The 72,089-nt window shown below is 41.7% G+C and overlaps 2 protein-coding genes across 2 annotated transcripts in view; both read right to left on the bottom strand.

The window, feature by feature from the left end:
- The window catches only part of SCML4 (Scm polycomb group protein like 4), a 39,927-nt gene extending 34,934 nt beyond the window's left edge, over positions 1-4,993 (bottom strand). The window contains exon 1 of the mRNA XM_026036639.1: positions 4,808-4,993. Within this exon, the coding sequence (XP_025892424.1) occupies positions 4,808-4,963 (156 nt within the window). The 5' untranslated portion in view covers positions 4,964-4,993. The remainder of the gene's footprint in view (positions 1-4,807) is intronic.
- A 29,003-nt stretch (positions 4,994-33,996) lies between these two features.
- Positions 33,997-65,086, bottom strand: SEC63 (SEC63 homolog, protein translocation regulator). The gene is made up of 20 exons (XM_026036620.1): positions 64,977-65,086; positions 64,159-64,273; positions 62,982-63,094; positions 61,190-61,251; positions 59,013-59,071; positions 58,222-58,272; positions 56,073-56,181; positions 54,137-54,231; positions 51,865-51,997; positions 50,577-50,669; positions 47,700-47,854; positions 46,434-46,581; positions 44,740-44,822; positions 43,423-43,482; positions 43,042-43,200; positions 42,178-42,336; positions 41,163-41,264; positions 36,769-36,867; positions 35,782-35,886; positions 33,997-35,292 (listed from the first exon to the last, which is right to left on the bottom strand). The coding sequence occupies exons 3-20, from the start codon at positions 63,011-63,013 to the stop codon at positions 35,149-35,151; spliced, it is 1,848 nt and encodes a 615-aa protein (XP_025892405.1). The 5' UTR covers positions 63,014-63,094; positions 64,159-64,273; positions 64,977-65,086; the 3' UTR covers positions 33,997-35,148.
- Between the last annotated feature and the right edge of the window lie 7,003 nt (positions 65,087-72,089).

Here is a 72,089-nt window from a genome sequence, read left to right as displayed (position 1 = left end):
CAGTTTTTAATGTGCACAGTGGCACAAAGGAAGGCAATGGTTAGCTTAAGATGAGATATGCTCCCGCTCATCCAGTCTTATGGATCTTCTACCCTGGAAAAGAGATGAGGGAATGCTGATCAGGGATTTAGGGAAGAAAAATAAATCTGCCTACTTCAGTGAGGTCCCAGCACATTAGGTGCAACAAAGACTTGGGCTGATGTGTCAGTGATGCCTCCTGAACATGTATTTCAGTACGCAGCAGCTGCAGAAGAGGAAGGCACCACCAGACTCATGTGGGGGCTTCTATGATTCACACACCCTTACCAAGGACCCAGGAAAAATCTAGTGGGTATTTCTATCATCCCATATTGAAAAAAAGCAGTATATCCTGAAAGAGGAGGAAGAAAATTCTCAAAATATCCTTCTTTTCTCTGAGAAGTTCTCTGACAACTTCTAGCACAAAGTAAATGAAAACAAAGAGGAAAGAAACAAGATAGACTGTGAAGTGAAATGTCCTGGTGATTTTTAAAAATCACACACATTGTTGATCTTTGTCTTTATGGCTCCTATATTTCCTCTATTTTCTTTGTCCCTTGTCCTGACAAATAGTCTGATGGGAAAAGAATGGGGTGACCCTGTCCCCACGGGCTTGCATCCTACCAGGCAGGAGGACAAGAGTATGTTCTGGCCATAGCTTTTGTTGCTGAACGGAGAGGCACCTGCAGACACTTCAGCAGTGAGTGGAAACACACAGAGATATGAAAACCTGGCTAGTCTGATGCATGATTTTGACAGCTGAACAAAAAGGCAGCACTAAACCTCATCTGCACCCAGGCAAGTGCAGACTTTTCTTGCCATTGACTTGATTCTAGCCAGAAGAGCTTGGTCAGCACCAAGTCCTAGCAGTTATCATAGCATGGAGATCTTGAGGGAAGATCCATGATGTAAAATGTTCCAGATTGGAGGGCCTGGCCTTCAAGGTGGGAGCCAAGCCCAGCCACAGCAATCTCACAGGTAGTGGGACCTGCACACCAGGTGTGTTCAAGGGCTCAGCTTGGAGGAGCCCAGGGCACAAACTGCCCTTGGGCTGCTCTGTTGGGGCTCGCACCTTGAGGAGGGATGTGGTCTCCTTCACTGCAGCACCAGCCCCGTCAGCTCTGCCCCATGGATGCCTCTATCACTGCAATGTCCTCTAACGTGGGTAATTCTGCAATAACCTCTAACACGGGTACTTCTGCAATGTCCTCTAACGCCACTGATTCCTCTAATGCCACTAATACATCCCTAATACCGCGCTAAGCTCGGCTCAGCTCCCCTGTGGCACCTTCCTGCAGCACTTCCCAGGCACCAGGTCTGGCCAGGCAGCTGCCAAGAGCTGCCCCGTATTTACAGCCAGAGGAGTAAACCCGACCCTGCTCACTCCATGCTGGGCTGCCAGCACAGACATCTCCCTAAGGAGATTTAGGTAGTCAGGAGGAGCGCTGTATTTTAGGAAAACGTAGGATTTTATGGCAAATAGAGCTACATCAGATAAATTTTTTTTTTTTTTTTTTTTTTTGAAAAGCAGCTGATTAAATTTCATAACCACAGCTGTGAAAAAATAAGCAGGATAGCTGGGAAAAGGTCTTTACTCTGGTGTGAAACATGAAGAAATGCCATTTGTTGATGAGCACCTTAGGAAGGTACAGAGACTTGCTTTGAAAATGAGTGAAACCAGGCAATGGTTTATCTGGCTCTATAGAGCATGTGAATAAAAACATCTGTTATTCACATCTCAGTCAAAATAGTTTTAAATCTAGGCTGTCTATTCCTAGTTTGCTAAAAATTCAGAAGTATTTTTCCATCTGTTCTGTAATAATCCGGCTCTCTGGTTGCTATAAAGAATCTGGTTGGCTGCCATTTGGGCGGGGAGTCATTTTTTAAAAGGCATTTAAGTCTCAGAGTATCTGAAAAGTCATACAATTAGTGAGCTAATTAAATCACGCTAGAGATAGATACCCATCAAAAATGTATGCTTTGACACAGTGCTCAGAAATAGTTTTTCTCTGGAAAACAGTTCACTTCAGCCAAGTGTGCCGTGTCCACACAAGGACTCGTGGCAGGAAACCTTGCCTCGGTGTACAAATGCTGCAATGCAAACATATAGCACCAGGCTAGATGTCACGGATGGTACAGATTGTAAGTGACAGGGGCAGAAACTTAAGGCTTCCTTTGTGGAAGGACGCCTTTTCTCCTGGTTTTCATTCACCAAGAAATAGCTCCATGCCTGCAGGAGGGCAGAAACTTAGAGCAGGCTCCATCTCTCACGGTGGCCCAAACTCCCTCCTCTCTCCTTCTCTCATTGCCACCAATGGCGGTGCCACCGCCAGCCGGGAATGTTGTATTCCTACATACAAATATCATGACTTCAGACAAAAGGCATTTTTTCACAGGTGGGTAAGTGAGTCTGAGGTGGAACTGGTCAAACACCTCAATATTTGTTTTTCAAATCAGAGATGAAATGAAAATGCAGGAATGAGAAATGGGGAGCGGTCAGACAAGCAGAGGCAGAAGGGCTGGGGTCTGCTGAAACTCTACATGCAAGAACTCACGGTGACATTTAGCAAATCGCTAATCATCTCAGGGACTCACTTTCACCACCTCTCCAAAGTATTTTTATGACAGGCTTAGAAGGCATTTGAACGGTTTTGATCTGAGGATCCTGCAAGCCACCCAGCATTACTGGCAATAATTCAGATTACTGGTAAAGAAAAGTAACTGCAATAAAGTTATACAGATATTTCTGTCCCAGCATTTTAATCAAGTGAAAAATAATTTCTTTTGTATGTCCATATCCCAGGCTTTACAAAATACTAGAGTAATTGCTCCCAGTCTTAGCCTGGGCATGCAGTCCTACCTTACACTACCTCTATAAATCTTTGCAGTAGTCCCATGAGAAATATCCGAGCCTTCTGCCAGGCTGGCTCTGCTTGGCCACTGCTCTCATATCACTCACATTTTTCAGGAGAAGCTAATTTTTTTCAGAAGAAATGAGACACTGCTGCTCCAGTTGCCCCTTACTCATGTACAGGGCTTATGGGGAGCACGTCCACCATGTGTGCAGGGAACAAGAAGAGACAAGGTGGAGGATGAAGAAGATCTGGCAGAGGGTGAGAAGGAGAGATGGGCAAAGAGAAGAGTAACGGGCTGCAGGCAAAGCCAAGACCTGAGGAGCCGAGGAATTTGGTGTTGAGCACAGCACCTTGCGCTCCCCCATACCCGGCTATCCCAGGAAAGGATATGGCACTCCTGCAGCCAAAGGTTTTCTGTTCCCCACAGCGCTGCTTGTCTGGGTATGTTTTCACAGAGAAAACTGGGATATGAGCAGGAGGACAGGGCACTGCAAGTTGTGTCACTAAGGCCAAGTGCTGGAGAACAAAATGTGGATTTTAGCAATACCTGGATTGAGCCCATTTAAGGAAGGCTGGGGAAGGCTCTATATGTGCACCAGTTTTTATATTTGTATTTCTGTTTAGACATTGGAAACTTAGGAATGTTTTTTTTCTAGCATTCAATAATTTGGCAGCTTTGAGAAACATACGGTGTATCTATGACTTTCCCATGAAAAGCAAAGACCAGGAGTAACAAACATGTACTGTACATCTGCCTAGGCACAGAAATAGATGGAGAGAATGACAAAGCATTTTAGTCACAATGGAGCACCATTAACCATGCCATATAACTCCTTACTACTAATACAAATTAATAATAAGTTAATTCATAATAAATTAATTCATAATAATATATTAATTCTCTAATAAATCCACTAATAAATTCCCCTCCTTGCAGCAGCACGATCACTTTTTTTGCCTGGTTTGAGGAGCAATGATGGCCTGTGCTGTGCCCTGGCTCACCTTTCCAACAGGCTGGAGCTGAATTTCACCACTTACCTTGACAACGAGAGGATGACACTTCCCTCACTAAGAAAGTTGTTCCAGTTCACTGCTGGTGATGGCTTTCAAATCTACACTCCTGGCCTAGATTAAATGAGGTTTGTGGTCTTTGTCCAGCTCCTGCTGGGCAAATGTCCCTGTGACATAAATTTACCATTGCACCAGCAGTGCTGTCAGCTCTTTCCAGGTCCTGGAGCAAACTGTCCTCCCACCTTCAGAGGAGGTCTCCTCCAAGGAGATGTGGGAGGCACTGACCCTGCTCCTGTTGTGCTGAGGCTGCCTCCAGTCCCCCAGCAGTGCAGAGTGGCATTAGGATCACGGTTTTGACATTGGATATTTGTTTCTTCACTCCTTCTTGCTTGCCCAGGTATTATGGACAGCTGGTTGCAATTTCCCATCAAAGTCAACAGACAAAAAATTAAAATGGTCTTTCCTTCAGTGATATAAATCTCAGTACCTTCTAAAATATCTCACCTCTTTATGGAAATTGGTTTGGCTTTCTCCTTTTTTTTCCCCCCATTTTCCCAATTCATCCTTTTCTTTTCATTTTATTCCATTTCCCATCTTTTCCAGTGAAGTAGAAGAAAAAAAGGCGGTAAGTGAAAAATCAAAGGGGAGCACTTTCCAGAACATATGCAGACATCTCACAAAACACAAAAGGAGATGATTGATTTTCAAACACCTCAAGATCATACAATTTTAATAGTTGTTTTTAATATTTATTTCTTTTTATCAGCTTATATGAAAATGAAGCTTTAGCTTCTCCTTTTGCTGCATTGCTCTACAAAGCACTTTCACAACTTTACCTCAATTCTTGTGCTTCATCTGTAGTTCTAGGACAAAATTAATTAAACACAACAGGAGATGGAACAAGTGTGTAAAAATATGTGTACCTTGTACCCAGGTTTTCTCCCTCTCTTCTTTGGGATCTTCACTCCTGGCAAAGCACCAGCTGGCGCGGAGTAGAGGTTGTGAACAGCCATCTTCATGGGAGACGAGTGGAGCGGGGGCCGTCCTCGTTTCCTCCCTGGGATCCGGGGAGACTGCATGTCCACGGGGTCCAGCCTCGGTGGCAGGGATGACAAGTGACTCATCTGTGCAGGTGCTACGAATCAACCAGAAGAGAGAAGAAAAAGTGCTTTATTTTTCTGAGGAAGGGGGTCATCTGAAAGCAGAGCACCTCATAAATGCAGTGCCTCTCATAAAGCAGCAGTGAATGTGCTGCAGACACGCACTTCTGGATGGGATCCTCCTGACCACACGCAGCTTCTCTGAAGAGGGACAAAAGCCACCATGGCCATTTCTCTCTGCTGGCTGCAAATACAGTACAGGGGAGTAGCTCAAATGAAGAGGCCTCTATTGCAGGTATCTACAGGTGGACCCTCTGTTGTCATCTCCAACCCACATGGAGCAGTTTAGCACAATGAGGGCTGCTCTAGCTAGCACTTCTCTGTCTCCAGTGCATACCTATTTTTCCCATTGCCCAAGACTATGTGAGCAACCACAAGGACCAACCTGCTCCAAATTCACCGTTTCAACCCTGCTTTGACAGCGGGGCAGAAAAGACAACCTGTTGCAGTCCCTCCAGACCTGAACCGTTCTAGGATTCAGTGATTCTGCAATCATGGGTCTAATCCTGAAAGCCTCCCTCACCTTGGAAGTGCACTGGGAGCCGCACTAGAGAGCTACCCAACACCAGCTCTCTGCAGTGGTTGCAGCATCTGTTCCCAGGGGCACCGAGGGGGCTTTGGGACCTACTCCATCACAAACTGCTGGTTCCTCACAGCTCCACACAGCTGATGAAGTCGAGTAGGGGTAATGGAGTGGAATCCTGGCCATTTTCTTCCATCCAAGTATTAATAAAGAAAACAAATATACAAATATACACAGAGTATCGAGGAAATGTGCCACTTTCTTCAGAGCTTTTGGCAAAGGGCACATGTTAGCAAAGGACAAAAAGAAACGCCTGGATGTTTTCACACATTGTTTCATCCACACATCTGCTTTCCTGCCTGTGGACAGAAGAGCAGTCCCAGTCACGATATGCGTTCATTGCTAAACATAAAGGTATTGCCCGTTCTCATGCTTCTATGACAGGCCCTGCAACAGCTGACAGTTTCCATTTCATGCTCCCTCAGGCCAGTGATAACGGAGGGCTCCTTATTCTCCAGTTTTAGAGAGCAGGTTTCTCTGTAACCAAGAGAACCGGGCCCAACCAAGAGGGTACAGAGAAAAGTCTCAAGAGGTGATTCCAAAGCATCCTTGAAGTCCAGTAAAGCAGAACCCAACTAAAGATTTATTTATTACTACAGAAAAAAATTATAAACAGTTATAAGATCTATAAATAGCAAAAACCTGCAATTGTCACATTTTAAAATCTCATAATTTCAGAACCTTCAGTAGGATCAGACTGATCAGCATCAATATTGCTGGTAATGAAAATGAAGCTCCCACTTGCTGCGATGGGTTAGTGCTGCTTGACAGGGGGTCTCTGCCCAGTGCAAAGCATCTGCAGCTGGTGGGTCTCTACACCTCAGAGGCACATGCTTTGCCTAGGCAAGACTTTGCAAGTGTGACTGACAAGCAGCTCCAGTCTTACCCCTTCAGTAGTATCCACAGCCTGCTCTCGGATGAGAAAGCTGAAGTGTTCCTAGCCCTCCCTCCAGTGAATGCATATGTTTGCAATATGTTGAAAACTGATCTTTCTAATAACATTAGAGATAGCTGCTCATTTCACACCGACCGGCTACATAAGGCGGAAGTTCCCTGCCTAAAATGCTCGTGCAAACACTCAGCGTCTTGCACCGAATCAGAGCAAGGGCCGTGTGATGGATCTGCAGTGCCTGGCTCATCAGCCCTCGGGTGCTGAGGTTAGGTTGGATGGAGTCAGGCAGCTCAACAATGATGTGAAAGCTTGCCACGTTGGTTTGATTTCTGCCAAAGTAAGAGGCTTGTGTGTGTGTGCAGGTGAGTCTCCGAGGACTAAAAGCAGGTTTTACACAACAGGAGGCAAATGGAAAGGTTCTGCAAATCCTGAGCACATTTTCCTCCTTGTAGTACTTTCTGAGGGATACCTGTTGTGTCTCTTCCACCTCCAAAAACTAGAATCCCCAAGAGGTTATCAACCGGCCGATGGCCCTGATCTTACCTGGGAAGTGCAAGGATTGCACTGGATTTAATACAAAAATAACCCAGTGCCAGGAGCATGAATTTTCATTTTTGTTTCCTTTCTACCAAGCTTGGCAACATGAGCTTTCCCAGAGCATCTTCACAGAGATGAAGGAAGGAAAAAACCAAGCAAGCTGCTCCTTCTCGTGCAGAGGTCACATTCAAAGCTGCTCCTTCTCGTGTGGAGGTCACATTCCCTTATCAAATCCCAAGCATACGGTAGCAGAAAGCACCTCTCTCTACGCTGCCCCTCAGGCAAGCGCTGCGCAAAATCAGATCCTGCCAAAGGAGCTCGTGTGTCTCCCCTCATCTCTGTTGGTGGAAGGCCAAGGATAGAGAGACAAATAAGTCCTAGGTCAATCCTGATGAGTTCTAGGAGTTTTCTAGCAGCACGTGCTTTGTGTTGTGCTTGCCGTGCATCCTGTGCTAGCATATCTATGGTACAGCTAACACCACAACTTACCGTACTGACAACTGCACCTGGTAGCTGAGGGATCTCCAGTGCATCTCCTCCTAAGCTGAGTATATTTGATGGACTGCAATTTTCTTAATAAAAATAAAGGCCTGTAATAAATGCAGCTTTTAACCTGTGCTCCCATAACTGCAAGGGCTGAAGGTAAAAATATCACATTAAATTTTATATTGGTAATTCCAGAGAATGATCATTTAAACCTGGTGCACACCAGGTCTCATGCAGAGCTGTGTCTGGATTAGCACAGGGATGGTTCAACCATGGGGAAGAAACAAGCTATTTGTGCCTTATGCCAAAGAAAGCTGCAAAAATATTGTCGAGTAGAAAAAATATCCACTCCAAAGCAGCCAAAGGAGAATTCCTTGCGCTCTGGGTAGAGTCGCTGTTCCCAGCTGCAATAGAAGACCCCAGCCTGCACTGAGCGTAAAGGGCAGCTCTGTGCAGTAGCCTTCTTGAGGCACCGAGATCTTTTGAGGCAACAGCACTTTCAGCCCTGCCTCCAGCTCTTGACCCCTGCAGAGCTTCTCATCGCCCAGTTCTTGATGCTCAACATCATAGAATCACTGCAGTTGGCAAAGACCTTCAAGATCATCAAATCCAAGACATACATAGGTAGAAAGGGATAAACTTCTTCCAACGCTTGTGTGTGTGGATTTCCTTCAGCTGTTGCATGGTTCAGGAAAGCACACTCTGCACGGCAGGGACCACATCATTAAATGGAAGGGAGTGATGGCTTTTCAGCTAGCAGGGGGAATATTTGCCCCTCCTTCTCTGTGCTCAGCAGGGCAGTGCTTTGACTGCCACCATTCAGAGAGGATGGCCTACAGAACAGGGGAGCAAAGTGAGCAGTGCTGCTTGATCTGGAAGCAGAGCTTTATACCTGAGCACTCCTCTTGGGTAGCTTTGAGGAAGATGAGGAATTGCACGTCTTCATTAGGGTGTATGCTGAATACCAAAGCAGCATGGCACGGCACATGAAAAGTGTTTAATGAAACAGAGGGTAGGAAAATTCACTAATAAAATCACTGAACCCATATTCTCTGCCTGTCCAGGTTTGCTTGCCCAAGGGCACTATGTGGAGATCAAGCACCCATCCCACACTTGCTTAAATAGAGAAAGGTCTGGCTTGGCATGAGGTTCTTCTATGGTGCGGATGCAAAAATCCCCTCTTTTCTTGCCTAAGTGTCATGGGGTTTGAAGTGAGAGGAAGCAATTTCTCTGAGGGACCTTTCTGCCATTTTTGGCACCAGTGGGAGACTCATTACATAAAGACCTTGGGACTGTCCACTCAACAGGGATCTGAGTAGAAGGAACCATTTTCCCAAGTCAACAATTGAAGAAACAAAATACACATATATATCTGTGCAAGCTGTGGGAACCAGGAGTGGGATTCATCTCACCTAACTTCCATTCATTAGTCATCCCAGTAGAGGTGACTCCCATTTCAGACGTGATCTCCCTTAGACCCTGTGTTGCACTTGACAAAATGTCTTGGGCACCTCAGGCCAACACAAATGGTACTGGTGACTATTTTAGGAGACTGGATTTAGTCATAAGGAAGACTTTGGTAACAGATTTTAACACCTAATGGCATTTTTAGACAATGTAGACTAGTTTGGATATTTAGACATACAACACACATTGCAGAAGGAAACCCAACCGTTGTCACATGCTGATTCTCAAGGAAGAGTGGGCCAAATATCCTAGCACCTCTAACCTGGGCAAAACAAAACAGTTTCTAGAGTGGTTGAATTCTGCCAGCTTTCTCACATTTTAAGCTTTCTCAAAGCATTCAGAAAAGCCTGGAGAAAATTCAGCTCCTTTTTTGTTTTTTCTCTCATGGAGTCACTCTCAGGGAGTTATGATCCTTACAGCAAGGAGACATCTGTGACTACCCCCTTCTTGCACTGAGCAGCGCTGCAGCAGAGCCTGCAAGCGCTATGAGGAGGAATGAACGTGTTTTTGTTCTGCCTGTTCACAGCCTGTAAAAACATGGATTTCTAATGAGCTGTAATCTTCTGCTGGAGCTGGTAGCCATCTATCATGTTCTCCCTGCAGCACAGTAGGGATTTAGCTCTCCTTGATAGAGCTGAACGCAGCAGCAGCATCCAACCAAAATGTATGCCCGCACCCGTTACCGTGTAGACCCTGTTTGCCTACCTCGCCCTGGAGCCACCGCTTCAGACAGCGAGACAAGGGGTGATGGCAGCACTGCTGAAGGGTGCGTGGGGATGATTTTCTTCAGTGTAACCCTTATGTGCCCAAAAAACACTGAGCAAAGAAGTGGTCTGTGGTTTTTTTTCAGCCTCCTTCTCCGCAGAATAAGAATTTAGGTGCCCACAGTCTTGTTCTCTCATTTACTCCTAATGTGACTTTTTGAACATGTTGGCTCACTTAAACCAGATCTAATAAAGCATGAGAGGAAGCGATGCAAAGATTTGAAGGTTTAGTGGAAATACAGGACTAATAGAGATATGAGAGCCTTGCTTGTGCTCTCCCAGATTTAGCCTGTCCTATTAGATGTCAGAGGATGCACACAAGTAGGACAAAAGACAGAATATAAAAACTTCAGCTCTGGAAAAAAACTATTTGGATATTAGGATCAGAGAGCCACAAGGCACAAATCTTAAAAAAAAAATAAACAAAAAAAAAAAAAAGAAAAGAAAAAAGGCAAAAAAGAACCCCACCACTTTCTCCCTTCCTCTGCTCGGGAAAATGCCTGGGGTTGGTTTTCTAATTGCTCCATGTTTGTCACCTGCTTCACGGCTCCTGATGGAGGTGCACAAACCGGCGTTAGCATGGCTTACACACCGCTGCTTGGAGACTCAAATCTCTGGAAAAGTACATTTCTCCTTGCAGCTAGCATCAGCCCATGCTTACCCATACGTCTCCAACTATGGACTGTGCTGCAGGTTACATTGCAGGGATGATTGTGAGGAACTTTTAAATAATTTGCCAATGAATCCAAAGGGAAAAGAGTTAAAACGATGAAGTGTTTTTTCTTCTTTTTTTCCTTTTTTCCCTTTTTTTTTGTTGTATTTTTCCAAATGTGTCCAAATGAAGCAGAAAGCCATGAACATTTCAGCTACAGTAATTTGCACTTGCAAGGCACAGTGGTCACACAGGACGGGTCAAGCTGCAGCATCCTTTTCAGCTGCTGCAACCAGCTCCTACATGGGTGCATTTGGTACAGTCACAATTGCTGTGTTGGGGCTGGAAAGGTATATCATAATATAATATATCATTATATATATCATAATATAATGAGTCCTGTGCTCTACCCTTCCTTCCTCTTTCTTCACAGTCTGTGTGCCTTAATGAAGGGAAAGGGAGCCGGTAAAGAAAAAAAAAGCACAGAATTCCTCAAAACCAAGACAAAAAGTGTTGGTTTCTTTAAAACCCAGAGAAAATGTAGCAAAGGTGTTTGCCGAGCTCCCGTTTGCTTAATGAGCCAGGAGAGCCTGCCAGCCGCGGCAGGGGTGGGAGCCGCGGGAGCAGCGTGGGCAGCCTCCCCGCGCCAACGCGCCCTTCTTCATTTGCCCTGACACCTTTGTTGCAGGCTAGAAGCCTCTGGCAGGGAATTGAGACTTTAGTGAAAGAGGGAGGCTGCAGGAAAGAGGGAAAACAAGGGAAAAATGTGGAAAAAAGGACCTGGAGAAGGCCACATGAACAATGTGGTTTGCTCTGCTGTGGTGGTCAAACCAAAGGGGTGCAGAACAACTGGGAGGAAAACTGGTGATTTGCTTGTCTCTCCTATGCAAAATGAAGATGTGCAACTGCTAGTATTGCTTGTGATATTGCAGAGAAATGAGAAGAAAAGCAGTGTCTGAGCTCAGTCCACCACCTCGCTGGGCTGCAGAGAGGGTGGAATTCCTCCGAGGTCTATCCCAAAGGTTGTGGTGCAAGATGAGGTCCCAACAAAACAACCGAGTCTCTCCCCTTGCTACCCCAGCTTCCTCTGCCTCAGCTCCTGGACTAGCAGAGCTGCCATTTCGCTTTGCTGAAAAGAGCATCTTCAAATCATCTGTGCTTAAATCCTGGTAAAATAGAGGCTGCTGGTTGGCATGGCGGAGTAGCCTGGGAACCACCCCAAGTTCTCCATGCAAACTTGGTGAGGCAGGATGGAGAACTGAGGCTGAGGGATGAGTGTGAACACTTTGGTAGTTACTATAAAAGCAGTTTCCCCTGCAGATTACCTATGTCAAGACCTTCCCACTAGCCTACCACCACTTCATATTTCACCTGCCTTGTCTGAAATGGGAGTCCTCCCCTCCCTGCTGGAAGCTGCAAAGTTTGTCAATGAGGCAGGTCCTCTCCCTGCTTCCTCCATGAGTTATTCCCTTCCCTCCATTCAGGAGACAGATGGAACACCACTGCTCCAACATCTCCCTAGGTGTAGGGAGATGGATGTGGGGTCCCATCCCTCTGGTGTGGGACCAAATCACTTTTCCAGTGACAGGAAGAACAGTAATGTAGAGAGTATTTCTCTTTTATCCCTGAACTACCAAGCCTGATTTCCAACACCAGGATCCTCAAGTCCCAATTAGCTCGGATGAAACCCTGAGTGCTGGAGATGCAAACATGCCCAAGACATCTGTTATTAATGTGTTAGAGGACATTGGAACAGATCTTTTCATAAATACACAAGTGTTTGTCCTTATTGGACTTGTAAAACTGAGACGGAATGGCACTCAGTCCCAGGCAATTAAATCGAAACTGGAATTTGTATTTTAGCAGGTCCAGTTTTGCATACTCGGTCAAGTGGTGGTGCTCTTGTTACGGGTCACCCACTTGGCCTGTATAACTTGGAGGTTGCTTTGCAGAAGTCCCATCCTGCCATTAACTGTGTTACTAGAGAGCTCACACCACTAACAAGCACTCCCTCATTGAGTTAAAGGCACCCAAAGTATTCCTATTTATCCTCCACCTTTAGACCAGCAAAAAAAGAAGCAACTTCTCTTCTGAAATGCAGTTACTTTCTCATCTTTTATATGCTAAGGGAAGCCAGATGCTTTCATCATCGATAAGCCACAGAGTCTTTCTGCTAGCTGATAAATTTTCAGGGGCTGAGATTTGGAACAAATGAATGTGAAATGAAAAACATTTATATTACGGCCAATTCATTTCTCCAGCTGCGTCTGTAATTGCCTGATACTCATATTTTTTCCCTCTTGCCTTGTCTAGCAATGTTCTTCTTTTGTAATTGCTTCACTTTTTTTTTCTTTTTTACAGTTTTCTATAGTTTTTACGTTTATGGGACATCTTCAAGCAGGGCTTGCAATAAACGGATAAGCCTCACAAAGCTGCCAGCTCACTTCAGAGCTGACAGGAAGGTTCCAGATACAGAGATAATTTCCCTGAACTGCTTCCCCTGCTTCCTTGAACCGGTCGTATGTTGTGTTGTCCTTCCTGCAGGGAAAGGGAGTTCAACAAGTATATCTAGCAAGAAGGAAACCTAGATATTGGACTCAGTGAGGGCCAATGTGTTCATGTCAGATGGTGATAGCCAGAGAAATGAAGCGCTGCCCCAACACCTTTGTCTCTCTCTTGACATTCTTTGCCCTCTCACTGCACAGAATCCCTCTGGGTGCTCTTAACATAAAGAAAACTAAGGATTGGGTATACATCTCTGGAGAGGCCATGGAGGAGGAAAACTAGGAGCACACAGTGCAAAAGAAGTCTCACCCATGTGCTAGCAACAAGCCATGTGCAAGCATTTGCAGTGGTCACACGGATTTCTTTGGTACACACTGCAATAGGAGCTGGATGGGAATTTTTGGAAAACATAAGGTAGAAAAATTCCTCTAAGGGAACATTTTTCAAGAGAGTGCCATGTTCAACAAATCTTTTTTTTTTTTTTTTTTTTTTTTTTTTTTTTTTTTTCCCTGGAATAGCTACCTTGCTTCAGGATGGACTGTCAGGAAAGCAGAGAAAAGACAGACTTCCTGACCAAGCCCTCTCATGCAGGGCGACCAGCCCTTCCTGACAGGGCATGTCCCAGTACATGAAGGCCTCAAATTTGGGTCCCCATCACACTCAGGACTAACAAGAATCTCCCTAACTACAGATACACTATTAAACAAAAGATTACTGCAGGACTAACCTCCATCTCCAGGACTCAAGAGCACAGCAGAGCTCGTGTCCACACTGCTAGGGTTGTCCCCATGTAGCAGATTTGCCTTGGGGAGACCTGGATGGAGCAGCATGGAAGAGAGCCAGGCAGGATGGTGATATTAAGCAGAATGGACAAGGTTGAGAGTACTCTCCCTTTCTACTTATTAGAGGGGGTCCTCTTTTCTCTTTTGTGCTCAGGTGGTCCATGATGGCAAACTGCTGCCTAACCGGAGGACCTAGTTTCTCATCATCACAGCAGTCCCATGCTGTGTATATTCACTGCAGGGAGATGCCACCCCAAACTCTCACACTGGATAGGTGTGCACTAACTAGATGACTTCCTCATACACATCCAAAGAGCTATGATTTAAGCCCGATGTGAATTCCATCTTAAAAACACTGTCAGGACAATAATCTCCTTCCCCCTCAGCTCTGTGCATGATGTCCCCAGCCTTCTATAATATTTGCTATTCCAGGACGACCGTGAATTGTATGAATATCAGTGAATTATGCCTACAAGAAACAGAATCTTGGGCTGAAATGGGCATGAAAAGATGATGGTAGCCCTGGCATTTCCTACTACAGGAAGCCCTTAAGGATTTAAGTCCTGATTAATGCAAAGGGAATTCATCTCCCTCAGTAGCAGTTTCACCAAGACTCACCAAGTCAGTGAGTCTTCCTACATGAGGGCTAGTATGTGCATTTTCAAAAAAAAAGACTCCTGACTGGGTCTATTCCCTCTGCACTCTTCTAGTAAGTATTTTGCAGTACACAGAGCAGCCTTCTAAAAACAGGTCAATGTCTACAGGCAACTGAGAGGCAATATATGGAGATCCCCATGATGAGGATGGAAAGCAGAGCTCAAAGGCACTTCCTCACTGGTGCCCAAAGTCTAGTCTGGCCCTGTGGGGGCTGGTGGGGTGGCCGATCCCTCTGCTCGCACACCACTATGTGTCTGTGTCCCCTTGCTTGCCAGCATTAACATCCACCACTGACTTCAGGACCATTGCTATGCCAATGTGCTCGGTCGCAGCAGTTGCTACGCCTATGCAGCTATGCATCCCAGGAAATAAATTAACTCCCTAAATCTGAAGAAGTGATATTACAAAAGTCGATAGGGAAATATCTTTCCTTAAACACAGGGCAGGAGTTTCACGCATTTCTCACATAAGGTTATCCTTATTCCTTGAGGACCTGATTCACTTTTATATTACATTTTGAGATATAATACTTATAAAAGATTCATTCTTCTCTCACACAAAGTGGAGTAGCTCTTATGTTTCTGTCTTTAGAGACTTCAGGGACTGCCGCTTCTGAAGATGCTCAAAGGTTTTATTCCCTTGCACGGGAGAGGTGTTTATATGCAAACTACACTTTAACATTGAAATTGAATGACATATCTTAAAGGAAAATGATTTAATGATTAAGTTCAGAAACAAGAAGAGCATGTGTTTCACTTGCTGGAGTCTCATACAGGGCTGCTAGGGAGTGGACAGTCACACCACTGCCATCACTTTCTGTTTCCAAGGAAAACCTCCAGGGCTAAAGACATTAGTGGCTAAACCCAAAATGACGTCAGGATGGAAACATCTCCTACCTCTGTAACCTAAGTTAACTTAGCTACCTGGCAAGGGCTCTCTGAGGTAATTTTTACACTCATTTCATGAGAGACAAGGTGAGGCCAGCGTCATGGCCATCACAGCGGCCAGGAGCAGAACGAGGGCTCAGGCCACCGATGTGACCAAATCCCAGCTGTTTGACCATGCACAGCATGGCGAGAGGACCTTGCCCTCACCATGGACGTGCACCCCATCACCTCTGCTCCCCAGCATCCCTCCCAGCCAAACTGCGCAGACTCAGGGGGCTTGCTGAGGTGCATTTGGGGCCACCAGCTGGGACTTAGGAGAGATGCACCTCCTCTTTGGGAACCCGAGCCTTGGATGCTCACGGTTTGCATGCACAACCCCTCCTCGAGAAAGGCTGCAGAGGGCTCTCAAGAGGCAAAGTAGACACCTTTGGGATAAAAAAGAAATGCTGGAACTAAGATGAAACACAAGAAAACGTCATGACTTGTTAGTAAAGCTTTACCTGTGGTAAAGGGAGTTAAACTTTACCAGCTCTGACTGTCTAGTAAAGCATGTACCAGGCAAGAGCTAAAGTTTGCCACAGTCAGGCAGTCTGATTACATCTCTCATTCATTTTCTAAATAAACACCTTACTTTCACTTTGCAGAATTGTTTTGATATTTGCCCCCTACAACAAACCACCATTTCCTGCTTTGTAGATAATTTTTACACTCTGTTTAGGAACAATTCTGCTTTCATCACCTAGAAACTTCACACTCGGGATGGAAACACTCCAGCTGGCTTGTATGTCGTGGTGTGCACACCCTGTGCAATATATTTTGCAAAACTTTACAGTGTAAATGTCTGCAATCACTGTTTTGACCCTCTTAAAAGAACTACTGGACAGATGAAAGGTATTGTTGAATGAATTTCCTGATACTTTGTCCTTCCAAGGGCCAATTAGTAGGAGGAACACTTCCAAGCAAGTTCAAAGAGCAGCTGATGATAAGTTTTCAGGCACAGTATGGAAAATATTCACGAGGTCAGACCCCACGAGATCCACCATGATCTGGTGAGAGCAGTAGCGACATACACACCCTTGCTGCCCAATTTCAGCCCCAAACAGTGCTGTGTAGGACCAGGGAGGAGATCATACTGCACTTCCCCTGCATTAGTGATTCTACAGACATGATTATTTTGCTTTTTTCCCTATATCTTCATCATCAGAAGGCAATATGTGTCCAGACTCGTAATGTCTTCCACTCCTGGTTTCATTTCTTCTAACTTCCAACTAATTGGGACGACAGTGCTGATGTTTTCATCCTTGGGGCGAGCAGGGGCTCTCTCAGTATCTACAGACCCTTTGGGTGTGTGAACCACGGAGAAGCTCAATCACAGTCAGGCTGCGTGCCCGTGATGGGGACACTGGGTGGACACACGTAACAGGGAGCATCTCTCTCTACCTTCCCCTTTCTCCCTTCGTGTGTGCACTCCTTCTTGTTCAGGGACACACTACAAGCCTTTGGGGACAACACTGTGCTCAACATGATTAGTAATGAAATTTCCATGATAGCAGAGCAGAGGAAAAGCAGCAGTTTGAAATGCCCATTATAGCTGTCATGGAAAGAAAAGGCATTTCCTAGATGCCAATGGATCAGATGTGCTCCACACTGTCATAGTAAGAGGAGCAAAGTGCACCACTGCAAACTCTTTCCCCTGCATTTTAAAGCCAAAATCAAATGTACTATTTATCAGAGTAATTCATGTGGGACCAAAGACCATCAATGTCATCATCACACCCCAAACTCTTTGGCTCAAGCTACTTTTTCTCCTCAGAGTTTACCCTGTTTCCCCTCCCACTCTCCCAGTCTTTCCTGTTCCTTTATTATCTCTGAGAAGAGATGATTTTAATCGAATTCTCCTACTTCATTCAGAGACGTCTCCCATGCTAGGACGCAGCCTGCTGTGGCACAGTGCCATGCACAGTGCGTGACGAATGGAGCCCTGCAAGTACCTGGAGAGTTTGGAGACTTTATTTATTTCGTTTTCCCTCCTTGGTCCCTCTGCTCGGCTATTTTTCACACTCCCTTGCAGAGCACTCTCTATTGGTCTTCCCAGGGCATCGTTTCTCCCTTCACACTTTAATGCCCTTACCTTGGCCAGAGCGCTTCCCACTGACCCCAGATATTAGCATTTGAAACCTGCACAGTGATTATGGCTGCAGGCAAACGTCACCTTTTCGGGGGCTGATATATGCATTTATTCCCCTGTTGCCTAGGAATAGGAAAAATCGGTGCCCTGTCTCCCAGAGTTACTAACAGCAATCAGTGGAAGTCTCTGAGCAGCAACACCTCTTAACCTGAGAAGAAGGAAGGCTCCGCTCACAGCCTGGGACAGGGGGCTGAGCCCACGGCATGTGTGGGCAGAGGAACCAACCCCAGTTCCTCTGGGTTTCACTTAGCAGAAAATAAAATACAAACAAGCATTAGCTACAGAGCAACTGAGACAGGTGAACCAATCTTGTAAATGAAAACAGCAACACGATTAAAGAAAAATACACAATTTCGGTCTTTTAGCAGGATCGGAAAAAGAGGAGTCAATGAAATATGGTTAGAAGTAGCTTTTCATGCATGCAAAAAAAACAAGAAATGCCAGTTGCTTCACGCCTACATGCTGCCCTTGCTGATAGAGGTGGGACACAGGAGGGTTTGGCCACAGCAGAGCTCTGTGCTACCCAAAAGGAGACCATAGCTGCCCCGAGTTGCTCCACAGCACCTATCTGCTCTCACAGTCAAAACTGAAATCACGCTGGCTTGGTGAAGAGCATTCATATTTATCTGCATGCAGGCTATTTTAATCTTCTTACCTAAATTCAGCAAAATCTTTCTGGTGCCTAAAGCATTTCAGCACCTGCAACCTTGCAACAAGCAGCCGGGACATGTGTGATAATTTTGCTGCTCTCCACCAGCACGATGGGCTGGGGATCATCGGCAGAAACCTCGCAGCAGGTTGAGCCCCTGTCTTTAGTCACGGCCTAAATCCCACCCTGCTTCCCCATTGCACCCTAGGCAAACCCATAGATGAGTCTGAGCTGCAATGCACGATGTGGAGCAGGAAGGGCTGCGAGGAGGCAGCTGTGTGTTCGGATCACAGACAGGGCTTAGGATATCAGTGGTGAGATGAAGATGCTCCTGATTTACCAAGCGACCATGTTTTGTTCGAGGGGAAAGAAGAAATGCAGCAAAACTGCCATGACATTTTTTCCATCCTTTTTACGAATAAGCTCAATGAGGCTTTCCCTACCTCCCAGGGTAAATAAATACCTGCATCAGTCATTGTTCTGAGGCACCCTGTTATTCCACGAGACCTAAACCGACAGAGAGACAAAAAGCCTGGTGCAAGGTTAATGAAGCTCACCTGACCGAACCTTTCTATTTTTTAGCAGTGACAAGCAATTTTGTTCCTTCGTCAGTTCAGTCTTTGTCCCTCTTGTCGACAGAGACTGTCACCGCTGATTGTATAAAAATTACGGGTAAGGTAAAATATCAATAATTCCTTCTGCAATATTGCCTCCCAATTTAATAATCTCACTTAATTAGAAACCAGATGTGGCAGCCCTGGCAGGTAAATTTAATATACTACCTGGAAGACCCGAAATCCTGGCAATATCGCTACTTCTAATATTCTCGTTAATAAAAAGGTGTGGGTTTGGCACAGGCGCTCGCTTGCAGGTCCCCATGGGGACAGCTCTTCCCAACCCTGTGCAAAACCCGCTCTCGCTGGGCTACACCTGTGGCTGGTGTAAAATGTTTTGTGTGTCAAGCATGGCTATTATGCAGCATTTTTGTGCCCGGGCACTGCCCATCCTCACACACGTGCAGGTTTGCAGCCGCTCTGGGGAGCAGTGCAAGCTGGGGGAGCCCTGTGGAGCAAATACTCCTGTGCCTCAGTGCCAGATAGCAGCACATCTACCATTTTTTCTGGCTTTTCCTCATTTTTCACAGCTTGGTCTGAGAAGATTTGGACTCAAACACCATTTTGCTGCTATGCAAATCTCAAGTCCCCCAGTAGAAAAGTTTGGGGGTTGCCTGAAAGCACTGCTTGTGCCCAGGGCTCCCATCAGCCCAGCTACATCTTGGAAGATCCTATAGCTGCCCAACAGAGCCGTGGCCACAGAAATGTCGCTTTTGCAACAGTGCCCAGGATTGCAAGCCTGGGCAGATTGCAAACCTTGCAGAAGGGCTCACTGGAAAGGGAGGACAGCATGACTGAAAGGGGAGAGCAACCTTTTCAACCCGCTGCTGGTGGAAAAGAGAGGCAGAACGGGCACGTCGAGACAGAAGCCTCCTCTCCGCGAAGCGCTGCAGCTTCATCCCGCTGGGAGCTGTGGATTTGCACCTCCAGTGCTGTGGGCTGCCTCTAACGTTCATTGCGAAATTCTGTCCAAAACCAGGTGTGGGTTTGCAAGTAAATAAAGCAAATAGCTGCAGAGGAAGCGTCAGGGCTGAGGGCCACCTTTGCCACCCAAAACGTGTCCCCCATTGCTCGTGGCTCCAAGCAGCACTGCAGATGCCAGAAGGGATCCACCACTTACAAACAACTGAGTGTCAGCGCCAGAGCAGGGTATCGGCTTGCTTTGCGCAAATAAACCAAAGTAAGAAACGTGTATTTACATACATTCGGGGCTATATTGCCCCCCAGAAGTGCAGGCGATTTGCGTAGATAACTTCCATCAGCGTTAAAGGGAGCCATTCCCATAAATCCTTCGCCCGTTAATGTCCGGCCAGCCTCCGCTGCATGGCATTTCCTATCCCTGCGTTTAGCGAGTGCAATATAAGTGTGCCTGACTTAATATGCAAATAAATTCAAGTATTTACTGAGCCATAAGAGAGAGTTACTAGGCGCATCCCTCATCCATCGTTTATAGGGAAATAGATGGAGGCTGCCAAATGAAATCAGGAGATAAATGCTACGAACGATCCTTTCTCAGGCAGGAGGGGCAAGGATACTGAGTCTCCACATATACATAAATAATGATCATAAACAATTTCCTGAAGATGTTTTCTCTTCTATTTATTTCTTCTGTGTGTGTGTGTGTGTGTGTGTGTACTACACAACTGCATTTAGGTGGTTTTCTGTTATATGGCTGCTCCCGTTGTGGCACCGCGGCCCCTCCTGTCCTTGCACCGATGGGTGCAGAGCGGGACTTCAGGGTAGCTCAGAGCCCTCCCGACAACCTGACAGGTTCCCATGCTGCAGGAATGGACCACACTTGCCTTGGGAATGTGATCTAACCTCTGCATTTCTCCATTTTCTGGAACCAAAGTGTGAACCCTTCCTTCCCTTCCTTCCTCCAGAGGCAGCTGGTACAAAATAAAAGGGAGGGGTGGGAATACTTTTTGCCCATTTTTTTCTCAAAGGTGTTGGCTTGGGAAGCCTCACATAACATTTTCAAGATAGTGCCTTCAGAGTGTTTGTGGTCTTCTGATCCAGAAGAAGGACTTTTTTTTTTGAGTAAATAGACCTTAAAAATGACTCAGGTATCTTATGACTGAAGCTCCTCTTTCAGTTATCTGGGCAAGGTTTTGAGATGCCACACCAAATGGACATTTGTCTCCCACAAGATACAGAGCTAATCGTTATGTCTTCTTAATGGTATCATATTCCTCACCACTGGCTCATTCTTTTAATTCTTTCAGATGGGAAAAAAGGAAAAATCCTCTATTCCCGTGACACACTTCACCAGATGGTTTGTATGCACATACGTGCCCATGGAGACGTCTGCTTAAAAACTCCTCATCCACTGTTAAACGGCCTCGCACGTGCCATGCCCGCTCTTCGGGATCACCAGTGAAGCCCTGGGCTTTTTTCAGAGGTACCATTGACTCCTAAATCATTTCTCTCCCAGACTTTCCTCTCTCCTGGCTGTACCAATAGCTGCAGTTAGGATTAAACCTAGGATTTATACTTCGGGAATGAGACCGTTTTAGACACCAAAACCCCGAGAAGGGATCCCCAACCCAAAGCTGCTTTGGTGCATGCTGGCAGCCCCGTGCTCCCGTCCTGCTGTCCCAGCTACCGCCCTCCTCTCTGCCCCTCAGAAAGTGCCTCCATCCCTGATTATGGATGTGCCATGACCGGCCTGGTCTGCTGCTCAAACACAGCCTCTCTGGCCCCATCCCCTTGGTGCCCGGCAGCACCAAGGGGAACCGAGGGAGACAGAAGGGGTTGTGTATGATTTTGGGACTTTATTTTTAGGAAAAACTTTTGAGAAAAACAGTGGTGCCTGTTGAAATTTCCCAGATACTCCGCTGGATGTGTTGGGCACATCCCAGAAACAGGGACTGAGGCCCAGACAAGATGGCAACCGTGTGACCCCTGGGATCTACCTGATCCAACCGCCGAGGTCCTCAGCGAGGAGAGGGACGGAGATGAGGGAAAACTTCCTAGTGAGCGGGGGGAGGAGAACGAGGTTCTCCTGAGGTGGGAGAACAAGGTGTCCTGGGGTGGGAAGGAGAACAAGGTTTTACCCCTCGGTCCCTCAGGCTTCTCTGCACCTCCCGCCATGCGCAGGCGGCCCTGCCTGGTGGACCCTGGTGGACCCTGGTGGCATCGCAGACACGTGGGCAGAACCCCGTTGGGCCCGAGGGAGCGCGGTTCCCAGCACTGCTTCTCCCACACAAGGAGCATTGCCTTCCCAAGCGGGATCAGGATAAACCGCGGGCCATGGCACGCTGCTCGCTCCCGAGGAACGGCCCATCCATCAGCCTAGCGTAATTACACATCCAGACCGTCCCCGGGCAATTCTCTATTCTGGCCAAATTTACCCTAGTTCCTAAAGGGAGCAGTCAGTCTTAATGAGTGACTTACTATTTTATCATCTTTCTAAGATTTTATTAAAATGAAGAATATCGGGAGTTGAGATCTTTAATTATTAGGGTTTAACCCTGCCTTTGCTGTACGTCACCCTTTCTCATGACAGCTCCTTCGTTCTCATCAGGGGGAAAACTTGGTGCAAAGATGCAAGCTCAGATTGCAAATAGTTTCCAATGTTATTAGGCAACAGCCAGCTTGACTAGTCGGTTTTATGCATCCATATACTGTGATCCTGCAAAGCACTGCATCATCTCCGGACATGCAAACACACAGTTGTGTATGAGCTTTACGTTAAGACACAGCAAAACAAAGATTTTGCTTCCTTTGCACAGGAAACCCATTCCGCATAAGGAAACACACTATCAGAAAAATAATACAAGTCATTCACTTCTCCATTTAAGGCAAACCTAGAATATTTTTCTTTGTTTGAGTAAAGCAGTGATTGCTAATTTGCTCTAGAGGGAAACCTGTGGTGACTGTCACCTGTTAAGTATTGTTGCTGCTTTTAATGGTCAGCTGGGGAACTCAGCTGGGAATGTTTTATGCAAATAAAACTGACTCCTCCTTTGCACCATTTTTAAGCTGTAGGGAGAAAAGTTGGTCAGAATTTCAGGGAAATCGGGGTGTTTCTTCTTCCTATTACATTTTTCTATTAAAAAAAAAAATCAAGATGTCAGTGAATATGTCCTATGATCATTGAATATGTCCCATGATATATGTCCCTCGGGACAAGAGATCTTTAGGGACTTTCATGTTCCTGCTCCATCAAGTAAAAAAATTTTGCTTTCACCACCCTTTAAAAGGAATTCTACTTGTCTTACCTCTCACTCACTATTTCCAGATGGTTTTCCTTACCTGAACTTATTTTTATTCACCTGATTTACACAGTTTCCCAGCTGGTACTTTAAAGTACCCAGCAGGTTTTAAAGTGACTCAGTTAAACAGCTCTTTCCGTGAGCTCCAGTGACATGGATTCAGCTCATGGGAGGGCAGGAGCCCTTGGGCAACTCACTGATTGGAGCCTGGTCTTCTGCAAAGGAATGGCCTTTATTTAACCACGGGACTTTCGTGAATCTTTTCTTCACAGATCACAGATCTCTTTTCTTTTTTCTTTTCTTCTACCATTACCTTAAATCAAGGCCAGGGCTGGGGGGAAGCCTCAGAGGAAGAGCTGTGGTCAGATCAGATCTCAGCCTCCTGAAGCTTGGGTTGCCATGCAGTGATTGATTTTTAATCTTTTTTTTTAACTACCAAAAACCAGTTTCTGTGGCAAACACAGAGCTAAGGTTGAGAAAAAAATGTAATAATAAAAAAAATCTTAACTGCAGTTTCTACTTTTGATTAACATGACCAGCATTAAGCATCTGTACAGTTGTGCTTTACCAGCATGCAAGAAACCCACATATGTGTGTAGGATAATATATTGTTTATCCAGCTTAAAAAAAAAGCTGCCTCTTTCTACCCATTCTTTTCCACAAAACAAAACAAAACAAAACTAATTAAACTAAACATTTCCAATAGGTCTAAGAAATAAGAGAAATATTGGAGTTGCTGTCCTACATCAACACAGCATTTGGCAACACAAATACATATATCTCCTCTGCAGAAATGCTGATCTAAGTCAGAAAATATACTTTTGATTTGTGTTGGTGGCAGGTTGGTTTTCTTGACATTTTTCCCCCAATATTTTGCTAAAAAGCACGTGTTGCTGCCAACCTTTCTCATATGGAGAATACGCACCCAGACTAAATAAGTTTTATGATGGAGTAGAAGGGTTCTGGCTTATCAGATTTTTTTTTGCCTCTGAATAAGAAGGCAAAACATGAACTTTCTGATCCCAAAGTCGTGCCCTTGTCTGGTGCCGGGGATGCTGGGGCCAGCCTGGGACTTGGAGCACGGGGCTTTGGAGGATGCTCTGAGCAGTGCCACAGCGCCAGGACATGCCCAGAACAGCCGGCACCCCGAATAACAACATCCCTGCCCCTGCCCTTCACAAGCTCTTTTTTTCCTTTCTTTTTTTTTTCCTTTTTTTTGCATGCCTTTTAATGAGTTCTGCATTCTTCATGGTGCCTCTTTACAAAATTTTAGAAGTCAGGCTTCACCTTCAGCGGAGGAGCAGCTGGGAAGGGAGCCGACAGGAGTGGTGGGAGAAGCCTCTGCACCTGCTCCACATCCAAGGGCCTGGGGCTTTTCTCTCCCTTATCCCTAAAAGCCCCGGGAAGCTGGGTGCAAACAGCAGGGCTCCAGCGTGTTCCTCACGCCCCTTGCAACTTGGGTGCCTCTTGCTGTAGGAGGCAAAGAAGCCCGGGAACAGTCCTGCTTCCTTCAGCTTCCAGCCGAGGACCAAACTTCACCCGGCAGATGGTTCAAAGCTATAAAAATATTGCTATTACTAGAATAACTGCTTTTTGAGCTACACTAAGAGCCAAAACCTGGGGGGTAAACACTGCCTGCTACGCACAGCGCAAGGCGAGCTGCCTTTAAAACAGAAGAGACATTCACCTGGCCAAAAGAACTAAAAAATCCCCCTGGGATAGTGGGGTGTGGGGTGTGGGAAGGCACGGAGCCGCTCCGCATGCGGAGTTTGCGGCAGCCACAAGTCTGCAGGAACTAGTTCATGCACCAGCCGCCCCGCGCGCCCACCCCGCACGGCCCCGCTCCTCCGAGCCCCATTCCCGGGAGGAATCGTGCGCCTTGCCCTTACCTACGGCTCCCGGGAAAACCACGTCTCCAGCGAGCCCGGGCTGCGGGATGCCAGGGGCAGGTGAATCCCGAACGCCCACAAACCGCTCCTTAGCCTCATGCATGCAGCGCGGGCCGAGAGCTCATTTACCACAGCTCCGGCAAGGAATTCCCATTACAGCGACAGCTTCGGCCCCATCATGTCCGGAAAAGCAGCCAACCGCCACCGCTTGAGGAGCGGGCGCTTCCCACGCGCGGAGCCCGCGCTGCCTTTCTCCCCACAGCCAAACTCGGGGAAAATTTCCCGCTGGCTTTCCCTGCAGAGCTCCGGCGGCTAAAGGCTTCCCCCACTTTATTCTCCCCGTCTCCCGCCACCCGGCAGCTTCGGCGGCCGGGCGGGTGGCGCCGCAGCAGCGGGTGTTTTTCGCAACATCTCTGTTTTTAGCTACCCCTCCTCCGTTGCCATGGAAACCAGCCTGTATCCTCGCCCCTTTGTCGCGAGGATGCGCGGCCCGGCGGGCGCCCAGTGCCACTCACCTGAGGGCCGGTGCCCCCCGGGGGCGCTTCGCAGGGCGGCGCTTTGGGGGTCCCGGAGCACCCCCGGGGAGTGCAGGGAGCCCCCGCGGCCACGGGCTCCGCACACAGAAATGCCCTGTCGCAGAGGGCAGCGGCCGCGTCGCTCCTCGCTGCGTTTCGGGCCTCGCCGGCACCTCGCTCGTCTACCGCAGCACGAGAAGCTCCTACCAAAGGGGAAAAGATATAAAATAAAATAAAATAAAATAAAATAAAATAAAATAAAATAAAATAAAATAAAATAAAATAAAATAAAATAAAATAAAATAAAATAAAATAAANATAAAATAAAATAAAATAAAATAAAATAAAATAAAATAAAATAAAATAAAATAAAATAAAATAAAATAAAATAAAATAAAATAAAATAAAATAAGATAAGATAAAATAAGATAAGATAAAATAAGATAAGATAAAATAAGATAAGATAAAATAAAATAAAATAAAATAAAATAAAATAAAATAAAATAAAATAAAATAAAATAAAATAAAATAAAATAAAATAATGTAACATAACATAAAATAAAATAATAAAATAAAATAGCCCTATGGTACATACAATAAATAACAGGCGGTAAATAAGGATCATCGTGATGCTGTCAAGCTCCATTGACTCTCCAAGCCCAATCACAGCAGCGACAGGGGCTGGCGCGGGTGCTCCCCGCTGCCCGGCTCGCTCGCCCGCGCGCTCCCTTCCTCGGGGCTTGGGGCAAGTGTGTCCCACACCCCTACTTGGGCCTGTAAAGAAATAAAATGGAAAATAATTGTGGAATTGAGGAGTTGGGTAGATCCAGATGGAAAAAGAGTGCCTTTTTTTTTTCAGTCAATGGGTGGTGTAGGTGTGAAAAAATGTATTTTCTCAACCCAGAACTGGAACAACAGTCCCATGTCATCTTTCCCTGGTTGGTGAAAGCCATGGTGTTTACAGCAGGCCAAGGAAGTACCAAAGTGTTCTCAGTCCAACCTGCATCCTAGCCAAGCCCCACATGCACCTCCTCTCCCTCCCCTGGTTTCCAAAAAGGTTTTGCTCAGCTCAAGAGCACAGAAACCTTCGACCTGTGATCACTGCAGGAGTTATTCGGGAGCCTCAAATGCAGGGGAAAGACACGGAGCTGCTGAGCAGAGCTGCTCACCCAGCACGTTCCTTCCTCATCCTCAGTGAGAAGAGCAGGAAGGGTCCGAGTGGATGCAGGGGATCAGCAACGGGACTGTTCTCACCCAAAATGTTTTTTTTTTTTTTTCCCACTTTCAGCATTTTTTTACTTACAGTTTTTGCACTATAATCTCTGCTTGTCTTCACAGGAAGATTAACATGTGAAAATCCTCCTTGCCAAGGGAAAACGGGAGCTGAACATTCACCTTCTCCTAACACACAGGTGCTAATACTGGCCATGGCATGCATTAAAAAAAGAGGGCAAAAATAGCCCCAAGTAACAGAAAGATTAAAAACAKGCTCCCTTTCACAGTCAGCCCTCCGAGCCCAGCTCCAGTGCTGGTTCCACTATTCACTATCACAGGCAGAAAAAAAAAAAAAGCACCAAAAAAGCACGAAAAAGCACCACCACCATTAATAAACTCCCACAGATTGTTATTTTATTCCGAGCTCTACCCCGTAATTTAAATAATTCGATTCTTTAAACAATTACATTCAATTACCGTTCAGKTTTCCACCCAATGGAGGTAAACGGGAAAGGAAATCCGATATCCCTYGGGGAGCCGGGCCGGGCTCCCGCTCCTGCTCGTGCCCCACGGCGCGTGGCGATGCCCCTTCGTACAGCGAGGGCACGCGGGCTGGGAGAGTTTCCGACAGCCGGAAGGGGGCTGGTTGTGTGTGATGTTAAAATAAATACAATAAACGGATGAATGATCTGATAGGAGTGAAGCAAGGATCCAAAGGGATTCCGTTTTGAAGGTCTGTCTCAAATCAGCCCATTTTCTGCAGGAGATCTGGGCAGTCGGAAGGGTTTGGGCAGAGATTAACACAAAGTTCTCTAGATGGGTTTTTTCCCTTGAGTTACTCCTGTATTTCTTGGTCCACGCTCATCCTGGGCCTCCCCAGGCCCTTTCCCAAGGAAATACCTCGAGATYCAAAAAACATCTTCACCTAGACAAAAGACAAAAAAGGGAGGAAACTGGGGGCTCTGGAACCTGAACCAACATGTGGCTCAGCATGCAGACATGGATGCTCGGGCTTCCCAGTCCACAAAGAGCTCCATTAACCCTGTCTTTAGCACAGAAAGCTGCTGCTCTTGGGCCCTCCCAGCAACGGCTGTGCGACCCAGCTGCGGGGAGAGATGTCTCCCACAGACTGAGCGCTTGCTCGCACAGCCAGACCGCATGGACAGCTTGCTCCTGCGGTGCCACCTTCTGCCTGCAGCGACAGGAGCGACGCTTCCCGCTAGCCGTCCCGCCAAAGCAAAGCCCTTCACCACCACATATGACTTTTTCTAAAAACGCACGAGCCCAGTAGGTTTGTCTCCACAGTTAACGAAGTAGTAAAATATATCAATAGACGCAAAAGATGTGTTTGCACAGCCGTTTGCCTAAACCCGATAGAAAAAGYGGAATTGGTTGCTTTCAAAATCTCTTTGGATGCAATAGAAAGTCTAAGTTTTGCTTTGAAAATTGTTCGTTTCAGCATGTTTCTTACGGAGAGCTGCTCTGGAGAGCCAGGCACTTTGCAGCGAATGCCTGGTTGTCCAGGCAGGAAACACTGTGAACACACACGTGTAGGACACACTGAAATCAAGGCCCAGCTCAAGTGACATTAAAACTCATAGAAATGAAGCCCCTCTCCTTGGTCAGAGCTGGATGACCTTAGTGCGCTGCATCCCTACATGCTAATGTGCTAAGCCCAAGGTTATCCCCGCATCTGAAAACACTTAAAGCAGAAAAAAAGAGTGGTGAATTTTGAATTAAATCCTAAAAACATCTTCAATTACAAAGWCAAAAATGGCAGGAAATGGGGGACTTTGGACCTGAGCCAAACAAAGTTTGCTTCTTCCACACATATTTCTTACTGATTTTTCCCAACCAAATGTAAAGCTTTGGCCGAAACTGTCATTATTCGATGAAAAAAAGAAAAGCTTTAGTTTTACCAATTTACATAGACAATTGTTGGCTACTAGATTACTACCGGGACAGCAAAATAAATCCAGAAGGAGAGCTTAAAGCAAAACCTCAAGAGGAAAAACGTGCTGCAGCCGTTTCTTGGCCTGTCCCAGTCCATCCTAAGCACAAGCAGACAAGGACAGATGTACAAATATACAGATTAAATGGGGCTGCCACCTTGCCAGAGCATCAGATTTGCTCTGCGGTTGATCTGTGCATGTAGCACCATGTCTCGAGTGACAGCAGAGCTCAGCTGCTCTGACCAGAGAAAGGGGAAGAAAGCAGTGAATTACACCCAAAATATTTCGAGACAAATTTACTGCTGGGGAAAGGGGATATATCAGAGGAAAACCTTGTGAAAGGGGGTCCATATGTGGTAAATAAGGGAGCTAGGTAGCTAAATACCAGTTGCCACTTCAGAAAAGCCTGAAGGATGCATATGTAGGGTGGGCTTCCTTTCTCCTTCAGCATTCACCCGTGCCGTTGCGCTACCTGCAGACCCCTCTGTCTCACAGGACAGACACCATTTTAATTAATCAGGGAGCAGAAGTATATTAAAGTCTCATATCACCATTCCGTTATCTTGTGAGGAAGATCTATATCTGGATTTTATTTTATTGGTGGTGCTGGTAAGTAYTGACTCTGGCTTAGTCTGAACCCAAAACCTGCCAAAGTTGCATGAAACCAGGAACTGCAAGAACGGCTCTATTGCCCTTGGTCTCTACCGAGACTTGTCACCTGCTGCTGCAGAAAATCCACTTAACTCCACAAAGGAGACTTAGACTTTGCAAGTGGTCTGTGCTCAGTGTTTCAGAAGGAGCACATTTTCTTTCTGGCTGTGGGGCTAGGAGAAGAAAAAGGAAAAAGGACAATATAATTACCTGACTTTGTTGATTAATTGCTTACACTTTTGCTCGAAAAAACACTGCATTTATAATAAGCTGAAGACAATTCCAGTGGTGCTGGGTTTTTTTTTTTCCAGTAAAAGGTTGGATTTTAGGATTTCCTTACATATTCACTCCTTGGTTGTTTTGACATTGCCATATTTTGTTGCTGTTGCTGTTGTGGTCATGAAAGGCCTTGCCTGCAGCCAGCAGGCTGAGGGGCTGAGGGGTTTAATCGCGGCACAGGCTGCAGCCTCCACTTTGAGAGCCTGAGACTGCAAGGGCCAGTGCCCGCCTCCGTGTGGGCCCTCCTGTAATATCCAACATTTTGCACTTACCAAAGGATTCAAAGCAGCGGGCTGCTCGGTCGTCATCCCTCCCACAAGCATTTTGGGCTCTCATTTGCCCCAAAAGGCCCCGCTTCCCTTGGAAGCAACGCCAGGGTTTGAAAAACTATAGTCTATTTTTTCTTTGCTGTGTGCCAGAGCAGGCTTTGCCAATACACRAGCAGTGTGTGCATAGAAATAACTGTATTTTAAATCACCAATAGCATTTAGCATACCTACTATATATTACAGGTGAATTTTTGAATCTAGAGTTTAACAGTTTTTCATAATACAGATGAACTGTTAAAGCCCTGTTGCAAAAAAAAGGAGGGGCAAATGATCAAATAACCCTAACAAACTGTGTCAGGAAGGAAACACAGAAAGACCCAACCAAGACGAAATCTTCAGTAAGGAAGTTACTTCTTCTTTGCAACCTCAGGAACAAATACCCTCGTGCAGCAGTTACTTATGCCGCATGATTTCCAAAGGGAAAGCCAGGGCCGCAGTGCGACATGCCACCACCACCACCACGCTCCATGTTTTCCTTCCAAACACCTGCAACGATGGTCACCCGGGCCTCATCACCGCCACCAAATGYGTATTTTGCAGCCTTTACAGCCTCGTCTCGCCTCGTGGGACTTTCACACGGACATTCATGGAGCTTCAGCTCTCCATATATTGCTCATTCGAGTTGAGTTTGATTTACTGCATGGGCATACAGTAGAAAACACAAACTCCATCGCTGAGATCTAGATACAGGCAAAGGACCGAGTGTTGGGAAGGGCAAACGTAAAACAGGCAAGGTCTCTGGTCCTTGYGCTGGCCTTGTGCTGGCCTTACACACCTCCTGCCCTCCTGAAGGGTCTCCTTGMTGGTGGGATGGTCCATGGTGTCTCTGTTGTGCCATTTTACACACGCAACGTAACTGTAACATCTTCCTTGCTAAATTTTTAGAGCTAAATTTTATGCACAGAAAAGTTAAACACAGCAAAAAGTTGAACCTAACACACCTTTAAATTAAGTTCTAACTGAATACTGTGTATGGTGATGAGAGAGTTGGTAATGAGAGCATTATAATTACCTTCAATATGTACTGTGTCACTTATATTTATTGTAAGTCTCATTTCCAAAAACACTTCCACTCTTCACTATTTGCCTGAATGACAAAGATCTTGGCAGAAAATTACTTCCACCAGCTACTGTGTGGGCTCAAATTGTAGCTTCAAACCAGTTTACATATGGACACGAAAGAAGTCTAGGGGAAGCCACCAAGAACGTCCCGCAGATGTGATGTGTGTACGAAGCTGCTATTYGGTACAGAGCTGAACAAGCTCCCTCAGCGTTATCTCCTGTACTACTGCCTTGTTCCTGGGCTTGTTTAGGCCCCAGCACAACACAGCCTATAAAGCACACGTTTACCTTAATAAATAAAGTGGGTTTAAGTATATACTCAAGTTCTAATGCAGCAGCACCCAAGCAGTTTGCCAGGTTCTCAGCARCTCTTAAGAACAGGGAAAGCCGGAGCCTGCAGGGGCATTTTAAGAGCAGCATGTCTTTGCCCAGAGGTCAAAGCTCAGATGAGCAGTGCACCCTGGAGATGCGGCCATCGCCACCAAGGAGCTCCACATCCTCATCCACTTTACCTGGGTCACAGGGGTCCGGGTGCCGTTTCAGTCTGCAGACACTGAATCGTCGCAGAGATTGAAGCACAGCCCAGCTGGAGGTACCTGCAAGCTGCTCTCCTTCGCAGAGKTCTTCTCTCAAAACTCATGCGAAATGACATTTAAGTCCCAGAATGAATGCGTTGACAGCGCAGGGCCAACTCTTCAGCTCTTCCTTCTCTATCAAATTTTTGTTTTTAAAGAACCCTCTGGTCATTTTCATTTGAGAATAGGTTTCTTGTGGCAGTATTAAATGAGGAGCCAGCAAGGAGGTGGGGAAAGAGACAGATTAGCAGGCCTGGACGGAAAATGCATATATTTTAAAGGAAACAGATAACAAAAACCTTCATCTATTCCTGCCACCTCCAAAAAGAGGGAAGACAAACCCAAACTAAAAGCATCCTAWTATCCCTCTGAGCAATCTCAGCGTTTCCTGAAGAAATCTATGTCCCTGCTTCCCCCTGCTGGAGTAAGAGCAGGAACTACATTTATTAATTCTCAGAAGTACCTGCTAGCCTGGGACGTTCTCCACTCCTCAGCTCTCTGCACTGCGTAAGGGACGACACAGCACGGCAGACCGGAGCAGAGCGGGGCTTCCTTCAACATTAACCACCCACTATCCACATTTGCGGGGCGGTGGCCACGGGAAGGGGATTTAATCACTTTACACACAAATGAATAAAATCACAACTACAATATGTTCCTTGTGCCTTTGTGTTTTTAAGATTTATCCGGTATTTTGACTAGTAGTATCAAGCTGAACTAAACCCAGTTCAAATCACGTACCGCGTCCCGTGTCAAAACGTGCCTTGCGGCCAGGATCAGTATCAGGGCCAGCTGCTCTGCATCGCCCCGCTCCTCGTTGTAGCCACGTCCAAGGAGGTACGTGTAGAAATGACTTCTGCAAGCCCGGGAGGTCCCTACTTGCATGGGCCATCCAGCTGTGCCTGCACCTACTGTTAGGGCAGCAAAGACCAGAAGGAACATGCAAAATAATCAACCTAAGAGCACTTAATAAATGACCATAGTAGGTGTCTCAGGAACATCCTTAGGCGGCTGCGCAATCGTGGTGCAGCAGCAGGGCGGTTTTCTTTGCACAGCTTTTTTAGTCTTCAAGCCCACGACTTCCTAAGAACTGGAAACGAAGCTGAACAGCAAGAGAATAAGAGGCCTTTTGCACTTGGTGGCGTGTTACAAGTTTTACCTTAACTGCAAATTGTTATTCAAGCAAGGTTTAATCTGGATGGAATCATGTTAACCAAAACACTGCTCTTTTGCCATTATAAGCATCGTTATAAATACAACTAGCTTAAAAACAGCCTCCAGGATGCACACAAGCTCCTATTTAAAAGCCTATTCCTGTTCACAAGGCATAAATAAGAACCACACCACACAGAGTAAACCAAATAATGACACAATAATGTAGTTAACAACCATAAAAATTTTYTATCTCGAGTATTTTTAATTACTGGCTTTTAAAAATCTCCTCAGCACCATTTTAGTGGCATCCTGCTTTCTTACAGGAACTACCAAAACCGCCTGCAGTCAGCGTTTTCAGGGCAGCATCAGCGTACCTTCCTTATAGTATCAAGATCCCCAGTAYCCTGGTATCTTCAGATCCTTCCTGTCTTCTACTAAGTTCCTTAACACTCACACGTGCTGAAATACTACATTTCCCGTTTGTCAGTAAATACAGTCGGGCTGTACTTTACTGTGAGCCCAGCTGTCAGCCTTAATCCTTAAGAGGAAGTACTACAGCATKACAGTCAGAGACATGACTTGAAAAATATACAAATATATATTTTAACGTATTCATGCTCTCCTCTACGTTTAAGCCTTGGCAAGGATACAGCCTGCTTTTTTAATAATGAAATTTAGGGATCCTATTAGTCAGAACATTTCATCCCCCCTCCCCTCTGATGCTCTTTATTATCAATTTTATGTCCTAACTATAACCATTTTCTAGCTTTTGGTAACTGCARCAGCTTACTATAGAGTGCTCAGGAAAAACAAGGCAAGTTTAGCTTTCCTTTTATGCCCACTTTATAATAGTGGGTCTAATGACCCTTTCTTAAGCATTCCTCTCATCACTGCAATGTTTAGCTTGAAAGTCTTTGAAATGTAACAGKTTGTGGTGTTGTTGCCTTTTTTAAAATTCATTATTGTATTTTGCAAATAGAAATTGTAGTTTAAAGGTGCCAAGTAAAAAAGCCACTTAATTTAAACCTAGCCCTTATCCTTGAGTGCTGAACACTTGACACAAAGCTTGTGCTTTACCAAAGTTTGTCCTGCATGATATGCACTTCAGAACTACATTGAAAGTACCATACCATCATCACATTTAGGACAATTTCAAATTTTATTTGCAACTATTGCAATTACAAAGAGTATATCATTGTAAATCTGCATTTAAAGTGTCATCCCTTTTTAATAAACAAGGTCACAAATTAGTGCACAGCTACTCTGGCTTTGGGCAGTTCTCACAGGATGCCTTTCACTGTCACATGTTTCATGGCACTGCATTTTTTAGTTCAATATATAGTAACAAAAACTACCTCTGCTCCTACTTTAAAGATCATTTGTGTTTATTTTTGTGCTGCTGAAATGCAGCTTACAACCACCTTCATATAATTTATTGAGAAGAAGAATCTGGCTGTGGCTTTTGTCAACTCACGCAAATATACCAACAGCCACGATCCTCTCTTCCCTAAACCTCACCCTCTTTTCCCTTTTCACTTCTTTTTTTATTTTTAAAGAGGAGGGAGAGTAGAATCCCTGTCTGGTTTACAGCCCTGCAAGACAGTGAGACTTTAAAAAGATGCTGAGATCACACTATTACAAATGTCAACAATTTTTGACCAGTTTATTAATGGGAATTCAAAATTGACACAAAACATGCCCTCTTTGCATGTTGTATTTCACCCTTAAAATATTTTCTGACAGGGTCAGGTCAGGGGTAAGGATGTATTTCAGCTTTCAGCATGTAKCTTTTAGAAAGGTACTACACAAGCCAACTTATGTAACACATGGTCACAAAATTGCTTTCAGACATGTAGTTCATCAGAAAGCTCAGATCTGCTCCTGACCTGATGAAATAAAGGCTTAAAAATATTTTAAGCCATTAATAGCATCTTATGACAGATTCAAGAAAGTTTGCGATTTCCATGACAATCTTGGGCATTAAAAGGCAACAGTCTTAAAAAAGCAGCCCTCCAGAATATATGGAATGTAGCAATGGGCATGATGACAGTTTATAATAATCAAGTTAAGTAAAACAGATCTTAAAGCTATGAATGATGTGAGCAGCATCACAGCAAAGTGAGTATCACCAAACAGATCATGTTTGAAATCTGATGTTATCCGAGTCAATAGAAATTTGAAATGTCAAATATACCAGTGTGTTTTCTAAAATAAGTCCCTAATGAAGGGAAAAAAAAAAAAACAATTTGCTCCTAGCTAATAGTACCTCTTATTTTAATTGGACCCTAAATTGATCAGACAATACACAGCCCACGCTTTCAGACATTTATCATAAAAAAGCTTTTATTTTCAATTGAAACAAATGCACCATCCTGCACTTGACGGCTATAATGAGCCATAAGCATATTCCAAGGTTGTATCAATGGCAACAGATTTGTTTAACCTCCACTGAGAAGTTACATAATGCACTCATAATTGGTAAAGAAAAATTAAACTCAGCCTTCTCAAAGCTTCTGTACTGTTTCTTGATTATTGTACAGTCCCACAGTCAGACCAAGAGTTTGCAGTGTGTGCAAATAGTGTAGTCAATTAATAGTACTGTTTAATCGTCGTCTTCCTCCTCCTCCTCTTCCTCCTCAAAACTGTCTTCAAAGCCCTCGCTGTCTTCCTGGTCCTCATCACCTTCTATTGCTGTATCCCACTGTGGATGGTTTTCTGGCACTGGTTTTGCTTCGTGGACTTCCAGCTTGGATTGGGTAAAAAGGAAAAGGAGAAAGCAGGAAAAGAGTCAGAGACAGCCAACAGGCAAACAAATCCACCACACAGAACTGACAGCTGAAGAAGGGGCAGGGAAATCAAACAACTTCCAGCAAGACAGCATGTGAGATTTCTGCACAACTACATGTATGTGGGACTAAAGACAGAAAGAGAATGGCAGAATTTAAGGTATAAAAACCCAGAACAAACATACTGCAGAAACTGAACAGATAGGGGAAAAAAGAGTATTAAAACTGCAGGTGCTGCAAAACATCACATACATGAGCCCCATTTAATCCAGSATAATTGTCATTGAGGCAGAAAAGACTTGAAGAGTAAACATTAGGAGGTGCTTGCTGCGATCTTAAAATTAGGACAGCTCGATTTTTGGAAGATAAAAAAGGAGTTTCTTGGATTTGAATAGCCACACAAAGGTGATTGCAATAAAATATAGGTATATAATGCACTTAAACGTTACCTTCAATGGTTTAATCTGGTCCAAACCCATGTATGAATCCGATCTTAAATAAACCGTGTACTGATAGTTTCCAGGCTTGCCTGGTGCTGGGAATTTCAGCTCTACCTGCAAAACAGAATTCACTCCATAAGACCTTGCTGTAGCAACATTTCAGGTAACACATTAAAACAAATCACCGACAATACCATAACAGGCAATAAATACTATTAAAAAGTAACATTTTTTCTTTAAAAGTCTAAGTTTCATACAATTGGCATTTTCCTGAAAATCATTAGGTAATAAAATACTTGCAGAAAAGAGACAGAATACCTATCTACAGATTCTTTGGTGAAAAGAAGATTCAGAGTCACATTTTTCTCTGAGTTAGACTAAAATACACCTAGATTTTAACTACATGATGACACCCTATTCTGGGCTTGCTAAAGCTCAAAAACCTAAACAGTTTAAAACATTCAGTCTGTTCAAAGTATTAGCTCAACTCCACTGCTGTTTGAAACGATCATAAAAGGTATTTTGAAAGAACAAAAGACAATAATTCTCCAGCTTTAAAAAAGCAGAGAACACAGCTAAAGATTACAGTCACAGGAAGGTTCATATAACCCTAGGCTAATGAATTTGTCACACTCTGTTTTACAGAAAAAAAAACACTTGAATTATTGTGCATGTGAACAATATTTTTTAAGACTGATCTGTTCCTATGGATACTGGTTTTCATCTGTTCTTGACACCAGGAAGAACAAATGACTAGCTTCATATTCTGGAAAAAAAGGTTGAAAGGTTTCTGAACTTATTTTCTCTATTACTAAGTTTCACAGTTCCATGTTATTCAGGTTTCTTACACACTTTTATCAGAGGCAAGTAAAATTTTTTGCCCATCTCAAAAGCAAAAATGAAAGTATTAAAACTGAAATCAATCGAATGTGCTTGCAGACTATAGGATATGCCTTTGCAGTTTTGTAATGTCTACTAAAAATATGAATACTTTACCTCTTCTTTGTCTTTTAGAGTACAAACATGATATGGCATACATATTAGCATCTGCTCCTTCCGATCTGCAATATACAGCCACCACCATTCTTGTTTTTCCTTTTATAAAAAAAAAAAATATTAAAGTTTTATAAATTCACTGGTTCTACAAATGCATATAAATGGGAGATTTTTGTAAATTCTTTGTGATGTGTGAATGCAGTAAAGGGTACCTATTGCACAYTGAAAGGAAACAAGTTATCATAAGTAACTGCTGGTCTCCGAAGGCTACATTCTGGATTTTCAGACTTGGTTACTGTCTTGACATATGGATTCATTCTGGAGAACTGTGTCTGCTGAGGATTAAGGAGCAACTTTGTGCAAGAGCAACAAGTAGCAACACATAAAAACACTTTATGTCCTCAGAAACCCACCAAAGATAACGAGGTTAATATAAAGCATATAAAGCATAAAGCAGGGCTTGTCAAGAGACGATTCAAGTCCCCTTGATAATAGAAAATCCTTATCAGGTATATGAAAAAAGGAGGGAATCTGCTGTAAGTCAGAATTTGGAAAAAAAAACAAGATTTCACTTCCAAAAAGTATGAATTGTAGGTGGTATTGGTATCAGTAATGTAACAGTTACTGATACCAAAACAGTTGTGCTTATTACACACAATTTTAAAACCACTACAGGTCTCAAGGTCAGATTTTGCCACTGAAGCTGACAAATGAAAATAAAGCAAAGCAAAATAAACAAATAAATGAATGAAATGAAATTAAGGGAGGAGTGACACTCTGCATGAAAGATAGAGGAGCACTGYACAGGAACACTAATATGGGCTGGAACTGGAGTCAGATTTTTAAAACTAGAGTGCAGTTCAACAGCAAGGACAACCCTTCTCAACTGGGAAAATGGGCAAAGACCGCAGCTCTTCCAATACCAGCACCCACTGCTTCTCATTTAAGCGCTACTCCTTTTKGATCAACTCTTTAGTATGGATCTTAGAGAAACAGCAACACTCTTACTAATGAAGCCAGGAACTCATCTAGTGCCAAGAAGCTAGTTTCCTACTGGAAATCAAGTTTCCACTCCTTCACCTACATCTTTTCCTAAAGAAGGCAGAACAGTCCAGAGTGGCAGGAAGGTGAAAGGTAAAATCAAAGGCAGAGACTCATATTTATCAAGTAATATATATTAGTATATATTAGTATATTAGTAGAAGGTTAATTTTATCCTTCTGAGAAAACAAGGGAAAGAAACTACGTACGTTAGAAAATGCAAGTGTTACATTGCTGACCTGCTCCAAAAATAAGTTTTACCTTCCCCTGACAGTCAGGTAACTGATGGGGTTACAACAAACTGAAGGCCTAAAGAGAGCATCTTATAAAAAATACCAGTTAAGCTATAAACCAGGTAAAYTTTTATATATTTATACTAGCAATAATATGAGGAGATGCTTTGCTGTTGGTGACTGATGACAACTGATGACTTTTGTTTTGAAATGAGTACTCAGAGCACCACTGCACCCCTTCYAAATTGTGCAGGTGGAAAGCAAATGCTTTTAAGGGGTATGATTTGAAAAATACTTCTCAAGTCTGAATTTCAATTTCCAAATACTAATAATGCAGAATATTAGAAAAGCTAAATCAACTTCTCCCTCCCTTTTAAAAGAGCTATTTGTTAAGTTACTGGGAATTACCAACTCACTCAAAAACTCAAACAATCAACTTAAAACAGGACTATCAGCCCAAACTCTTTGCTAGTAAAGCTTCTGACCCCAGGTTTCCATTACATTTTTTAAAAAAGAAAAAACAACTGTGCGGGTGTGTCATCCTTCCCCCTCTCCTACTGGGCRGGATTTAAAGTTTATGCCTGTGAGAATCTGGCAAGCTAAGAGGCAAGTGGGCACTGTGCCCTTTAACAGATGGGTGCAGGCTTTGGCATGCCAGGGAACGAGTTATCTCCATGAAATTGGAATACCAGGGCCACTTTCTACATAAAAATGTCAAAACTACAATCTGTGCAGTTTCTGGATCTATGCATGTGGGAGCAGAAGATAATTATTTAGGATCATGCATGGATTAAAGGTACATCCCTGGCAGAGTAATCAAGCACCCAGGATGAGGCAGCGTTAGGGCTATTTCCTGGGCACCACAGTAGTAGATTCAGCCACACTCAAAACATCCCTAAGTTCTAGAAATACAAAAATTCATCCAGCTTTAGYACTCCTTTCTAACACTGCATCTCTGAATGGGCAAAGACCACAATACAGGTGACACCATAAACCACAGATGACTTCCCTGCTCTCTCTCTCTCACACACACACACACCCCCCAAAAGCCCCACGAGTTCTGTTCTTCAGATGTTACAAATCAACCATATCTGAACGTGCTCCAACTGCAGCTACAGTATTAAGTACAGCTGCATTTCAGGAAACTAATGATGAGAAGTTTACAACTGTAATGTACGTGTGTATGATCTCATACTAGCTCACGTTCAAATACTCAGTTCAGCCTAAGGGTGGGTTTTGGTTATTTTTTTGTTTTGAACCAGCAACACTGCATTTAAGTTTTGTAACAAAATATATTAGCATTTTAGTAATGCAAAGCTGAAGTTTAAGCTTGGTACAGATTAAGCACAAGCAAAATCTGTGAAGGATTCCTCAGCACTGGAGAAGCCAGACCCTAGGAGCCAGCACCCCCGTGGCACTGGGCCTCACACATAGTCACTGTGCTAGTTCATACTGCTGACCTAAGCCAGTTGCCTCTGCCTCAAGGAGGAGTTAGGCAGGGCTCACCACGTGCTGTGATCTGAAGGGTCTGGAAGAGCAGAGCACTGGCATTCCTTTTGCTGTTATCCTGGCACTGCGGGAGGCTGTGCCGAGAGACAGGATAGTGTCCTAACTGGAAATACGGCATTAAGAYCAGCATCAGCTATTAGGGAAGTTGGTGCCACAAGGCAGCACTATTCTTGGATAAGGCCTCTTGGAAGACAGTTTCATGTATATGTTGCCTGGCGCTCCTGGGATTAAGGAGAAATCACAAGAAACAATGATGACATGGGTCAGACCATCCCTAACCTTGTCATTGTATCTTCACCTCTGTACAGGTCCAGGACAGTTTGGCCTCCCACACTTTGCTTTCTAATAATGATGGGATGGGATAAAAAGAGCAGGAACTGAATGAACACAAGCCTGTGATCAACAGGGGATGTTTTTAGCTGAACAGAATAGAGACTTAGAGTTTTGGGGAGCAAAGAGATGGAATTAAGATGCACAGAATCTTTTTTATGCCCTATTCCTTATCTYGACTGGTTCTTTAAAATCAGAAGAGGAAGCACAAGCTTTGCATCCTTTCCTGTCAATGAAGGTAGCATAAGAGAGAAGAGATTCTAGATTCTTTCCCTAATCTCACAGCACCAAGGGAGCTCTCCAAACCTTGGAAGAAAATTGTAGCCAAATACTCTTTCCTCCTGTTTTCCATGTGGTTCCAAACACCTATCTTATTTACTCATAAAAAAAACCCTATGCTTTGAAAAAAACAACCTTTTCCAAGATCTTAACGTTGTAATGCATTTGCAGACACTTACCATTTGTTTAGTAGTTTCTATAAATAATAACTGATACACCAGAAGGCAACTTCACTGCCAAAGGTTGCTGAAAGACTTCTCAGCCCACCAACTGCACTGAGCCAGCACTCACCCCCTTCTCCTCTCCATGATGCTCTATAGCAAAGATTGTTCCATGAGTGGCTTAAGAGCTGTGTTGAAGAGAGGCAGCTTTGAAACGCTCTCAGCATCACAGCTGTACGTCCGTGCTGCCACAATGCTGATGTGCAAAACCAAAAGGCAAGCAGCAGGTCAAAGCAAGTTGCTAATGCGACTGACACCAAAACCTTCCTGTCCCTATTGTTGACATGGGAAGGGTTGGGATAATCCCCTCGCACAGGTTCTTGAAGCTAGATCACGAGCAAGTAATGTTCAACCTTAACTCCATGGAAGCCACTGCTGTGCTTTCATGTTCCAAGCACAAAAGGGAGGGGGATTCTAAAAGGATTTAAAGTTCCCTGCATGTAAAAGGTTTCACTTTGAATCTGTGCATGTAGTAGGCCATCAGAAGAAAACTTTAACATTGCTGCTGTCAAAGATAGCCTTAAACTGCATACACTAAAAGTTYCCAAGCTCCTGTGAACTGGAGAAAAGACACAATAAGTTAAAGTGTTCTAGGAAAGCTAACTGAAGGAGCTTTATCGGATTTTAGAAATCAGTATTTTTTAAAACATTATCTGTTTTCCCACATATAAATAAAACTTTATTAAAAAGTACAAAAACTTTATTAAAAATGTACAAAAAGTTATTATTTTTGGTATATTAATTCTCACATTTCCCAACCCTAATGTTTCCTATTACTGACCTCAGGAAAAAAAAGACTGTAAACAGGATGCGTTATCTTTGATTTGGTTTCAAGAAGAGCTCGTTCCTTTCTCTGTATACTTTGCTGTAATTCTTGCCACTCCTGTCAAAAGACAAAAACTGGAAGAGTTAGTATGCCCTGACCACCTCTTACATAAAAGAAAGAGTCCATTAAGAAAAATATATAAAACTCTTGGACTAAGCTACTTATTATGAAACAAGAAGGCAAATAAATGTGAAGTTCTTTAAAAGCAAAAGTCAAGCAGCAGTAAACCAACAGACCATCTTTCAGCTACTTAAAAAGACACATCGAGCTGTAGGATTTGTGCATTCTTCTCCAAAATTCACTCCTACAGCACTGCTTATAAAACACTAGCTAAGCTGCAGCAGTCCTGATTACAAACGTGACAGTCACTTTGCCTTTAGCAGCTCATCCCCACCTCGTGTGGTGTTTCCCTGTCTTTCTTGACTCTTCCACTGTAGGACCTCTGGTGCAGAAACTACCAGCACATTGCCTTACTCTCAGCTACAAGATCTGAATCCACAGTTTCTAGGGACTAATCTCCTAACAGCAGGTGGTAGTTCTTTTTGCATTAAGCACACGTGCAAGCTTGCTCAACTACCGCGTGCTTACAGTATGTATTCTCCAGTGTGCAACAACTACCATATGTAAAAAATGTGAAGTTCAAAAAAGACATTTTAAGGCCAATCTCACAATATCTACAGTAGTTAGCCATCCAATTAAGAAAAACTAAAACCTTTCTCTGAAGTTAAACTGCTTTTCTCCTGTAACTTTTAAGGTTTCTGTCTATTCTGCAAAGACCCTTCACTGCTCTCACTAAAGAAGACTTGTAATGACAACATTCTTACGCCAGAATGAGGCCTGAAAACCTCTGGAGAAYTGATATTATTCCTTCATCTTAGTGTTGTTCAGCCTGGGGGATGCTAGAGGATGAAAATGCCTTTTCTCTCAACCCCAGAGGCAACATTACCCTTCAACACAAAGCAAGGCTTACAGCTTCATCGTCTTTGTTTTGTTTCTCATCTTGTTCTCTGTCAGAGTCTCTGTCACTTCCATCATCTTTTTCGCTTTGCGAGTCCCTGTTTGTTTCTTCTTCGTCAGATTCACTTCCTTTATCAGAAATTTCTTCTTCTTCTTCCTTCACAACTACTTCCTAAAGGGGAAAAGAAAAAAACAACTCTAACTTAGTTTGTCTGCATAACTGTAGCATTCATAGCACCTGACTGAAGGTCACAGTGCTCGTTTCCTATTTTGATCTACGTACTTTCTGTGCCACAGAGTGGGCCTATGATGAAAATTAATCCTTTTCACCTCACATTCTAAAAGGAGCAGGGAAGCAATTTTACCTCACCATAGGGTATCCACAACACAAACAGAACAGTTGATGATTCTGGGGTCACATCAGAAACAAGTTAAACAAAAAACTGGGGAGGACATAAGAAAGTATCTACAACACGGATCATGTAAGGGAGAAAAACACCATTCAGAGGCAAGCAAAAGATACTGAATTTGCTTAAGTTAACAAAGAAAATCTCATCTCAGTTTTTCTCCCTTTACAAAGTACAAAAAAATAAGCTACTGGGAAACAGCATAACAAGAACTAATAAAAAGGGATGATAAAATCAAACTCCTAAATAAGTCAGGCACAACTTTTGATGGGCCAGTAGAAACACTACTGGGATTGTGCCATGATTTTTCTGATAGGTATGCACTAAAAAAACCCCAAAAAAGATATTGTAGGAGATATGCTCTACAGAAGGTTACTGTTCTCACTACAGGCATACAATGAAATGCGAGACAAAAAAACAGATTCAAAGCAGTAGGCTGAGCATAAGATATCAATGAATCTATGAGCTACCCCATTAGCTTGTTTTGACTTCTGCTGTTTTGGTGGCTGCAATGACGGTGGCAGAGGTTTCTTTTTCAATGGTTTCTTCTTCTTTGATTTTGAAGCTTTCTTGGTTCCTTTATTCTTCTGTTGCCATCCTTTACTCTTAATTTTGTTGACATCTCCTTGCTGTAAGAAAGCAGTGTTTAAAATATTTATCATGTTCATTAAATTTCAGACATTTTCACTACACTTTAAACATCTTTAATCAAGAACTAGAGTTAGAAAGAGCACTCAAGAGAGACATGGTAGGTGTTTCTGAAAAAGAAAAAAGATGTCCAAGAAGCATGCAATTGGCAAATGAAAGAAAGCTTTTTTCTTTAAGTAGAGGAACATTAAATCTTAACTTACCCCATCTTCTGCTGGTTGCTCTTCTGCTGCACATATAGACTGCTCCTTTTCAAACACTTCCTGATTAGAGAAAAAAAGTATGAAAAAAGTATGAAAAAAGTTATCCTCTCCCCACAAAACTGCCTGCTTTATAAGACACAGAAATACTATATTGCAAAAACAAGCAATAGCGAAATGCAAAATCTCTTCCAGTTACAAAATAAACAACATCAAGCTAGAAATATAAAATATTCAGACAAAACACAATGTTAGCATTCTGTGGGCAAGAAGATCTCTGTACAAGTGGGAAAAAAAAATGATGTGCTCTTCCATCTACATGTAWGTCATGAAAAAAAGCAGTCATAGGAGCTCTTTATAAAGGAAAGCATCTCAAATGAGTTTTCTATATATCGTCAGATCTTTTAACTAATTTCTAAGCACAGTTCAATTTGCTTAGTTTTCAGAGCCCTTAATGTTTAAGCTCTAGCACRGTGTGTCACTATGCTTTTAATTGCTCCCTCCTGCAACCAGGGTTCCCATCATGGTCAGGATCTCATCTCCTGAACCGCCTTCAGGGTGGAGTCTGATGCCCACCAAGAAACTCACACCCATGTGCCCTGAGACAGAATTCAGRCTTCCAGTTTACCTAAACAATTGTCTGAGTGCTACCAATGTAATAATTTGTACTGTAGGTTTAGTTAGAAAAAAAAAAAAAAAACACTCATTTGTTTTCTCTGTATAAATTTTCTTGTTTAGAGAAAGTAGTTATATCTTTTACACTGCAAATATGCCCAGGTCAGATGTTTAACTACTATCAGAGCATTACTTCAGTTATGCCTTGCTGCCATTCATTTAGCAAACAGGCTACTTGTTTCATATAGCACCTCCTTTATACTGTGCTACATATATTCCACATTCTGCTGGACATTTTTTTCCTGAAAGTGTCCAAATTAAACGGCTTTGCCTCCTTATGAACCCACAAGAAATTAAGTTAGTTAAAAGCAGTATTCTAAGGATTTCAGTGAACAATTTGCTCCAGTTCAAAAAATAAATTTCTAAATGTCTCCTCCTCTATCATTTACAAGCCACAGAGCAGAACCAGTTGCCATATCTGGCAATCCCAATTGCAATGGGTCAGATGGAACTGTGAAGCAACCCTCAAAAAATGAGTGTTTCTCATTCAGAAGCCAGAAATGTAAGACAGAATTCAAGAGCAGAAGTGCTTGAAAATCTTCATTACATCTACAAAACACTAAATTAGTTTCTGAAGGAAAAAAGTATGTTTATTAACATATAGCTGCAGTTATCCCAATTAGCACAAGCACTGTTAATACTTACCGCCATAGTCTGTCTTGTCAGTGTGACCAGAACAGTGACAAGTGAACCTACTGTAATATTGTTGCTGTCTTCATCATCCAAAACTAAGGGAAAAAGAAAACCAACACATCTATTAAACTTCATGAACTCTTTTATTAAATATTATTTCTGCCTATATATAAGAATAAAAAAAAAAATCAAGAATTTTTAAACAAAAAATTTCAACATATTATTTGACAAGTCTCTTAATGTCAAATATATTTGAGGGTGAGAACTGGCAATCCAGCAAATGGTGCTAAAGCAATAGCAAATTTAAATTTTAATTGCATGAAAGTTACCAAAATTCAAAGTTAAGACTGGTAGAAGAATCATAATTGTGTAGCATTGTGCATTATATATATATTAAAGCATAAAATTTTAGTAACATAAAATACCACCTATGACCAAAGGAATCTTTTTATAGTTGTTCAGGGAATCATAGCTTTGATTTTCCTGACTTTCAAATGATTAACAACTCAATTTCAATGCTACATTAACAATCACAGATTTAATTCCTTTTTAAGTAGAAGAAAAAGGAGAATAAAAGAACAGCAATGATTACTTTAACTAAAACATCAAATACCAAACCCACAGGAAGGCCACTGAGCAATTTTATCTCCAGTCTGTGAATGGAATAATGTCCCAAACTGAGAAGGAACAGGGTTATATCTGAGTAGGGAAAACTGTTTCTCAAGAGGCAGTTTTGCTATTTACTAGTTTTAAATATATGTTTCATATATTTATAACAGATAAGCATGTTGTTTAATTCTCCACATCACAGCTCAGTAAAACTCCAAGACAAATTCAGACTACAGACAGAAAGGTGCTGCTGCCAAACTACAGCAAGTACTCAAAGACTGATCTGAAGCAGACTAAGCAATGGGATTGCATTTGGTGGTATTCTACAAGACCTCTTCTCTTTTTTAAGGAGAGCACACATTTCTAAATATTAAATTTAACAGACACTTGCTGCTTCCTCACACCTCTATACAGGACTAGGCATATACCAAAGTACAAGTTAGGCAATCCAAACAAAATGTATCAGATGTTGAATTTGACCACTGTCACCACATAATAGCATAACATTAAAAATAAATACTAGAACCACCTTTCAACTCAACTAACATGGATATTTCATAGGAAAGGATACCAAAGAACAACTTCACTTCTCACTGAAAGGGACTGCACAGTAGTAAYACCATCTCCAGAGATGAAGAGAATTGCACACTCACTGAAACACTGCAGACAAACTGTGGCTAAGCACAGCCTGGACAGACTCTACCAAACATTGTACAAACCACATAGAGATTTCAGAGGGTCTCCAATTCAAAACATCTCAAAATGAGCTCTCCATGAGGGAGGAAGCACAGGCATAAATTCTGGAATAACCCCACTTTTTAATACAGCTAATAAAAGTGGTATTTCAACCAGAATTACCAGATAAGCTGTTCTAGAAGAAACTACTGCTGGCTTGGGAATCTGTAAAATATTTTAATATATTTTCTCATACGAGATATAAATATGATGTAGAGAGGCTGCCACTCAGAAAAGTCTGTCATTTCCAGGTCACAAGTAACAGTGGGTTGTGTTTCAGAGTCCTCCAAAAGATTACTGCCAACAGACTATGAAAATGTCAGAAGAATGACATATATAGAGCCAAAGGACCTCCTACTCACCCTGTGGTTTTATATCCATAGTGACATATGGAAAACTACCAAGGACAGCCATAACTTCATCATATTTCTTATCTTCTAGGAAATGCAGCAAATTACGGCGATCAGAACCTTTCAAACTCACCAAATCCTGAATACTTTTGATTTTATACTGAAATAAAAAAGAAAAAGGAAGTCACATGGTAGCAGAGAAAACAGTCCACAAAATAAACTCATATTAGCGTATCAACTGTGTTTCCACAACACAAAGACATATAGGCTATTTGATTTATTCTTATTTAAAAAAAAAACAAAACACTTTAAAAAGCTAGCAAGAACATATTTGACAAATATAAAAACAAAGAAGTTTTATTCAAATTCACTAAATAGTGGTTTTGAATGACATCACATTAAAAATTAAAATAATTCATTGAAAACAATTAACTCCGGATCAGAAATCCAAGTCAAGTAATCTTACTGTGTTCTTCATTTACCTAGATAAATTCAGTGCATTGAGATTTCCCAGAATCACAGAACAGCAGAGGTTGGAAGGAACTTCTAGATCATCTAGTCTAAACCCCCGCCCAAGCAGGGACACCCAGAGCACGTGGCAGGGGTCACATCCAGGCRGGTTTTGAAGATCTCCAAAGGAGACTGTACAACCTCCAAAGGAGGTTCCACAACGCCCTGGGCAGCCAGTTAATTTTCTTCAGGCTAAACAGGCCCAACTCAGTCTTTCCTCATATGAGAGATGCTCCATTCCCTTAATCATCTTGGTGGACCCTCTCTAGAAGCTCCACGTCCCTCTTATMTTGGGGAGCCCAGAACTGCACCCAGTACTCCAGGTTTGGCCTCACCAGAGCTGAGTAGAGGGGCAGGATCCCTTCTCTTGACCTGCTGGCAACACTGCTCCTGATGCAGACCAAGATCCCATTGGCCTTCTTGGCCATGAGGGCACTGCTGGCTCATGGTTAACTTSGTGTCAACCAGGACCCCCAGATCCCTCTCCGTGGAGCTGCTTTCCAGCAGGTCAACCTCTAATSTGTACTGGTGCCAGGGACAGGACCCTGCACTTGTCCTTGTTGATCCTCATGAGGTTCTTCTTTGCCCAACTCTCCAACCTGTCTGAGTCCCTGTGAAAGGCAGCACAGCCATGTGGAGTGTCAGCCACTCCACTCAGCCTGTTATCACCTGCAAACGTGCAAGATTAATGATCTTGCTTCCTTATGGACAAAGGTAAAGAGGTAACATTTACTTCACTTTTTTTCCCCACTATTTGTAGTTCTATACCTTTTTATGATTGGAGACCCGCCTAAGATTGTCCTCTTCAATGTGTGGCAGTTGCAAAAGGGGAGACTTGAACTGCTGGAGTCCTTGGACCGTCATCTGGGAAAGCTTCATGCAATTTTCCAAAGAGCCCAAAGATGGAGCACGGAACTCCCTTTCTTGGGGAGAATGAAACAGACAACAGCTTTTGTAATTTTTTTCCCTCTTATACTTTTACAATGGATACTTGTGTTACAGACTAGTGTATTCTCAGTCAAATAAACAGCAGAAAGATGGATTATAAAATGCTGAACGTGTAAATTGAGCAGGTAGAGCTGCAGTAACAGCTTAGAAGAGTTTTCCCTCCACACTCAAGACATGGCATCACAGCTGAGGGGGCAAGAGTTCCCTCCAACACTGTCACAGGGAACAAGGCCACAATATAACTGTGCAAGTGGTTGAAGATAACCACATCACAACATCTGCTAAATTCATGCTGACAAAAAAAAAAAAGTATTAGCAATGGCTTGTTCTAAATTTTTTCATCACATGTATTGCATACATCATGCATTTAGGTCTATTTTATAACCCTATCTATTTATCTTTTCTAACACAACACACTATTCCTGAGGTTCAAAAGAGTTGTAAAATATCTCCAGAGATGAGCACAAAGTTAGCAGTCCTAGCATGTGAGAAAACTGTATAAATAATATACTTAAGTTTAGGCATTTTAAAAAGCCATACTGATAGCTGTAAAATATCAAAGGCAAGGAGGTTTTGAAGCAAGAAATGAGCTGGTACTTTGTGCGGGTAGATGTCAAAGGTATATGATGTGATTTCAGCAGTAATAAAAAAGGGCTCAACATCAAAAGACTATCATCTTCTCTAAACTTGAGTTCACACAGATTCACAAGTGTAAAAACTAAGGCCTTCCATTAAAAAAAGGAGTTACTGGACTTCATGAAGTTAATCAAAGTCTTCTTCCTTTTGTATACTTCTATCCCATTATTTCAATACCATCAATTTCTATGTTACCTGAACACAGGTCTTCTAAGTTGTATTTTTCTTTCATTGACTTATTAAAATCACTTCTACTCATCAGAAAAAGAGGATAAATGTTCTGTTTAAATATGTCTTGAGCCAACATATCACATATATAACTCTTCTTTAGAGATTGCCTATAACTCACTATTTTGAGGTCTGAAGTGGTATACACTCCACAACTTAAGCAATTAAAAAGCTGCACAAGCAGAAATTCTTAAGCAGCACAGAGCAAAGGGAGAAAAGTCATCGAGCACCTTTCACCATGGCTTGCAAAGAACTGAGAAATCAAAGCATGCGTGTTTCCACATCCTGCTATTAATTAGACTACTACTGTCCATTTTATTTGACTTTTCAAAACTCTCTTTAAAACTTTGATCTTCAAAACTCACTTCGGAATAGACCAGCAGCTCAGACTATTACTCTTCCTGTAAGTTTGGTGTCTGCACTTTTCAAGTTATTCTATATGTAYACTTTCTGGCAGAAGAGAAAATTGAGGAAAATCCTCTTGAGATGCCAGACGGGTTTAAGCTACTTAAATGTTTTTCCAGACTGASAGATTGCACATGAAAGAAATGAAGGTAATTTTTAAATAAGCATTACAGAAAGTAATGTGTGTGTATGTGAACATACACATACATGCAAAAGTAAAATTCTCTCTAGATTTTTAATATACACGTGTGCATATGTTTGGTGTAGATTAACTAGTACAGGTGCATTTGAGATACTACCATTGGGATACACAGGCATCTCTACAGTGAGATGGAATACACCCACTGTGAAAGGGCTGTTTGATCAAGCTTACAATGGTAYTAAGGCAAATACAGATCTGGATAAAAGCAGATTTACCTCCATCTGGATCAGAAGGCAGACAGGCTATAGTGTGTACCTGACCAAAAAATATCAAATTAAAAAGCACTGCACAGCATAAAGCTTGCCTTCCAGCCTATTTTCTGCCTCTGGATGTCTTTATTGTCTGTTAGAGGTGTTGCAGAATTTTTTTGCATTAAAGGCAGCACTACAAACCAGGTTAGGAAGACAACTATAACTCTTCTCTGACAAACTGGCCTTCACAAGAATTTATCTAGACCTTTGAAACCACAGAGCACTTTGCAGGATGAAAGTTATTCACTTTCTTAAAGCACCACCTCATCCATCCGTTAGTGGAGAATACATAATATTAACAAAGTAGGAGAATATGCACTTCATTTCTTGAAAACAACATGGGACCTTATATCTGATGGCAACTTCCCTAAAATACTATCATAAATATACCCACAGAAGCAGCTGGAGAGAGACAYTGGAGCTTTTAATGATACCTACCTGGCTCCCACTATTAAATGGATGTCATTCCTGCACATATTTTGATGGCTCTGCTTGACCAAGTGGGCAAGACCTTTAGCCAAGTTTTAACTGTGCAATACACGGAGTCATCCAAAGAGTATGGCATTAAAGCACTCTGTCACTAAAATAAACGCAACTAATAGTTGCTTGTGAGGGAATGTTATACATCTGGGTCAAAACAGCACCTCTGCATTGCACCATAACTTCCAATCCGAATTTTAAAAAATGTTTGTATGGACAGCTCAGGTTATGCCCATCTTCTAGGCAAACAGTTACTAGAACATAATCTGTGTTTAGAGAGAGCCTTAATTGCAAAATTTACAAGCTGAATGCAGATAGTCAAGATTTCAGAGCAGGGCTTGGCGGCAGCAGCAGTTCWTTTGTCAAAATGGAAAGCTCCCTCACTGCAGCAGTAACAGAGCGTTTAGTGTTTTCTAAATATTACAGAGAAGTTTCCCCACAAGAACCAAACAGTCTTTAGGAAATGCTACAATGAAGAATGATTTCCTTACTTACCTTCACGGCTACGAGCCATTATTATTAGCTGGCAGATCACATTAATCATTTCTTGAAGCAGTGCAGGACTCTTTTTCAGGATAAATTGTTGATCTGCAAGACATAACTTGCTGCAGTTATGTTGCACTTGTAGCAAAAAAAAGGGATAGTTTACACAACTGGGCATTTAAATGGTGCAATTTTCATTTGTATTCATTATCCTGTTACTGAAAACTCCATTCACTCTGTTCCCATTGGCACATTCATCCACAGCATTCCCTAACGAAACAGGAAGGGCTGGGGTAGCAGAGTAAACAAATCTCAATACACCAGACAAACAGCCAGAACAGCAAATGAAGAAATATTTGCTATAATAGTCCAAAAGAAAAAGCAGCAGAGTGGCACAGAGAGTGTACCAGACCAGCTGAAACAGTGGTTTAGGTAAGCATGCRTCGTCTTCTAGTGGACTTGAACTCAAAACAAAACATCATCCTTTAATTAAAAGGCAAATCACCAAAAGAGGTTTGTAGACCATCATCTAGTTTGGAAAACTTATCTGTGAAGTTTTAAGTATAAGTAGCAGGAATTGTAAGGAAGAAAGAAAGGGAGGGGAGTGTTTATGGAACATTTAGGAAGTGCTCTTAAAAAAAAATGTGGTATTTTGTTTGGTTAATTTTTTTTTCCTTCCCTTATTTATATTGAAATATAGAACATTGCAAACCAACATTTGCTAGTCAGGCTAAGAAATCATTACTTTTGAGATGAAAACTAAACACTACATTCAGAAACATGTCCCTTTTATACCTATAAATAGGTATGCATAGTATGAAAAATTAAAGTATGAAAAAATGAAACACATAGAAATCATACGTAGATCACGTAAGTCAGATTTTAATCTCATCTCCCTTGCTATACRTACTATGGCAGTAATTCTCAAACAAACTACAATGAAAAAAGATATTAGAGAGAGCAACTGAATTCTTATCTTGGATTTCCTTGAAAAGCAAATACATTTCACTTTGACACATTTAGCTTTTTATTCTATTCCAAGGGAAAAACACATTATGGTTGAAATCGCATTTGCAGCCAAATACATTAAAAAAGCAGAATATTATTACTGTAAGGCTATGAAGAAAGTAAGAAAATGCTAAAAAAGCTGCTCTTGAAGAATCATTCAAACTGAAAATCTAAATGCACCATGTGAAGATTTTTGAACAGTCATCCATGCAACTTTAGCAGACCAAAGTTACATTTATGAACGCTCAGGGCTTCGCTGCTAAGAACATCTGGTTAGTGGAGAAGCCATTACCTTCTTCGAGAGTCTCGGGAACTTTCATCCTGGCGAGATGAGTCAACAACAGAACTCTGGCTTTCAGGCTGTAAGGGCAGGTAAGTGGAGGCTCATTCTTCTTTAAATTTATGCCACCAATTTCTCTGATTAGCTAAAATAAAATAGTTAAACACAAATGGCTACTTTGGTGCCACAAATACATATAAAATAGAGATGAACCACAGGTGTACATTGGCTTTATTTTTTTTTTTTAATAACCCACTTTCAAAAGGTGTCTGTAAGAGCCTTGTTGCAAAGAAGGGAAGAAAAAAAGTAAAGATCTAAAATTTGAACAAAAGAAAYTTGCTTTCAGTGAGCATTGAGTAATTTTATATTGATGAAGAAATACTTCAGAATACTTGGACTGCCACAGTTTACTAAATTCAGCCACATTTCTAGAATATTTATCTTAAACTCAATATAAACTAGGTACAGGAGCACCTTGAGATGCTTACATCTAAGACTTAGCCTGCTTCCTCAGAAATAGTTTAATTTGTCACAGAAAGAAGGGGGATACAAACCTCTAGCAGGCAAAAGATCAGATTTTTTGTTTTGTTTTAATAAACAACATTTTGGAAAAAGCATGGTGTTCTTCACTCAAGATGACCTACCTTCGGTAAGAAAAAAAAAATTAAGAAGTACTGGTATTGGGTTTATGATAAAACAGTGAAATAAAAGCAGAGAACAATGACTATGGTTGAAAAAGCAGGATGAACTTAACTGGACTGTGGATTTAGAAATGAATCAAAAATCTAATAGYATAAAACACAAGACCACAGGCCTRCGTGCTACTGAGAACTGCTGATTGAAGACGGAATCTTGTTAGATGGAAAATAGAGGGGTTTGAGACAAGAGAAAACTGGAAGACTCAGTGATTCCATACCAGTTTTCCTAAGCCACCCACGTGGACCAGCTGTGGCAAACACTACACTAGACATTCCTGTCTGGAGCAGTAAAGGAGCAGTAGTGCCATAGTCCATGGCACTTCTGAGACTTAACTTGGGATATGGTGAACAGCTCCAGCCAATATCAGCTGGGAAAAGGATCCAGAGCATGGCAGGATGAGGGAAATGAAGAGTCTTTCAGGAAAGTGGGGAATTGAAATACAAAAGCTTTCCTAATTGAGGAAATTGAAGCCAAAAAGAAAACAAATGGGCTCTTGCTCCTGTCTATGAATGCCTGAAGGATACACAACAAGACTTAGCTAAAGTCAAGAGTAATGATGACAAAAACATACATAAATTGGCCATAGACAAGGTTCTCAACCACGAGGACAGTGAGTTCTGGAACAGCTTTTCAATAGGATGTGGTTACAAGAGGCTTGGCTGCCTTTCCACAAAGAATGATTAAATGTAAAAAGGTTGCACAAAGCTCATGCTTGCAACAGCACAGGAGAAAAAAAAATGATGATCAATGAGATCTCTCCAAGCTCCCAGTATAACCCTGCTGAGAAATCCCACCTAACCATAATTCTCTTAAAATCTACAATGAGGTAAAGTTTGTAAAGATGACAATCAAGTAAGGAGGTATTTTAGGGAATGTCCAGAGCATGACAATATGCTCAGGAATTGTAATGCAATTGTAAGTATGCGCTTATATGATTGCAAAGTTTAAATCTGGGAGACTACTCCTCCTACTTTGCAAACTGAAAATATTTCATAATAAAACTATGGGAAGCATTTTGCATGTTGCATTTAAAAGTTCTTAAAACCTACATGTCAGTTTTTGATAAATAAGCCTCGCTAAAATTTTGACAGCAATAATTATTTTGTCATAATTTTAATAATTCTGTGCATAATTTTATTACTGTTTGGAAGAGCGAATGGAAGTGAAAAGGCCACCACAAGGGGACTGACATTCATGAAGGAATCTTTATAACAGTTAAAAAGATTATTTTAAAAAATATTGAATAGCAATTATCTTCTTACATTGATGCTCAAAATTTGGAAGGATCGACATTTTAATTCCACATTTAGTTCACATTTCCCCACCACAAAGAGAGACAACTCAGCCCTCTAMGTACTAATTGATTCTGTTTAAATTGAGCATTATAATCAGTTAATACAGTTTATCATTTTCTAAGAAGAAAAATCTATCTCCTAATTCATATTTTTAAGAAGCTACAGTTGCATTTCTAACAACAGCTAATGGCTYGAGAACTCATACCCTGTCAGTTGCCAACAAGAAGCGACTTCCTCCTCTTCCCCTGCAGTGGCCAGTTATTTACGAAACCTCTCTCAAAATAACTAACCTGTGGTATCTGAACGTTGTCTGCAGGTCTGCTTGTAGCATCTTTATTGTACTGAGGATCAAATTCAGACGCTCCTGCCAAAACCATGATAAGCCCTGCAAAGATAATTGGATGMACAGATAAAATGTCAGCAAATTCCTGTGACACTAAGCAATTTCTTCACAGCTGTCATAAAGCTTATTTCCTTTTTTTTTTTCCCCCCGCAACAATCATGATTATTCTTGCTCTCTATTTACAGGAYCAGACACTACTGCTGCACTGCAGAAGTGACATGAACAAATTTGTGACAGAAGAGTTTTGAGTGAGTTCATTACTGAGCAAGACCAAGGTGTTTTGTCTGCTGGCAGTGCTCAGTGAATGCCACCTACCCAGCTCTCTGGGTGTCAATTTTCATTTCCGTTCTCAGTTACTCATTTACTCTGAGTGGGGCACACTGAAAAGTTCCATAAAGTACACTTTCCTTCTGTCTGAACTATGGATAATTAGGAAAAGAAGTTTTAAAAGCACGTTTGCCTCCAAAGCTATGAAAACACCTAAAGTTTCACCATTTCCCTAGGGCAATTTGGTTATGTTCATATTTTATGATCTGTCCAGACATAAGTCTCAGGTTTTGGCACTGGCACCTCAACACTCTGGAATCAAAAGAGCAACACAATCTTCCTCGGATCAGCATGTGATTTATCACCTCAATCGTGGCGCATGTTCAGACTGCACAACAGATCTCAATGGAGCAACCTGACTTGCCTCTGACCCTAGGACTCCCTGAGGATTTTAAGCCTTTAAACAAAGCCAACTGAACTTGTGCTTAACTTTTACCAATCTGCAGGAGAGACAAGTCTCAAACTTTGGGTTCTGAGCTAGATCTGAGATGAAATAATCTCTTAATGACTCCAACTATGAAGCAAGGAGGAGGATTTTACCATGATCTATCTAAACTTCTCAAGAAGTTCCGTCTACTCTCCCTTTTACTCCTTCACAGCTAGACATTTAGAACAGAAGGGAAGACACAAAAAAAAAAAAAMCAAATAAACAGGAGAGTATGGCAAGTCTGAGAGCATGAGCTGGGTCTGAATTAATCCCCAGTGAGTGAATCTTTCATGCATCAGAAACACATGCTTCCAGCAATCCTGTGACAAATCTAAGGCTAAACAGCCCAATTCAAAGGAGCTGGAGTACATATTTACGACAACCCCCTTCCAGAGTTTGCTTCACTTTGCTTTTTAATTGTTCTGAGCATCAGATCTAGTAAAATTCAATCTAAACTAGTAGCAGGCTAACCCTGTGGGGCCATGTCAACCTCCCAACTGAAAGAACCAGCTCCGCATCTGATGATACCATAGGCCAAAATCAAGCCCAACATAACACACCTGCAGATCACACCACATAAAAAAGTATTTCTGGTTTGTTTAAGTATGAGCAGAAGGGAAAACTAAGTATATAGAAACTATGAAGGAGTAACTAGGAGTAACACGAAACCAATAGGGAGCAAATGCCTTAAACAAAAACAGCTATAACAAAACAAGTAGGGAATACAGAACAGAAAACCAGAATGGTTATTTAACTTTTGCTGATGCAAAAATGTTATGTCAGTCCCTAGTGAAATCTCAAAGCCTGTTCTGTTGTGGTAACAACCAACGAAAACACACAGATACAGGTTACACCCCCAGTAGACAAACAGCAGCTTCAGTCAGGCCAGCATCTCTTTTTCCCAATCTATCTATATATTTTTTTTTTAAGATATAGATAWCCATTTATACAACTCCCCCATATACTCAAGTGGTTTTCTACACCTACTCTTCACCTACAATGAAATGAAGTCTTTTAAAAACACTAATTAAGTATCAGAAATAATATTTTAATCTAACAAAGGCTGATAAAGTATTTTAAAATACTTGATTGACATTTTAATAGTCATTTTAAGAGGCCTTTTACTTACGTTTCATGTCCATGTTTCGCGTTTTATAGACAAAATATGTATATATCTGAGTTGTGCGAATGAGAATCTGGTCTCCACTATATCGTATTGATCGATACCACCAGGAACCCTGAGACATTTAATAAGAACAAAGTAGTATCAGGTATAACACAGCATTAGGATAGCTAAGGAAGATAACCTCAAATCTGTTCAAAAGCAGGTAATACAAACTTCATATAACAAAAAATTTAGACTCATCCCAACACGTTACCTGTGTTAAGGTGAAATGAATTTTAGGAAAGAGCCAGAAATCTTTGCCAACAAAATTTTTAAATGTATTCATTTATTTGAAGAAAAGTCCGATGCTAATTATTTTGAGAACAATTTTTAGCCTAGAGGATCCCCCTCATCCTCCAACACATGCACACAGGCCCTTCTGCTTATTTCTCATGGTGTTTTTTTCAGTGAAAAAGAGTCCTTTCTAAGCGGTAATTCTTTATTGTGCAGCACAGCATTCACTCTCACTATAAGCCAATTGAGACCAGAAGACCCAAATAAGAGATATTTTTCACTAGAAGAAAATGTCCAAATAAATCAATCATATAATTAGAAAATGCTTTTCACGAGGAGCATTTGGAGGTAGTCCCAACCCTCTTGTTGGATATTTTCAGAATTAAGTCATCCTTCAGGTCAGGCTGAAGGACCCTCGTTCAGAAACACTACAACAATTCCTTCATTAGCACTGTACCAAATACTGTACTATACCTTCAAATTATATCCCTGTACAGTCACTATACTCCATAGTTTTTAAGAAAAAGAGTCTAGTTGATCATCAAATGCATTTTGTTCATTGAACTCCTCCTTGCAAAAAAGGCTCAGTAACAAAACCAAACCACCCAATATACATCTCAATCTATCGTACAAGTTATTATAAACAGGGTAACAAACAGCCAAGATGCTGTTAAAATAACAATTGCGTAAATTCCCCTGGAATAGGGGAAATTRGAATTTACTTAGTTATTCGAAAAATGCTGTAGGTTAAAATACAAAGAAAGCTGCTGAGTTTTTGTTTTTTAATAGTTTTGATTTTTCTATGCACAGACGAGCACCACAAGCACAGAGGAGCAAACTTTGTAGAAGTTCTTCTGCAGAGGAATTCATATCATAATCCCACAGCGATTAGATTTTTTTTTCCCCCTCTTCAAGCTAAGATTGGGTATTGGAAGGAAAAAACTAATTGCAACCAGYTGAGACCTACATGAGAGAGGCTGCTCTATTTGCTTTTGTGGATACAAGCCTTGCCTCATGTACGGAATGCTATTTAGGTCACTGGAGGTCTAGAAGGTCTCCACATCAATATTTTCCCCTGTCCTACATTTGGATTCAAAGGGTGGAACTAACCCTACTTTATTTTAGATGCCCATTTCAGATATAGCCTGGTAACATTTGTACTTAACTTAGGCTTCTTTATTGATTCACAAAAAAGAAACAGGCCCATTAAAGGTATGAATCATCTTATATGTCTATTTTAGAATGAAATTGTAAGATAACCTGCTCCATAAAAAAGGCTATTCCTCTTCACTGCCTATAAAAGAAATTGAGAATGACAAGCTTGAATGCAGAAGTCTACATCTGTTACAGGGGCAAGGAGAGGCACATTCTTCCTCTGCTCAAARCATTTCTTCTTAATAGAAAGGATGTTCACTTTCACTTGGCCTATGATAAACCTGGTATAAATCACTGAGAAAGAATGTGTGCAAAAAACACCAACACACACCAACTGCAACTTGAAAGGGATGCAGGGAGAGTGGATACACTCTTTACCAGTTAAAGGCATCTCAGTCTTGAGTCTACAATAACACTACTGAATATCCTGCCAAGTTCATCACACACAGTTAATTTCCATGTGATGGATGAAAGAAGGTGCAAGGCAAATCATATCCACAGCCTCCAGATTTTGTGATATCTAGGATTTTCTGTACAACTGTATTTCTATCTAAGCACTTCGCTTTTTTAGCAGCTCTTCAGCAGCTACTTTTTCCACAACAAAACATCCACATTAAAATCCYGCCCTTTGTAAACAAGCTGTAAACAACGCTTTCTTAGAGCAAAATCGCTCACTCTTCCTTTTCACAGAGAAACAGCTTTTATTTAATGAGCTAATACTTACCACAACAACTGGCAGAATAACCATAAACGCTAATCCATATACAAGCAAAACCTACAGAAAAAGAAAAAAAAAAGAAACATACTGCATTAGGCACTTTAGTTACTTGATACCATTCTTATTTAATCTTTACTCTAAAAGACAGTCAAGTAATATTACCAGAAATCTACTATAAATTCCTGCAAGCTTACTGCATAATACCTGTTGTTATTTCTGGAGAAGAACTTAGCAGTATTAATACTAGGCAGGCAGGGTTCAAATAAGAAGCATCTGTTTGGTGTAAGCAATCTTTCAAGTCCTCCACACAGCATCTTAGGTGGGTTGCTTTAATTATTAAGGAGCTGGCAGCTAAAGTGTGATGCAGTGGGCAGAGCTAATTACTGCCTTACAAAGCAGGCAGGCATTGCACTGCAGCAATATAATGCAACAGAAAGACTGGGCAGACACTCTGGGGTGTCTAACAAGCCCAGCAGAACTACAGAAGCCCAGAAAACGGGGACAGCTGTACCTGAGCTCCCTTGCAACAGTAAACCTGCACTTCACAGGCTCAGTGACCAACCTACTGCTTTAGCATCCTCACAGTAAATTACTTCCAAACATATTAATGTTCTCAATAGCTTAGATTCAAACTACAGTGTTACTTTTGACTCGAGACTTGCTCCAGAGGCACCTTCAGGCCAAAGTATTGCTAGCCAAAAGGCACAGATAACACTACTATGTGTGGTGCACTCCGATAACATTTTAAGGTCAATTTGAAAGTTTTACCTTAAATTTTTTGAAGCATGTTAACTCACCAAAATAGAATTTTTCTGATCCACAATCCAAGCTGGCAAAGCTATACCAAAGCTGGTAGCTGTAGGACAAAATAAAGAAATGCACTGAACTAATGAATTAAAGTGTTAAACAAATACTTTAAGGTCACRTGAAGTCTAGAGAAAAAAAATCATGTTTATCACTTCAGTAAGTAAAATGCTAACAAATTTAGCCAACCAAAACAAACAAAACAGAGACATACAGTGAAATGATTGGCATAAATGCGCTATACACAACATCTGGTATCCCCAGGACTTTAGCTTGACATCTTATGCTCATTTTTAAGATTTATTAATACATAAAAGAAGAGGGATTTGAGAGACATAAAGATTTATGAGTTTAGCCTGCAGAGCTTTCAACAGTTTGCACGTGTATAGATCAGTAAATATATGCACTGCATGATACCTGCTTGAGCTTATGAGATCATTAGACCTTTAAAATATTTTAGATCTTTTTAGGTATTTAGATATTTTAATTTTTTAAGAAAAGGTTCTGAGCTGTAAATTGTAAAACGCAAATTCCTCTGTTGGTTTGAATTTTTAGRGGTTTAATAAGAAAGAGAAAGGAACACATTTCCAGTGGAAAGGAGTTAGGCTGCAGAAATACAGGGCAATTCTCTAACAAAAAACTACAGTAGCCACATCTGAACACAAGACAGTGTTAAAACAGGTTGTTCTCTTTCAAGTTGGTAATTTGAACTTTGCAAATGCCACCTGTACCAATCCTAACAGTTCCAGGCAGGAAAATAAATAAATAAATAAAATAAACCTCCACACAGGTGTAATGTGACTTTTATGTAGTCCTCGAGTCGGAAACTACTATTTTTGAAACTCGTAGTAAACATTTGACCAGCCCATAGTTCAAGCTTAGAAGCTCAACAGCTTTCTGCCAAGTGAATTTACTAGATCAAGCCATGGGAAATGCCTTAGTCTGAAGAACAGTCTGAAGACCTTTCCCTACCTCTAATGGCCATATAATTTTAGAAGACACTAGAAGTGTGATTGTGCTTTTCAGTTGGGGTTCTCTATCACGAAGTTCAGTTTCCTACTGTACTTTCGATCTTCAGGATTTTACCTTCAAATTTGAGGAATGTACATTCTTTTCTTCAAACTCTTTTAAGTACAGAAGTAGGTTGGTACAAGCACTTTCTCTTCTGATCTGAGAATCTCCTTGTCCCTATCGATGGGCACTGAACTCAGGCACTAGCAGATACCAACTGGAAATAGTCTAGTAAAACTGCCTTCAATTCTTAAAGGACGTTACTCTCCAGGTCTGCTTCCTGCTTTTAAATATTCTCCAAATGATTTTACATCCGTTGTTGTACTCCCTAAAGAAGGAAGTCATGCTGAAGGTAGCTTTCTTGCTCGCTGCCGGTAAGCTGCACGCTGCTCGAGTTGGACAGAGGATGGAGCACTACGGGATACTCCTTTTCCTTGCATGGGCGCTGCAGGCAGGATGCATCTCATCAACTTTTGAATAGCTCCTGTAGGATGCTGTCACCTCATGCCCAAAAAAATCTCTCCAAGTCTGCCTACCCAAGAATAAGTACTACAATAACTAGGCTGAMTACAATTCTTTACATGACAGGAGTCTAAATGAAAGCAAGATGAATTTCACCAAGAAAGCTCCTCACACTTTAGTGTGGAGCAGTACTACAGAGCAGAGAACAGCAGAGGGAAAAATACAGACTTCTTCCCACTCTTCAGATAAAGCAACTGTACAGAGATAACTTGCAGTACAATACAACAGGAGTTAAGGCTTCAGAACAGTGAAAGATATGCACACTAACAGTATGAAATGCTGCCCTACAGAAGAATTATTTCACTCTTCTCTTTAGGAATCCAGACCTCCTGGAGTTTGTGAAAGCTCTATCTGACCACATCATACAATAGAATAAAATGAAACGAAGAGCAATGAAACAAAATACCTCTTTTTTTTCCCTCTCTCTAATAAAAAGCTACACAAAATTAAAAGCAAAATCTTTCTTGGCTGTCCTTTCCCCACCCCCAGAATCTGTTTTTCCACTTTCACAAGCAGAAAATTGGCCTGTGTTCCTTTAAAGCAGAGGAAAAAGTTGTTTCATATACTCTTAAGAACCGATTGTTTCTCAGATGATCACATAGGACACAGTTTAAGGCACAGAAACTGAAGAATTTACCTTGTGGTCCATCTGGATTACCAAATTCTTCCCAATTTTTTCGTGATTCTTCATCAGTTAAGCTAATTTCAAGAAGAGATATTAATTCAATATAAAAACAAAGAAATCTCTCTAGATAATTAGTACAGATTTTTTCAAATCTATATTTCTGTTTCACAAACTACTTGACAAACCATATATATAAGCTATGTTACTGTTTGTATGAAATCTGCCTTAACAAAACAATACTGCTATATTACTTCAGCAAACATAGGCAATGAAACAATTACATTCCATTTTATGTGAACAGCTGTGTCCTGAAAATAAAAACCACTTTTCAATGACAAACTACAACATTGCAAACCTCAAAAGACAATGATTGAAAATGTCTCTTTTGGGATGGAAAGTCAATATGCAGACAAACTGCTGTGGCAGAAGCTGTTCATTCAGTCTTTCATTTTAGACTTGTAGCCCTTTTTCTTTTTTTTTTTCTCTCCCTGAAACTACCTAGTTTTACATTTAAGAAAAGAGAAATAAATAAATTAAAAGGTACTACCTCTTAAATCTTCTAGTTTTTAAATCCATTCTGTACTGGCAAATTCCTGGCACTATACTTCACTGCTTACACCACCTCACACAGAATCCCCATTACTACAAGAACACTGCTTTTGGAAACAAAACACCCTCCACTCCCYGTGCAGAATATCTGATGTCACAGAAGAGGCCCAGTGATCACCTGAACTGTACCTGGATCTCACATTTTACCAAGCAGACTCGTTGTTTGGGTAGGTTTTGGATTGTTTCAGGACTGCGGGGCCAGGGGACTTTCACTGTGCCTCMCTTAAGACATGCCTCTACACGGCTTTGCACTAGGAGCATCAACCCGTATTCACCAAGCACTTAAAGTACTAGTTTGTCAAACACAGGGAGATGTTTAAGAAGTTTTGCAGGTAATCCCTGAATATCCTATTAGATACTTCCACAAGGATGGAAATGTTGATAAACAACAAGAGTAATTTTAAAACTGCGCAGAGGAGCCTGGTGTTAGCTCTCCTTCTCACCCCACCGCAGGCAAGTCATTCAAGCAGTCAGTAAAGTCAATCACACAGGCAACTAACTTTGAATCTGGTGTGTACTTTTTTGTTTAAGTGTACCAACAGTTTTAAAAATAAACCAAAATAAAATGAATCCTAATATTGCACATCAACTCTCAGATCCATGAAAAGCTGTAAGCAGAGGTATGACTGAAACACTATTCTGAGGGCAAAACAGGATTGAGCCATTAAGAACTGCACAGAAAAACTGGAACAGTCACCAAGTCAAAGAGAAGGTCAAAGATCACGACAAATTTGAATGGAAAGAGACACGGAAGAGCTGAGAGCAAAGCAACTCAGAGCCAAAATGAAACATCTCTGTTACTAGATGAAAACAGAACTGAAATAATTCACTTGGTGATAAAGCAGGAGAGCCATGTGCAGTGGGCAGCACACTTATGCTCTAAGCAACACTTTCAAAACTGCCGTAAGGGGGATGTTGCTGCAACACTGCAAACACCTGTTTTGTTCTCTCATCTTTAAGATACTAGATCACTGGAAGCACTTTTCTTTGCTGACTCCTATCAAAGTTCAATACAAAGAAGTAACTTCTTTAGAGCATTTTGAGAGTGGCAAAACAATTGAAGTATCCTCCCTAACGTGCACACTAAGCAAGTATCTACTGAGCCGAGAGATGTTCTGATGTTCACTGTGGACCTGAAGTCTCCCTTCCCGCCCCACAATAGCAAGTTCATGTGTTTTGCAGACAACAAACTTACGCTGCGTAAGCTTTAGCAATCCTCATGAACATAACTTCATCTCCTCCTTTATCTGGATGGTATTTTAGTGACAGTGCACGGTACTGTTTCTTAATTTCAGATATACTTGCTCCCTTAAAAACAACAACAAAAAAAAAGTGTTATTAATAAATATTTCAAACAAATCTCTTCTACTGTGTCTGTATTCTCCAGCACATCATGCAGTACTTCTCTGAACCATCACACTTAAACAGTTGTTGTAGTATGACATGACCATGAAATTGAATATGCATTTCATACTGACAGATTGCCCTGACATGTAAAAGTATCTATGACTAGAACCACCCAGCCCATAAATTATTTCAAGCTTATTGAATAAAGGTAACACCTTAYAGCTATGCTTGAAAAAAAAGACAGATGTTATAGAAGACCACTCAAAAAAACTTCCCCAAATGCTACCATAAGCACAGSTAAAGTTTTCTCAGCAAGTTATCRGGTAAGTTTCAGAGATTCATTACCAAAGGGCTTCTCAACATTTTGGTAGTACAGAAGCCTAGCAGGCTGGCCTTAAGTCCATAATAAACACACAAGAATTTATTTATAAAGTATGACGCTATTCTAATAAAGTTAGGCCAGAAATTAAGTTACCCTTATGTGTTATTTGATGTGTTAATCTCTTCTTACCCACTGTATCTATTATTTTATAATACTGTTTCTTTCAACATGATTCAATGCTCAGGATGAATTCACACCACAAAAAAAAATCTGACTTTGAAAAACAATCATTTCAAGACTGCCTGAGATACATCAGATATTTTTTTTTTTTTAAGAGGAGGGACAGAAATTCTTTCTGCACTAATCGAGGAGAAAAAAAAGAAAAGAAAACATCATAATATCACAATAAGACCCCAAAATGGATAAAAATTTCCACCTCACTATATCAGGAAAGTCATTAGAATTTTCATTTTGATGGAGTTAGGTACATGCAAGACTATCTAATTATGGTTTTTGCAATATGCAGCAACAACTTTCAGATGACAAAATGTATGAAAACCATTAGATACATTCAATGAATTTAGCTTACACTGGGTTACCTAGCTTATACTAGGGTTGCTTAAAAGGCAAGCCCTAAATTTGTCATATATACATAGAAAGATAGTCACAGAATTACAGATTAGTAGAAGATGCTATTACTTACAGGATCCAAATGCAAAACCTCATAAGGGTTGTATTCTTGATATTCTCGGTCTGTTTTGGAAACCTTGTATGCAAGAAACAAAAATAACGCCCATCCAGCAAGGAGGATTATTTTTCTGTTAAGAAAGACAAATAAAACATGCAAATCACACACATATGTTTCTACATGTATCAGATTAAGCCATTTGATATCTATCTTAGAGAAAAAAGAAAAAGCAATAACACATATGAGTGTTTTACAGCCTCCGACACAGATGACACAGCTGACCAGACACCTAATTCATTTATTTTTTAACCAGGCAAACCAATATCAGTGAAGATTCTTTACATTCCTTTACTATCTGTCCTTACTAGGTATGCAGTAGCATTTCTCATTTCTGAAGAATAATTTTAATTAAAAAAAGAAAAGCTTTTTTAATTAAAAGATAAGAACGATAAGTAACAGAGAAACCTATTTTGGGGGCAAGAGTTGATTACTATTACAGATCTACATATACATGCTTTGGTATTTAAATCAAAGRGTATCATTAACACCACTAATTTCAGTTAAAGAGTAAGCTTTTTTTGTGTTTTGAAATAAATGAACTGTTTACATAATTATTAGTGCTAAGGTTCACTGGTTTAATTTACCAGGTATTTCATAAGCTGCAGACAGCATCCATCTGTATTTCAAGTCCCATTACAGACTGTAAATATTTTGTCCACRACATGAAAGTCAGTATTATACGCTGCCTCAACTACAAAAAAATGCATTTTTATAAAAATAGAAGTATAATAACTGTTCATGTGAGAAAAGACATGGAAATGAAACATACTTACTTTACTGTGGGAATTATGTTTTGCTGCGGTTTTAATAGTCGCAAGCGATACCACAGGCATCTTCCATATACGTTTCTTATATTCTTCAATCGAATTTGCTCTGCAAAAATAACAAGAAAGATGATGTTTGACTGATCTGACAAAAATAAACAAACAAAATGACAAACAGAATGACAAATGGGCTCACTTCACCCCTATGTAGGTAGTGTATGAGGTCAGTTTTAGGTCCAATACAAATTGCAGAATAACAGCAATAAAGAGTGTTTTTCAGCTGTTTATGATGCTGCTTGCTCTACAACCGTAAGAAGTTTGTCCAGATTATTCCACACTATCTAAAAGGAATCAATTATCTTTGCCACATGCCACGGAGCAAACATCACTTATGAATCCAGTCTTTGTCTAACGCACAACTGTAAAATTTACTCTCGACACTGTATAGCCAAGACCAACTTAGTCCTGCTCTGATAAATCTTGAACACCAAGAAAAACGTGGTGGAAAGAGAGCACTAACTGTTTGTATTTTCAGTGCTAACATTATAAAGCTGCTTCTAAGTAACACATCCATTTGGGTAAGCAGTCTGGCCCRCTACACTTCTAAAGTGAAGAGGTCACTGTACCTATTTCATCTAAACAAAAATAGGGCCACTTGGCCATTTTCAGACTGAAGGAGAATGAAGAGAAAAATCCTCAACTTGTCTCAATAGATTTAGATGTTTTTAGTGAACATAAACAGGCTAAATATGCCATTTTAATAAAAGGATTGTGAATGATCTAAAGTGAACAATTTTGATCCAAAGCAACCTCCTAAAAAAAACTTATTTCTGAACTCTTCACTTTTAACAAAATGATGACCTAGATTTAACTAAAGTAACAATGGTGATATAGTGAAATATTGCTCTTTGCCAAGTTTTTGAAAGGTTATTGTGGAAAATGAGTTATTCCCCAGATTTCTGTAAGGATAAGGTGCCTCCTTATGTAAGGATAAGGATGATCTAACTGAATTCTTAAACATGCAATGCCCGTGAATATTTAGYAGCTTCAGCCCTTAAACACTGAACTATCCAAGGCCACAGAACCATGAACATGAACAGCACTTTTTGCACCAGATGAACCAGGAACTCAGATTTCATCTGGATCAGATGCGAGCACAGGACTGCATTGTCAATCCTGGCTGATCTGGCAGAAAGAGCATGCGGGAGAACAGCTTGATTAGCCACAGACCAGTAAAACAGACAAAAAATAAAGTTTTCAGGGATCAATAACACTGAATAGAACAAATTCAACAGCTTATTCTGAACTATTTAATTTTACAAAGTGCATCTTCCCAAAACCACAGTGTAATATGAAGCTGCTTAAAGTGACTTCTCCGAACCTTTAACTATCCGAAACTGGGACATCACATTGAGTTTCTGAAGACTATTTTATTATTCCCTTCACCCTCAAAGAGGCAGACATGTAGATAGAAGGAATAATTCAGTTGCTTTCATGTGATTTGTTTCATACAGGACTTCAAAATAAAACTCCAGCCTTGTCTGACGTTTTTGTGTAATGAGTAGGGTTCTCTTGCTCTGTAGGAATTACTTATATACTTAAAAATAGCTACTAAATGTGAAACTCCATAATCAAAAATGATATGTTTAGCATTTAAGTAAGTGCACACTTAATTTCATCCCACTGTTGTGCAAGACTTTTGAGTGCAGTGGGAAGGAAAATGAAGTAAGCAATGAAAACAGGGTTAAAATGAAACAGTGACTCCCTAATGGTAGATTGCACCAAACTAATTTGCTACGCTTTTCTCTTAAAATGAAAATTATTGGCGATCAATATTGTTTCAGTAATGGATCCTGCAYAACAAGGAGTGAGCTAATTTTCACTTAAAATTAAATCAGAAGTTTTTGATGCAAAGCTAAGAGCCAGCACACAGAACCGGGATATCATAAAAGCTGACGGCCTTATAATCGAGGCAGCAAATTATGTTAAATAATGCAAGATCATGCACTGGGAACTAAAGAATTTTGATACAGAAACAGGGAGGAAAAYGTTCAGGGAATTCCAAGCAGCCGCTGGACAACTAGGAGCCAGAATGTTAAGTTTTTATGAAAGTCACCTGTGATCCTCAAACAAATCAGCCAGGATAAGCCTAACAGGAGACAGATGTGCTGGATGTGAAGTGCACATGTCTCGTTTCAAATATGGTCTGTCAGTGGGGCTGTGCTATAAGGCAGCAAGAGGAAGCCAGATGTTCTGTTCAACCACGCTGAATCAGATCAGCTACGTGAGCTAATTGGTAACTCAGCCTCCTGGACATCTGAGGCACAAATGTGGGGCTATTTTAAAACTATTTAAAGCATGTTGCTTGGAGAAACACCTGAAATTAGTGTAGAAACAGCTCGGCAATGTGCCTGGGGAAATGGAAGGTGACTAAGAACTTGGAAGGAGCTCAGAGGACTTGGTTTACTTAATCCTGTAAAACTCAACTGCACAGGATATGACTCCCTTCAGTGTTTTTGCTAGCCTGCTTTTAACAAGATGCTTCATCCTGTCTTTAGAAGTGCGTGCCATGCTGGGCGCTGTGACACAGTGCCCTACTTCTGAAATCCGCCTACTGCCCAGCCCTGRCCAGGGCCACACAGACCTCAATGAGAGGATTATAACCTCCCCACGAGATCGGCCAACACCTTCACCTGATTGTGCCTAAAAGCTTCCAAAAGGCCTTTAAGGGAAGACATCAAGGAGCAAAGGAAAAATTCTGCAAGCTAAAAAAGAGCTGGTAGGTCAAATACAACTGACCATGCTGACAGGGRAGGCTAGAAACTAAAGGTGTTTTACTATAAGCAGAGAAGTGAGGTTTGGGAATGGCCTTTGGGTAACAGCTTGCAGGAGGAGCATTTGGGGAACAGTCTTCAAAATAGCACAGAGGAAGAAAAGGAGCAAGTGGCATGCGCAAAAATTAAGCCTTCTGGATAAGTAACCATGACACACGAAAGTCAGCTAAAGAGTTCCTGGCAGTGATACCTTGGGACAGCAGCACTGTGCAGCAGGCACTTCCAGATTAATAGAGAACTAATGTTATCTTGTATATTTTATGCTGTTAAGAAGCCACAGCATTTTAAACATGCACATGAACAACTCCAAATCAAATCTAATTACAATCGACTAAATCGTATCAAAGAAAAAGGAAAAGAAAACCTCAGTCTTGGGATTGCAATGGTCTCATTTAATTATCAGGCCCAAAAAGCAAAAGAGCATTAAAAAGATGAATGACAGTACATGGTTATCTGGCTGGAACACGGAAAGGGAAAGTCAAATCCTTCCCAAATTGAAGCTAAAGTCTAGACTTACTCAAATTATCGGAAGCTGTCCTGAGGCACTTCCTCTGTCATAATTCATCATTAATGCATATATCTCATAACTTGTGGAATTCGAGAGCAGGCAGCTACTTGGGGGAAGAGACAGGGTGTAGAAACAGGAGCAGTCCTAACTGAGGCAGAAAGCTGCTGCTGAAACATCACCCMGAGTAAAGAAAAGCAGTGCTGCAGTTCTGCTGCCTTCAGGAAAAAGAGATTTCCTGTTTATTTAGAAACAACATACGTGATTGTACCAGAGAAAATACTTACCACGTTAGGATGAGACTGGTTGCACAAGAAAAAAAAAAAATCTGGCAAGCATCTGAATACTGGATAATTACTGTGGCAGCAAATGTGTTCCTAATGAACAAGTTGTGARTAAATCAGGACTTTCTTCCTTTGCCTTCCCCTCCTGAGGACCCTTCTTCCACACAAATGGTTTTGCCAGGCTGCAGAATTGGCGCTCTGCCCTTGCAATGTCCTGCAGACTCCAAGCACGCAGGAAAAAAATTCATTTCTCTGCAAAGGCTTACCCTGAACAGCCACAGAAAAGGGATGGTACCTCATTTGGATTTTAGCTCTCAAGTCCTTGCTCCGCCAGGGAAAGAGGTTCAGAGTCAAAAGTAGATAAAGGTTTTCTGTTTCTTCTCACAGCAGAGACAGCTCCGCTTTACAGTATAAGAGCACTTCATACACTGCCCTTTCATAGGAGCTTAGAGGGAGATAAATGGGAAAAACGCAGAATTCCTGTGGCCAAAATGACTTCTCGCGTGATGGGTAAAACCTTTCACGACGCTGCACCTCTCCTACCATTCTTCAAATAGACAGACATTAGACAGCCCTGAAAAGCAAAGGTGCAAGCCCATCCTTGGGCTTCTGAATTGACCTCAGCCAGGTTTTGAGACCTCGGCCTCTCTGAGCAACCTGATCCAGTGTCCATTTACCCATGACATGACGGCTCAGGAACTCAAATCGCACACAACTTGGGGCTTTCAAATCAGCCATCCCTTACTTAGGTTTGCTTTTGATGTTGATGCACACATGTCTTGCATGCTTTTCCACCACTCTCATACAAGAAATCTCATACAAGAAATTCTCCAAAGGGGAAACATAAAGCCCTCATAGAAAGCAGCAACTGCACGCTGTTTCACCCCAATTCACATGTCAAAAGCACCAGCAATCACTAACAAAGCAGACATACCTCTGTCAACCTGATTACARCAAAGAGCACAGATACCACCAGGCAGCTCAGGAGCACAAGTGTTTTTATGGACAGAAAAATCTGTGACATACGTGTCGGCATCACTTCACGAAACACAGTAGAAACAAGGCCATGGGAAGGATGTCCCTATGTGCATCCTTGGGGGTGCACATAGTTTTGTGCATCCCATAGTTTTGCATGTTTTGAAGGTACAGGAGGCTGTATTCTAATAGAAAATGTAGCGCCCAGACTAAGGTATTGAAAGTTCTCCAATTTTTATGTCTATTGCTGTAAAAAACTGTCACCAAAATTTATTTACAAACACGTCATGTCTAAGTTTGCCTCTTCACTGAAATATGTATAGCTGAATACCTGACCCGAGTTGTCTCCAAACAGATTTCCTCTATCCAGTAAATATTCGTATAAACACTAGATCCAGGAGCATTGTGTAACACACTGCTCTTCAAAGCAGTTCACAAACTCCAGATGTCCCAGACTAACTGTTAACCAACTACATTATTTTTTGCACTACACTGCTTAACTGATCAGGCTTATAGTAGGACCTTACAAACAGTTTTACTACCAAAACCAGAATAAAATCTAGGAATAGCTTTTAAAAAAAGTTATCACTTTAATAAGGAGAAGTGCCTGCCTAAGTCAAGGCTATTAATTTAAGATAAAACCAAGAACAGTGCTGGGCTCCAAGACTTACACATACTTAATTGTTAGTTTTGTTTTACTGATGTGGGAAGCATGGGCTGAGGAAAGCACAAAACATACAAGCCAATACAGATTTACCACCAGTTTGTATTAAATATTGTTTTGATACACACCTTGAAAAAACTACAACGTGGAACAGAAGTAGAGGACACAGGGGTAAGGGTACCATAAATCTTAACGGAATCCGTGAGGCTTTGGTAAACAGAACTTGGGCTTTATGAACTGAGACCTCTCAAGAGGGAAAGCCTATGGAAAAGGAGATCCCACTGATACTGATTTTGGTTTCCAAAGTGTTTTTGAAAGRTTACTTTTCAAAATTTTGTGGGGAAACAGGATAGCTGTGGGATAAGAGGGAGGGTTCTCGCACAAATATTTACTCTAGAAGAAAGCCTGTGGTGGAAGGAAACCACTCATGGAGTTCTGTAGGAATCTGTATTGGAAATACATTATTCAGCTTTACAACTAAGCAGCTTGGAAAAAGGGGTAAGAGTGAAATTAAACTTCTGTGGCATCCTGAAGATGATAAGAAGGAGTGCAAAAGAATCGTACACACTCAAGATCAAGCAACTGGAATGGCACATGACATAATAGTGCATGAAAACACAYGTAAAAACAAACAGCATCAGACAACCCTGATTTCTCACATAAAAAGAGACTTTGAGTGGGCCACCGTCCCTCAGGATTAAGACCTTGCATTTATGTGAACCAGCCTCAGCTGAATGTTCTGTAAAAATAAAAAGCAAAACAAGAACTGCAAGGAAAGGAAGAAAATCACCACATCACCACAAAGGCCTAGGGTGTGTATAACTAAAATGGGATATACACCTTGTCCTACTAGAGGAGGGAGGCCAAAACTGGGAAAAAAAAAAAAAAAAAAAAAACCACTCAAGTAAGCTCAGCAAGGGCCATAAAGAACATAAAATGGCAAAGATAAACTGCAACTCTTCAGCCTGGAGGAGAAAGGATTTAGGGGAGAGATGATGGAGAGCTATTAAAAATGTAAGTGACAGGATGGGTAGGATTGAGTATGTACTGCCTCTTCCTATACCAGGATTAAGAACCATCAAGTAAAATCAGAAGCAGATGCAAGACAAAAGTGGTTTCTTGCACAGTACACGTTTGAGTTGGTGAGCTCCTCGCCACAGGATAGCACAGATGGTATGTWAGAAGAAAGTCCCTGAACGGAGACTCTTGACTCTGAGACAAGAGGGAAGAAGGAAGGGGGGGGAGGAAAAGTACCTAAAACACCATTCCTTCAGATAATGGGCTTTATTTAAAAGATATAGATATATATATACACATATATATGTCAATGCGGTAGTAACTCCAAATGTCTTCTTTCGAACAATATTAAGAGATAATAACAAAGCTCAGGATGGAACAGTTAGGAATCTATCATGTAACTAATAACATGAAAATACTTTAAAAAAGCTCCACAAAAACATGCCGTTTATCCAAATAAAAGCTGTTTAGATATCTAAAAGCTTTGTTTTAAAAATGCAATTTTAAGCATTAAATGCATTTTTCTTTCAATGTTGGGGGGGGAAATCGATGTATGTAGTAATCATTCCTAAATGTAAGCTGAGTTTCAGCGCCTCCACACAGCCTCTCCATTCCCTGGCACAGAGCCCAAGGGTTATATTAACAGGAAAGGGTGAGCACACGCGAGGGCACAGGAAGCTTCCAGCCCTGGCTATCAAGTTTTCACACCAGGCCTCTCTCCGTCCCGCAGCGAGCACGGCGGCCCCGGCTTCCATCCTGTATTTGACTACAAGCACAATGCTGACAAACAGCAAGATGCCGTGAAAGGCTTCGGAGAGGACGGTAATGAGCTTTCAGCGAGCT

Source organism: Nothoprocta perdicaria, unplaced genomic scaffold (assembly GCF_003342845.1).
Source record: "Nothoprocta perdicaria isolate Ctin4 unplaced genomic scaffold, notPer1 scaffold_182, whole genome shotgun sequence".
In the NCBI taxonomy this organism is placed as follows: domain Eukaryota; kingdom Metazoa; phylum Chordata; class Aves; order Tinamiformes; family Tinamidae; genus Nothoprocta; species Nothoprocta perdicaria.
The sequence above is the reverse complement of the archived record's forward strand: the minus strand, read 5'-3'. Positions and strand labels throughout refer to the sequence as shown.

What these genes read in the sequence shown, in the direction of transcription:
- SEC63 (XM_026036620.1), bottom strand. Translation starts at nt 63,013, where the DNA reads ATGTTCATGAGGATTGCTAAAGCTTACGCAGC. An exon ending in AGTCAAAACAAGCTAATGGG is followed by an intron (nt 42,337 to 43,041) that starts GTAGCTCATAGA and finishes TTTCCCCTTTAG; the next exon opens with GAAGTAGTTGTGAAGGAAGA. An exon ending in ACCAGATTAAACCATTGAAG is followed by an intron (nt 35,293 to 35,781) that starts GTAACGTTTAAG and finishes ACCCAATCCAAG; the next exon opens with CTGGAAGTCCACGAAGCAAA.